The sequence below is a fragment of the Silene latifolia genome, chromosome 1 (assembly GCF_048544455.1).
Source record: "Silene latifolia isolate original U9 population chromosome 1, ASM4854445v1, whole genome shotgun sequence".
NCBI classification, from domain to species: Eukaryota; Viridiplantae; Streptophyta; class Magnoliopsida; order Caryophyllales; family Caryophyllaceae; genus Silene; species Silene latifolia.
Genome location: NC_133526.1, coordinates 173,485,081 through 173,557,169, shown reverse-complemented (window position 1 = coordinate 173,557,169; position 72,089 = coordinate 173,485,081). Strand labels below are relative to the sequence as shown.

General features: G+C 40.8%; 2 protein-coding genes across 2 annotated transcripts; both read left to right on the top strand.

Moving 5' to 3' along the window:
- The first annotated feature begins 46,150 nt into the window (after nucleotides 1-46,150).
- Nucleotides 46,151-47,947, top strand: LOC141587908 (uncharacterized). Its single transcript, XM_074409373.1, has 2 exons — nucleotides 46,151-46,589; nucleotides 47,247-47,947. The coding sequence occupies exons 1-2, from the start codon at nucleotides 46,151-46,153 to the stop codon at nucleotides 47,945-47,947; spliced, it is 1,140 nt and encodes a 379-aa protein (XP_074265474.1).
- Nucleotides 47,948-48,040: 93 nt separating this feature from the next.
- LOC141587901 (uncharacterized) lies at nucleotides 48,041-48,441 on the top strand. Its single transcript, XM_074409368.1, has 2 exons — nucleotides 48,041-48,189; nucleotides 48,246-48,441. The coding sequence occupies exons 1-2, from the start codon at nucleotides 48,041-48,043 to the stop codon at nucleotides 48,439-48,441; spliced, it is 345 nt and encodes a 114-aa protein (XP_074265469.1).
- The last annotated feature ends 23,648 nt before the right edge of the window (nucleotides 48,442-72,089 follow it).

Below are 72,089 nucleotides of genomic sequence, written 5' to 3'. Positions count from 1 at the left end.
ACTTTTATTGAGTCAAAACCTCTTCAAAAAACCTTAGTCTTGTTTGGTTAGACGGTTGTTCCCCAATGCTTGTAGGAGCGTAGTAAACCGCATGTTGTTTAAAGCAACATGGCCCGGTTTATGCTAATGCATGCTTTGGTGCGTAGCCTTATGCCTAATTCGATGAGATTAAGTGAAAGCACGCATTACGAGGAGTGACCCAAGGCCGTGTGTCATGTAGGCCGTGAGTCACCCCTTTGTGCACGGTTTTCTAGGCCGAATGGCCGTGTATTGCGTCGTGTGTATAGCGTTGTATTTAGATCGAGTTGTATCTTTAATTTATCGTTGCGTCGGCATGAAATGCCTGGTTTGTAATAGGTAGATCCCAACGGCTCCCCCATTCCCCCTTAAGCCTTGCTTGCTTTGTTTTGTATGTTGTTAGATCAATCAACCCACATGCTAAATTACAACTTTGACAAAGTTAGTTTAGTTGCATCTAAAACGACATAGAAATTGTTGTCACATGATAGGGTTAAAACAACGTTTGCATATCATATATCGTAGTAGCTATGACCTTGTTTGAAATCCGACACTTGACTTAGTAGAGGCCGTTATTGACGGGCGGGGTTAGGTGTCCTTATGGGCTTCCTAACACGTACCCTCACCCCTTACTCAAGATCTATGGTTTGTGGATCCGTCTAAATACCATTGGATTACGAGAGTCATTCAAATCGAGTGATATAGGGTACAAGTCTTTATCTTTAATCACTCGTAGTCGATTGGCTTTATGCTTTTCGATGAAAGGTGTAAAGTTGACTTGAACGGTTCCAAGTTCCCAAAAAACTTGGTGGCGACTCTAATATGTCTTAATTCGATTCGAAAGAACCTCGAGTCGATTATGCCTAGTGTGGATCCCGCGGACGCAGTTCCCGAGGGCCTTGTCCACAGTTTGGCAACTCCGCTGGGGAAAAGAGGACTAGTTACACTTTGTTTCTAGGGTCTTTTCCTCCGAGGTGAAACTTGAAAAGAAAGTGTTGGAAAGTAAAACATTACTCATAGTGCTACGATTCATGCATAAACCCTTAAGGACTTGCCCGGGCCGTCCCAGCGTTTCTTCGTGATGCGTGGGGGGCGACGTCCCACTATGCTAGGAAGCTGCACATTGCTCGCTTCCACTTCACCTCGCGTGGTTCTTGATGGTGGGGACGATCTTCTAGGTACTCTACCTTAAGACACCTTGCTCTATAAGACCGCAAAAGGATGGAGGGCATAGACCTTCTTGTAGAAGACTTGCCGAGACTTAGAGATGTCTAGGAGCATACATCTTTATAACATGAGAATGACAATGTGCAAATTGTTTTCCCGAGTCTTTTCGAAATTTCCCATGTCCTTTTCAAAACCGAACTTTTGAACAACTTACTTTCAAAATAGCATGGTTTTAAAAAACGCGGAATGCTGCCCAAATAGGACTAGAATTTTCGGCCCAAAATGAGCTCTTTTATAGCCGGCATGCTGCCCATTTCAAATCTCATTTTCGAATCAATCTTTCGTTTTTTTTAAAACCAATCCAAAATGCCTCTCGAACCTCAACCAAGCATGAAATGCGTCAAGTCGTGTCCGGGTCATGGCCGTGTTAGGCCGGGTGTGTTTCGTTCTAAGAGTCTAGAACACGACCTTGTCGGGTCACCCAAGCTCACCTCTTGGGCTTTGAGTCATGTTGGTCGACCATTTGGTCTAGGATAGTCCACAAAAACGCCCAAGCTAGGCCATTTAGGGCGTTTCACCCGAACCTATTGGCTATGTTAGTCCAATCACGGGTTTAGTCACACCGAGTCCAGTTTAGAATCGTGCTATGACAGTTTGAGTCACGTCGTTCTGCCGAGTCTAAAATGAACCAAGGTCTAAATCCAACCGTGAGTCGAACCTTTGGTTAGTCAGTCTCAAGTCGAGTCTTTGTTTGAGTCAAGTTGGTGTCGTGTCCTTAAGTGTGCAGGGGCTCTTACTTTAAATATTGACTCAGTACGGGGTTTTCTTGTAGAAAGGCCACCAAAAACCCGACGTCAAGCAATGGAAGATGCTGTTAACAAGCTTACTGAGGCCGTGAACCTCATGATGACCCGAATGGATGCAATCGAATCTAAGCTGGGTGAAGATTCCCCTCCACCACTGACTGATCTGGAAAAACGGTTCAAGTTCATCGAAGACCGTTTGAAGCTCTCCCAGGGGAAGAACATCCACTATGAGAATGCTAGGGCCTATGCCCCAGTTCAGGATAAGTTGCCCACGAACATGGTACTCACTGACATCCCAAAGTTCAAGGGCACCGAAGATCCAGTCCACCATGTTAAGGCCTATAAAGGGTACTTAGCACTCAAGGGAGTACTGCGATATGCTCTCTCGAAATTTTCGCCCAATCTCTGGGTGAACACCCAAAGGCGTGGTTCTATAATCTTGACCTCAAGAACTTCCCCACTTTCGAAGATATTACGGTGGAGTTCTGTAAGCACTATGATGACAATGTTGAGATTCAAACCAACATAAGGACTTTGTAAGTGATGACATAGAAGGAAAAAGAGGGCTTTACTGAATTCCTCGCAAGGTGGCGCGCTGAAAGCGTAAAACTAGCTAAGAAGCCTGATGAAGTCGAAATGGTAGATAAGTTCGTGAAGAATTTACGACCTGTTTACCGTAATGCTCTGAAATACCAAAATTTTGGTTCTTTCAAAGAATTGATAAGGATCGGGATAAAGGTAGAGGACGATGTCCGAATTGTCTTTGAAGCCGAGAAGCCAAAGGGATACCAAGGGGCTTCGTCATCTAAAGCAAAAGCACCCGCAGCGGCCCACTTTGTTGAAACTGTCAATCTCTTAGATGGACAGTAAAAAAGGCCTCCGCGCCAAGCTCCGAGGGTATTCACCGATATCGGGTGCACTTACGCCTATGCTCTCCAAAGGCTCATGGCCCAAGGAAAGTTGAAGCCCATTGGTCCAACTCCGGATCCACCTGCTGAACAACAAGGCAAATGGTACAAACCGAATGCCTCTTGTGCCTTTCATCAAGGGAAGGGACACGATCTCGAAAGGTGCTTTAGACTAAAGCACGAAATTCAAGATATGATTGAGAACGGAACGCTCCCAATCCCGGCCATAAAGCCCAACAACGTCACCAATCCATTTGGCGACCACACTAACTTTGTCTCTACCGAAGATAGTGTCGATTACTCTCACTTGATTCGCCCATGTCGTCTAAAAGGGGTTTTCGTCGGAAGAATATTCGTAGATTGCTCCGAATTCCTACCAAGCTCGAGAAACGAGATTACATTCGGAGATTTTGTGGTCGATTGTACTCCTTACATACTCCGAAGCAGCAATGAAATTAATGGCGTTTGGGCTGATGACGAGGATGATGTTTACCTCGTCAAAGGTGCGACAATTCCTCACACCCAAGAAGAAATCTTAAAGGTGAGGCAAGATGCCCTAGAGTCAAACCATTTGACTAGATCCGGACGCCCGTATCGTGTGGAGAAAGCTAAAGATACCCCGAACAAGAGACCTCTCAAAGAGCCGGTAGTGGTCGAAGTTCTTGGTGAAGGGTCGACCTCCGAGGCTTCCCTCATCAAGCAACTCCAAAAGACTAAGGCCGACGTATCTATCTGGCAACTTATCCTGAGCTCTTTCGAACATCATCAAGCTTTGTTACAAGCTTTGATGAACATGACCGTGTCGTCGAATACTACTCCTGCGGACATAGTCACTCACATCGCCCAGAATCGGCCTCAGATCACCAACGCTGTAACATTCTCCGACGAAGATCTGCCACCATTCGGGCCTCGACATAACCTGGCCCTCTATATTGCTACCGTGTGTCTCAACAAGCATATCCCTATGACTTTGGTTGACGACGGATCGGCTGTCAACGTACTCCCTCTGAAAACGGCGCATATTCCGGGCTTGGAGAAGAATGACTTCATCCCCACTACGCAGACAGTTCGGGCATTCGATGGCACTGTGCGTCGAGTGAGTGGACTTGTCGACCTGGTAGTACAGACTGGGCAAGTGGAAAAGAAAATAAGTTGCCAAGTAATTGACATATGCTCATCCTTCAACTTATTGTTGGGAAGGCCCTGGATCCATGCTGCAAGGGCCGTAACGTCAACGCTGCATCGAAAAATCAAGGTCCCACTCAATGGCAAAACCGTCACCATTGACGCCACGCCAATTACGGTGGCAGGAGGAGACATTACTTCCGAAGTAAGGGTCGAAGCTACCAATGACGCATGTGGTTTCGAGATTGTCAATATGATCGAGCTGAACTCCGAAGCAGAGAATATAGATCTATACACGGGAAGCCATGCATGCGAAGTGATTCTCAAGACTGGGAAATACTTCGGTTTCTCTCTATACCCTAGAAAGGAGGGTACATTCGAGTTGAAACCACCAATAGCCAAAGGAGTAACGTTCGGGCTTGGATATGAGCCCACCGGGAAAGATCTGCTGGAAAAGAGGGGAAGAACGATCGAAGATCGAGATATTAAAATGGGACCGTATCACCTAACTCTAAACGGTCACTTCGTGAGAGCTGGGGAAGAACTCCCTTGCATGGACTTCCCCGAACCTATCTTTGACCCAAAGAAGAACCTTATGGTCCCAGGAATCGAAGTATTCCAAGACCGCTACTACATCCCCAAGACATTCTCGACCGTGATGCCAATAGAAACCAAACCGGATCCAATGAATGACGAGAAAGCCATGGGTCTCCTTTTCGGTGAAGAGAAGAAATCACCAATACCAAACGAAGATTTGGTAAGCATGATCCTGAGAAGCGAGCGGTTCGACCCATCTACCCTCATCACCGATGTGGATCCTCTTAGGACCAACACGGGATGGCGGAAAACAATCAAGTGGACTGACAACAAAGGACTTCTTTTCAAGTTGACAACGGGAGAAGGAGAGATGTTCAAGCCAGATGATGTTATCGATTCTGAGTCTGAGTCGGAGTCTGAGTCTGAGTCTGAGTTAGGTCCTAAGATTGAGTCTAAGGAGTCAGGTGTTGAAAATACCCCTCCCCTAGCTTTCCCTTCCTATGCACCTTTTCCTAATGGTGGTATTCCGGGGCCTGTCCCGAATACCCCTATCTCGCCACCGAGCTCGATCGTTGGCTCAAATGTTAGCGCATTTCGCGCAATTTCAAATCAATAATAATATGAACCGGTTTGCTTACGACTTGTCTTACTTACATTGCAATTCAAACTTTGAAAATGATTGTTTTAATAATGACATTGAGACTGAGGTCGAGGATGAACAGTTGGTCGAAGAAGAAGAAGAAGAAGAAATGGAACCACCTCTACAGTTGATAAAAGGGTTGGAAGAGTACGAACAGAAAACTTCGATCATCGAAGATACCGAAACCATCAATGTAGGTACAACCTTAGAACCACAGGAGCTTAAAATAGGAACTACTTTAAGTCCCGCCGAGAGACAAGGGTTCATTGGGTTGTTACATGAGTTCAAAGATGTTTTCGCATGGTCCTACAAAGACATGCCAGGCATTGATAGGGAAATTGCGAGCACAGGATCCCAATCAAGCCGGGATATAAGCCGTCAAGCGAAACTACGCAAAATGCATACAGATTGGTCTCTGAAAGTCAAAGAAGAAATCGACAAACAACTCAAAGTGGGTTCATCAAGGTGTCGAGTACTCGACCGGGTGGCTAACGTCGTACAGGTGCCCAAGAAAGATGGTAAAGTTCGGGTTTATGTCGACTTCCGGGATTTAAACAAGGCAAGTCCGAAGGACGATTTCCCATTACCTCACATCGACATCTTGGTTGACAACACAGCAAAACACGCGTTACTGTCCTTTATGGATGGATACGCCGGTTATAATCAGATCAAGATGGCGATAGAAGATATGCATAAGACTGCATTCAGAACGCAATGGGGAACCTATTACTACACAGTAATGCCTTTTGGGTTGATAAACGCAGGGGCTACATACCAGAGGACCGCGACAACATTGCTACATGATATGATGCACAAGGAAGTCGAAGTTTATGTCGACGACATGATTGTCAAGTCAAAGGAGCGTGATGGCCACCTTGGTACGTTACGCAAATTCTTCGAGCGACTGCGCAAGTATAACATGAGGTTGAATCCACAAAAATGCGCATTCGGAGTCACATCCGGCAAACTGTTGGGTCACATCGTTAGCCACCGTGGCATCGAGGTGGACCCATCGAAAATAAAGGCCATAATGGAAATGCCTCACCCGAAAACCGAGAAGGAAATTCGAGGTTTCCTGGGAAGAATCCAATATATAAGTCGGTTCGTGGCAAGGCTAACTATGATATGCGAGCCAATTTTCAAGAAATTGAAGGTCGGGGAACACGTCGTATGGGATGATCACTGCCAAGCTGCGTTCGATAAGATCAAAGAAATACTATCTTCCCCTCCCGTGCTCAGCCCACCAACGGCTGGGTTACCACTTTTATTGTATCTTACAGTCACGGATACTGCAATGGGGGCAATGCTGGCGCAGATAGTCGATAAAGAGGAAAGAGCGATTTACTACATTAGTAAAAAGTTCTTGGAGTATGAAATCAAGTATACTCAGCTCGAAAAGACATGTTTGGCTTTAGTATGGGCGACAAAGAAGTTACGGCACTACATGCTCAGTCATAATGTCTGCATCCACTCAAAGATGGACCCAATCAAATACTTGTTTGAAAAACCATTCGAACGGGCAGGTGTCAAGATGGACTTTAATGCTTTCCGAGTTCGACCAAAATATGTACCGCTAAAAGTGATAAAGGGAAGGGGCGGTTGCGGACTTCCGACGGATAACCCGATAGAAGAAACTGAGGTTGTGGATACATGGTCGTTCCCCGACGAAGATATCGTTCACATAGACAATGATACGTGGGACCTCTATTTCGATGGAGCATCGAACTATAGGGGATACGGGATAGGAGTTCTACTCATTTCACCAGAAGGTGAACATGTTCCCATCTCGATCAAATTGGACTTTAACGTCACTAATAACGCGGCCGAATATGAAGCATGCCTACTCGGTTTGCACAGTGCTCTCGAGTTAGGCATCAAAAAGCTTGTAGTACATGGGGACTCGTCATTAGTGATCAATCAAGTGGCCGGGACGTGGAAAACCCGAAGTGATAGCTTGGCTCCGTACCAAGCAAAAATCGAAGAACTAGAAAAGTTGTTCGCCGAGGTCAAGTACGTGCACCTCCCCGAGACGAAAACCAGTTCTTTGATGCACTATCAAAACTAGTCGCTCGATCAACATACCGATCATATGGATACTATGCCGATATGTGTCGAACGAAGATCATCACCTGCTTACGTTAACGTAATCGGAGACACAGAAGAAACCGAGGCCGAACCTTGGTATCATGCTATTCTGAAATTTAAAGAATCAGGAGAGTATCCACCCGACATGGATAACCGCGGAAAGCGCGCCATTCGAATGCTAGCCGCCCAGTTCGTTAGAACCAATGACGGACAATTGTACAAAAAGACCGCGCAAAATATCCTTCTGCGATGCATAGACTCACCAATCATAAAAGAGTCATGGAAGAAGTCCATGACGGAGAGTGTGGCCCACACATGAATGCCCATATGCTGGTTCGTAAAATCATGAGATTAGGGTATTATTGGACCACGATGGAGACAGATTGTCGCCAATATGTCAAACATTGCCATAATTGCCAAATCTTCGCAAACGTACAACATGTGCCGCCATCATTGTTATATACTTTGACATCACCATGGCCTTTCTCAACATGGGGAATCGACATTATTGGAAAGGTCAACCCATCTGGAACAGGTGGGCATTGTTTCATGTTAGTCGCCATCGATTACTTCACGAAGTGGGTAGAAGTGAAATCATACAAGGTTCTACAAGCAAAGCAGGTAGCAAAGTTCATTCAGAATGAAATCATTTGCAGATATGGGGTGCCGCATGAGCTCATTAGCGACCATGGCACTCACTTCCAGGCCGAAACTGCTAGTAATACTTGAAAAGTATAAAATCAAACACCACAAGTCGTCACCGTATCGACCTCAAACGAATGGTGCAGTGGAAGCCGCCAACAAGACAATCACTGTGATTCTCAGGAAAATGACTGAAAATTATCGCGAATGGCCAGAGAAGATACCGTTCGCACTATGGGGATACAGGACGTCTATTCGCACAGCCACTGGAGCAACTCCGTTCTATTTAACATATGGGATGGAAGCAGTCCAGCCTATCGAACTAGAGGTACCTTCTTTAAGGATTCTGTTAGAAAGTCGTCCACGGCCGATCGGCCGCAAGCCGGTATGATTCCTTGGTCATGCTTGACGAGCGACGGTTAAATGCGTTGCACCATGTTCAACTCTATCAGAAAAGGATACAAAGAGCGTTTAACAAAAAGGTGAAACCTCGAGGAATAAAGGATGGGGATTTGGTCCTAAAGTCTGTGCGCGCTTTACTACCAATCGACCCGAGGGGAAAATTCAAGCCGAATTGGGCCGGTCCTTACCTGGTAAAGAAAATATTATCGGGAGGCGCAGTCGGTGACAGATCTAGATGGAAATGATTTTGCGAATCCGACGAATTTGGATCAATCAAGAAATACTATCCGTAGAACTCATTCTCAATGTCGTAAAATAAAATTTTGAATTGCGGTGCTCGTGAGCGAGTCTAGGCATGCACTTTTGCTTCGCTGCTTTTTGTGCGTTATAAATCGATGATTGTAGCGCGTTTGTTTTGTGGAACTACGAGCTCGGTTTGATTCTGTTGATAACAGATACGTAGGCAGCTCTTTAAAAGAGTACAACCGACCCTTCCTTGAATAAAATGAAATTTTATGCAGAAACTGAGAATTTTAATAGATAGTAAGTCTTATTAAAGATCGGGCGATGCCCATTACATCCTTCAAAAGAAAAAAGAAAACAGCTAGCAACAAATAATAAGTAGTAGTATTAAATAATATATTTGGAGTCGAAGGCTCCTACATCTTCTTTTTCCCTTTGCCTTTTGGGTCACGTGACCGAGGCTCCTGCAGAGGAGGGGTAGTTGCGTTCTGTCTAGCGCGCTTCTTAGGAGGAATCGTCATTTCCTCCCGAGGGCCCAGCCTATCTTTTACACTCAAGCGAGGACCAAGTCTCCCTTCTAAGGCTGAGCCCGAGTGTGCCTTTGAACCCAACCGTTTCCACACACCGTCGCTGTGAGTCGATCTTAGGAGTCTTCTCGGTCTTAGTTTCAGTCCGGATGCGGACGAAAGGTCGTTAACAAAGAAGTCGCGATCGCTTCGCTTTTGTCATAATATTTGATGTCGACAAGCTCATCCTTCCGACACAAGTCCTTACCCGATTCGGTCTTCTCTTTAAGCCATTTAGTATAAGACGGGGATACCCGGGTAGTCCGAGGGCGCGACAGATACGTACCAAAGACGCCTTTGGTGCCACCTCTTGAGCCAATCATCACATATAGAGGAATTCAGCTCTCTTGCTCGTCCCAGAACGACCTCACACTTGGGAATTATTTGTCATGCGCCCATCCGACGCAGACGCGGTCGGGGTAAATGTGAATAGACCTCTCTAAACCCGTGAGTTGCAAACGTATGGTCTTGTCATCTTCCTAAGGATAGTAAAGGATTTGAGGCGAAGCCAAGGCATGAACCAAAGAAAGAGGGCGACCTTCCCCTTCTCGTCGGTTTGTTTCGCCAATAGGCAAGGTCATTTTGATGCTCGTCTTCATACCGCTTGGCACGCATAGTCAGCATACGAGCGAGATACGAGCTGGGCTCACGCGGCGGGGCGAAGAGCCAAAATCTCTCGCAAAGCCACACCTGAAAAAAAAAAGAAAAAAAAAACATGAAAAAGACGAAAAATAAAAAGAAAAAAAAAAGAAAAAAAAAAGAAAAAAAGACGGAAAAAAAAAAAAAAAAAACGTGACAAAAAAAAACGAAAGAAAAAAAAAAAAAAAAGAAAAAGAAGGAAAAAACGGAATTGTGGCAGGAATCGTGGCAGAATACAGCAAAATCGTGGCAGAATACAGCAAAATCGTGGCAGAATGCAACAAAATCGTGACAAAATCATGGCAGAATGCAACAAAAACGTGGCAACAACACAAGAATTGTGGTAAAAGGAAAATTAATCAAGGATGCGAAATCAGGAGAATAGATTTTGTTACCTGCAATAGACGGGAGCATCCCGACCAATCGGCACCAGGGTTCATTTTCTTAGCATCTAAACCCCGGAGGGTTTCAGCGAGAATAATCCAGGAAGGGTTATGTCCCGTCTCCATCTGAGACACAATAGACAAAAGCTTCGCTTGTCCTACACAAGTTGTCTTGTTCATCCTACCTTCGAAGACATAAAGGTGTAGCATGATCAATCCAAAGGCCCTGCGGCAGTACGCTGGCAGTAAAGTACTGTTTCGCAAGATACAAAATTTTCGATGAATAGCAAAAAGGTTGACTTCGTCACCAGTAACTATCCCCTCAGACTCCGTCCTGGAAAGGCCAAGGCAGTCTAGATATGTTCCACGCCACCCCGAATGAAATTTAGGTATAGCTGGTATGGCCTCGATCCCATCCTCCCGGGGCGAGAAAACTCTTCGGGTAGATGGCGGATCTCCTCCTCGGGAAAAGCAAAGACATGGTTACAAGGATCCCAATAGCTAAGGCGGTGTTCCAACAGCGCGAGTTGAAGGGGATCCGCGTAAGGGAAGTAATTGCGCCGATTGAGCGGTCTTTAATTCTTGTCTCTCTGCGCCGATGAAAGTCTGTCTCCCACGCTCGCATAGCACTCGCTAGATTATTCATAATGATTTATGTTATTTGCACCGTTTGGGGGAAAGCGAGAATAAATTTGGCAATCTGACTCTTCCTTATATATAGAAAGTATAAGGGAAGGAAGCATCTAGGATGACACCCCTAGGGTGCCGTTTTTCCGAGCCGTGTGGGCCTTGGGTCGCGCGCCTCTTAGGCCCGCCCCCAGATTCACACCGATCTTTGGCACGATGCATCGGGTTTTCGCACATCTATCGCGTTTTGGGGAGCGCCGGAACGGCCGATTTACATTTCTACCCTCGACAAGTCCATATTTGAATTAAAGCCCGTGCACACTTACGGTTTTATTTTCCTTTTTTGTTTTACGGTAGCGGGCTACGCCCACGTTGTTTACCGGTCATACAGAGTGTCTGAGTCGTATTTCATGCTCACCCATCAAGGTTCGATTAAAAAAAAAAAATTCAAAAGTTCAAAATTCCGAAATTTCAAAAAAACTTTTTGCAAATTACGGATAGATGATCCAAGTAGTAGAATCTTTTCGGGTCGATGGCCCAACATACCAAGTAAGGTCAAATTCAAAATTCAGGTCGATGACCCAATTTTTTCAAAATTTTCAAATTCAATTTTCGGGTCGATGACCCAGTATTTCAAATGATCCAATTTCAAGATCGATGATCCAAATGTGCTTATGTAATGATTATTGCTAGTACGTTTTTGTGTTCCAATTTTAGCAGGATATGCTTCAACTGGGGGCTCTAAAGTCTTCGACTTTAGAGCCATTGCAAACTGGGGGCTCTGAAGCCGTTGGCTCCAGAGACCATTATCAAGATGTAAAGGATGACATCCACCAAGAATTCAATTCGATACAAGAGTATGAAATGGAAGAATTCCGTAGCTAAAAGCAAATGAGGAAAGCGGCGGCAACCTCCTTGGAAAGTCCCGTCCCGTTCAGACAAGTGCCAGCAGATGATAAATTTCGGGCAAATGTCGTGACGATGAATTTTGGACAAACGCCAGAGATGATAAACTTTGGGCAAGTGTCGGCGATTCTTAGAACTACGACGCGGGTTTGATTCCGTTAGAAACGGATACGTAGGCGCCTAAGGATAAGGCTCAATCCACCATATATGCAATTTATGGGTCGACGACCAACGACGATAATTTGATACAACAGAAGCAAGAGTCAATCCCCAACGAAGTTTCAGGTATGATCTCTTCTTATGGTCAAGAGCTTATATACGCAAGTCTAATGGACTATAAACGACCCGAAGAATCCTCCGGTCGAAAGGGACCTGGGGTATACTTTGACTTTCGCCTTGTCCAAGCCTCGGTCAAAGTGGGGGCTCAGAGATACCCGTATCCGTCGATATTGGAATTTATAGAGAACCCGACAAACACCCGATGATGATAGGACACATGTATTCTTTAGTTGTCATTGTCATTATTTGGAGCTCGTTTTACGATGTAGAATGGGCGTCGTTGATGAAGTATTTTATTAATTTAAATGATATTTAAATTAATGTTTTTTAAGTGAGTTCACTTTATTAATTTAAATGATAGTTAAATTATGGTTTTTTTGAGGTGAATTCAATTTATTTTATTTTATTTTGAATTTATTTTCCCAAGTTTATTTTATTGAAAATAAAATAAAAAATTGATTTGAAAAATCATTTTATGAATATATTTGATTTGAAAAATCATTTATTTTAATGGGTTAATTGATTTGAAAAATCGATTTTAAAAGCGAAGAAAACTCGTTTTTAAACATGCTTTTTGAGCTCGATTTTATCTCGGTTTTTGAGCCCGTTTTCTTTACGAATTGGCACGAATCTCGAGTACACTAACCAACCTAGACCAATACCCATCCACCCCAGTTCGAACCCCCTATACACGGCCCAAAATTCCATCCCAAATCATCCCCAACAGCCCGCATACAAACAGCCCCCCCCTGTTTTGCGTGCCAATTCCCGAGCCCAAAACCCGCTCCAAACACCACCAAAACCCATACCCATTAACCCTAACCCATACCCTAGTATCCTACCCATATTACCCTAGCTTAATCACCAAGAAAACCCCTCTCAAACCCTCACAAAAGCTGCTGGACAGCAGCTATGCGTGAGCAGGCCCGACTGCCTCTCCCTCTCTTTTACCCTACTTTAACTCCTTATAAATACCCACCCTTCACCATACATTCATTCCTCTAAGTTCTCCCCACATCCTACCATCACTTACAAGCTTTAAACCTCAGAAACAAACCCTAATTGCCTCTCAAAATCCCTCCACAAAACCGACATACAAACTGAAACTGTTTGTGTGTCTTCCTCGAAAAACAATTCGTTCCTCCCTCAAACCTCCATCAAAACTCGATTTTCTTATTCCTAATTAACCACATTATATCCATCTACACATTAGACAAAGATTTACGAGCCAAATTGCCCTTGAGAGTACACGAAATCCCTCGAAAAATAGAGTGTTATACACTCTGTTTTCGCGGTTTGTTCTTGTCTGTCCAGTTCTGTTTGTGCTCGTTTTTCGTGCCCAATAACTCAAAACGAGAAGGGGTTGCTTTAAGATCTCTGTTCTCCTCTCTTTCTAGTTTTCAAAACATCTTTTAAATCGAATTTTTGTCGTGAAACGAGGGAGAAATCATCGTTTGAAAGTTGCTGTCCAGATTTGTCAAAAAACGCGTGTTTGCTTTGTTTCTTCGTCGACGACGGCCTCTTGAGATAAAATCTACCATCGATTACGACCCAAGACGGTGTCAACGATACATGTAGGTTGAGGGTGCATCAAATCCTCCTCTTTCTCCCTTTTTATTTCGTTTTTTATGCTTGTTCTTTTATAGTTTGTTTTATTCGTTTATCGTTTTTGTTTATCGATTGTTTAATTAACTATGAAACTAGTTTAGTCCGAGTATGAGTTAAAGTACCACCATGAACACCCACGTTGACTTGAGATGGGAAAATAAACCGCTACTTCAGTCGGTCGTACACCCCCGTCTCATTTACATATCCTCGTGTTCAAGGTAGGGCATAAATAAAACGAATTTCTAACTTCGCTCTTCGCTTTTGACCCCTTTGTTATTTCGGCCAACTCGACACACCCTAGGATCCGTTGTATGTTAGTTTAACCTCTGATTGTTAACATATGACGTATTTAGACGACATTCGATCATTTTAATAACCTAATTAGACATGTTAGGTGGCATCGACATAGCTTTTAAAATCGATTAACAATTCTATAACCTAATTGAATACATCTTTCTTATCACTTGATTTCTCGCTAGCATAGGAGTGCGTGATTAGCACCTTCCTATTAACACTCGACGAGTAAGCATTAATCTTATGATATTGTGACCTAATTGGACCCTTTAGGCCGTGTAGAATACACACTCGCGCGTTTCTTCTCAATCGATCAACCCGTTTTATAACTTGTTTTCTAACTCGTTTTCTAATCCGTTTCGCAATCATTCGATCTAACCAATGAACCTAACCTAGGAACTAGGATGGCCTTGTCTTGGCCGTGAGGGTGGTCGTGGTTTGGGCCGTGAGCTTGGCCGTCTTCTTTGTCTTTCTTGCTTCGTTTTTTTATACCTTTGGTTCCTCGTTGTTTCGTTGCTTGTAATTTGTAATTTATTTATCGAGTTGTAATTTTCGAGCTTGTTTTACTTTTATTGAGTCAAAACCTCTTCAAAAAACCTTAGTCTTGTTTGGTTAGACGGTTGTTCCCCAATGCTTGTAGGAGCGTAGTAAACCGCATGTTGTTTAAAGCAACATGGCCCGGTTTATGCTAATGCATGCTTTGGTGCGTAGCCTTATGCCTAATTCGATGAGATTAAGTGAAAGCACGCATTACGAGGAGTGACCCAAGGCCGTGTGTCATGTAGGCCGTGAGTCACCCCTTTGTGCACGGTTTTCTAGGCCGAATGGCCGTGTATTGCGTCGTGTGTATAGCGTTGTATTTAGATCGAGTTGTATCTTTAATTTATCGTTGCGTCGGCATGAAATGCCTGGTTTGTAATAGGTAGATCCCAACGGCTCCCCATTCCCCCTTAAGCCTTGCTTGCTTTGTTTTGTATGTTGTTAGATCAATCAACCCACATGCTAAATTACAACTTTGACAAAGTTAGTTTAGTTGCATCTAAAACGACATAGAAATTGTTGTCACATGGTAGGGTTAAAACAACGTTTGCATATCATATATCGTAGTAGCTATGACCTTGTTTGAAATCCGACACTTGACTTAGTAGAGGCCGTTATTGACGGGCGGGGTTAGGTGTCCTTATGGGCTTCCTAACACGTACCCTCACCCCTTACTCAAGATCTATGGTTTGTGGATCCGTCTAAATACCATTGGATTACGAGAGTCATTCAAATCGAGTGATATAGGGTACAAGTCTTTATCTTTAATCACTCTTAGTCGATTGGCTTTATGCTTTTCGATGAAAGGTGTAAAGTTGACTTGAACGGTTCCAAGTTCCCAAAAAACTTGGTGGCGACTCTAATATGTCTTAATTCGATTCGAAAGAACCTCGAGTCGATTATGCCTAGTGTGGATCCCGCGGACGCAGTTCCCGAGGGCCTTGTCCACAATGGCTGATAAAGTAAATTGGGTGTTGCTGCTTGTTTTCTTCCCTGACAATTACGGCACTGACCGTGGCCGAGGTAACTGCTAAGTATAGGTATAGCGTCTCCCCCGGATCGGCCAGACGGGGTCGGCGATGTCGAAAGGTGAGCTTTCAGTTGCCCGAAAGCTGTGCTCTGTTGCTCCCCCCAGCTGAAATCCTTATTTCCCTTCAAAACTGTAAAGAAGGGTGTGCTCTTATCGGCTGACCGAGAGATGAAACGGGCAAGGGCCGCCATTCTCCCGGTCAGCGTCATAACCTCTTTTCGATTCCTCGGCTCCGGTAGGTCCAATATTGCTTGGACTTTCTCTGGATTGGCATCAATTCCCCTGGCGCTGACAAGCACGCCGAGGAACTTGCCGGCCCGGACACCGAAGTTGCATTTCTTTGGGTTGAGCTTCATCCTATACTTCCTTAGTGAACAAAATGTCTCGTGTAAATCGGCTAAGTGCTCGCTGTCAGACTTGCTTTTTACAATAGCATCGTCGACGTAAGCCTCAATGTTTCGCCCTTTTTGATTTTGGAACACTTTGTCCACCAGTCTTGTGTAAGTTGCGCCGGCGTTCTTCAAACCGAACGGCATCATTTTATACATGTATGTGCCGTTACCGGTGATGAATGCGCACTTAGGCATGTCTTCTTCGGCCATGAATACCTGATGATACCCTGAGAAGGCGTCCAGTAGGCTGAGCATAGCGTAGCCTGCCGTGGCGTCGATTAAACTATCTATTCGAGGCAAAGGATAGCAATCTTTGGGGCACGCTTTATTAAGATTGGTAAAATCTACACACATCCTCCACGCCCCCGATTATTTCCTCACCATTACAACATTAGCTAACCACTCAGGATAAGTACAAGGCATGATAAAGCCCGCCGCTAGTAATTTATCTACCTCGGCTTTGATGGCCTCATCCTTCTCGGCTGAGAAGTTCCTCATCTTCTACATGACAGGGCGAGCGGTGGAGAGTACGTTCAGCTTGTGAACAATTACCTCCCGGCTCACGCCTGGCATCTCGGCTGCTGAGTAAGCGAAGACGTCTTTGTTCTTTCTCGGCGGTCTAGGACGGCGGCCCGAATTTTGGCTCCCGGGTTGACGAAATGCGACGATTCTGGTGCGCCCGGGTCAATTTCCACTTCTTCGGTCTCGGCTCCTTCGACCATGCCGACAGTGGCATCCATGAGTTCGCCCTCCTGTTGTAAGGATGGGCTCTTCCCCTTCTCTGACTTCTTCGCCACTTTGAGGGATTGCATGTTGCACCCTCTGGCAGATATCTGGACGTTGACTACTTCGTCTTTTTCGTCCTTTGAGACGAGTTTATGCGCTTCCCCCCGGTCCGAGACATACATCAGTGTCAGGGCCCGGATGGACATTACTGCATCGGCCTCGCTCAGAGTGACTCGGCCTATGAGAACGTTGTAGGCGGACGAGCCGTCAATGACCACGAACTCAGATAGGACATTCTTAGCCGCATTCCCCTCGCCGAACATCACCGGCGATCCCATTGATCCCGGGGGTACCAGTCGGCCCCGAAAAAACTGTACAACGGATTGGTGCAGGGGCTCAAGTCCTCAATCTTCAGACCGAGATTGAGAAAGCACTCCCTGAACATAATGTTCGTGTAGGGGCCAGTGTCAATCAGGCACCTCTTGACCAGGTGGTTGGCTATGTCCAAGTGAACTACAAGTGGGTCGCTGTGCGGAGCGATGACTCCCTCGTAGTCCTTCTTCCCAATAGTTATGTCGGGGATGTTGGAAGCGGGGATCGCTGTTTTGGGCACAAAGTTGATGGCCTGATATAGCTCGTTCAGGTGCCGTTTGTGCCCATGAGCGGACCCACCGTTCCCGTTGCCCCCGATGACAACATGGATTACTTCTATCCGTTCAAAGACGGATTTTTTATTTGAGCTGCCGGTATTAGTCTTTTGGCCTCCGGCAACATATTTGCTGAGGTTCCCCTTCCGGATCAGCTCTTCAATGGCATTCTTCAGATGCCGGCAGTTGTCAGTTAAGTGACCGGTGTGGCCGTGGTACTCACAGTACTGGCTCGTGTCACCGTCCCCCCTCGCCTTGAGAGGCTTTTCCCACTTCTGACCCTCGCTCTTGCTCAGGGAGAAGACCTCGGCAACAGATACGACCAGGGGGGTGTGACCATTGTACCGCTTTTGGTAGTACGGCCCCAAACTCCCCCCGGCGCCCGCCGAGTTCTGTTTCCTGGCGGAGTTGTCAGACCGTGACCTATTACTGTCACGGCGTCCTTCATCCGGATTGTCCTCCCGGTGACTCTTCCTCGCTGGGTGCCCGGCCTCGCTGTGGCCTACCCAGGTCTTGTGATAGTCCTCCACCTTTATGGCTTGGTCGGCCATTTTCCTGGCGGAGTCTAGGCTCAGGCCTCCGCACTTGATGAGCTCGTTTTTTAAGTCCCCTCTTGGGAGGCCTTTCATCGGTCTGCGAAGGCCGCCGATTCATTGTTCGGCTCACGAATCTGCTGAACCTTGGCATCGAACCTCTTTACATAGCTTCGGAGAGACTCGCCCCCCTCCTGTCTGATAGTCAGGAGATCCGATGTCTCGACGACCCTCCTCTTATTGCAAGAATACTGGGCCAAAAATGTGTCCCTTAGGTCGGCATAACAGTATACCGACCCATTGGGTAGCCCCTTGTACCAACTTTGTGCCATCCCATGCAGGGTCATTGGGAAGACTCGGCACCAAACCTCATCAGGTTGCTCCCATACCGACATGTAAGACTCGAAAGCCTCGGCATGGTCGGTTGGGTCGCTTTCTCCTTTGTATGATATGGGCGGCAACTTTAGCTTAGTCGGCACCGGGACCTCTAGGACATAGGCACTGAGGGGCTGTCTGACCACGTGTCGAATGACACGTGGCGATCGGCTCCTCGCATCCTTAGTCCGGCTCCTCTCCCCGTGGCGGGAAGGGCTTCTTCTCCGACTCTGGTGAGTCGGACTTCTTCTCCGACTCTGGTGAGTCGGACTTCTTCTCCGACTCTGGTGAGTCGGACTTCTTTCACTCCTCTGGGGCAGGCCTCGTTGGTGCCGCGGCGACGCTGTCCTCCCGCGAGTGCGGGAAGGACTCAGGTCTGCCACTGGCACTCTGGGTTCCCCGGGCGTCTTGACATGGTCAGCTTCCTCCAATGCTCCGTTCAAGTTTCTCGGAGTCACTTTTTGGACCCTGGTCTCCTGTGGGGGTGTCGCCGCTCTTGTCGTCGTGACAGTGTGAGTCGGCGTGCTACCCATTAGGTCCAGGAATAGCTTTAGTTTAGCTGCATCAACCACATGTCCCATGACAGTGACTTGGTCGGTGGGCAGCGGTGTATCTTGTTCTTTTGGCATCCCGTACGTCGTATCAGTGATACGGCCGGTGGGGGACTGCCCGATTTCAGAGTTGTGGAATGTGTCATCTTGGAAGAATTCAGTTTCCACACGCACCATCTCTGGCTGTTTCGACATCCTCTTAGCTCGGCGAATGGGTTTTGGGGTTTTTTTTTTGTTTGGGAATGATTTGACTAGCTTCTAGTATCTTTCCCCACAGACGGCGCCAATTGTTCCGGGTGTAGATTCCGAAGCAGATTTGTTTACCACGTAAGCTTGGTGAAATGATGTCTTTCCTTGTCTTGACTCTTCCTTTCGGTCTCTCCTGAAACGATGAACAAACTGAGGGCTCGGCTTTGCACCGAGCGTACTCACTCCGACGCTCAAGTCAGTAAACTTAAAAGGATTAAGTTGTGTGTTACTTGACAAAGTATATTGTAGAGAGATAAGGGAGTTTATACCAGATGAATAGTGTAACTTTAGGTTAGATTGTGGATCCCCTTCTCAACGAGAGAAGTGGAGTATTTATAGACTTTCACCTTTTGTCACGTAGTGGCCAAGTGGCGTAGCAGGTGGAAAGTCTGTTCTGCCCTCGGCCGAGGGACCCATGGCAGGCCGGCGGGCCCTGTTGACTCCGTGCCGAGGGGTCTTGGATATGAGTACGCGGATATGTGTCCCGGCTGGCTAGTTGCCTGGCCGAGACCCAGGTGACAGGCCGACAGGCTGCGTCGGCTAGACTGTCCAAGGTGTTGACTTGCTTTGGATATCTTTGACCTTGCTCAATGTGTTGACTCGGTCAGCGGGTGTAGAATATGCCCCATCAACTCCCTTATATAATTCACTTTTTGAAACTTACTCCCTTATATAATTTTTTTCGAAAATTACTCCCATAAAATGTCACATTTATCAAATATTACTCCCATTCAGTGAAATATATAAGGAAGTAAGTCTTTTATACAACAGTTTATCAGAAATTAAAATTTCATACATTAGATATACTAAGATACCTCTATCAAAACTAAAGTAACTCGATGCAAGCTAAAATGAATTAATAATATAAGTATTCATATAATCAAATTAAACAAAACTATATTATCAAACAAAGATCCCCAAAGATAGAGCACCCTCACAAATTAGATATCAAAATTCATCAACAAATTAGAAATGTTATGACAAAACTAACATTTCATACCCCCCATAAAATTGAATCTAATACAATAATAAATTACGGAACTAAAAATTTTAAAGCAGCAACAACTTGAACAACAATTGGATCATTATTGCCGAATACTTCACCTATTAAGCAATATTATACAAAAAAATGCTATGTCATCCCCTCAAATTTTTCACCTTTTAGCTATATATTTCAACAGTAGGTCTCATGAGAGACCGTCTCATACTAATTTAGTGAGAGACATAATATGGAAAAAAGAAATTCAGTGGGTCCCTCACCCCATCATGTGAGAGGTCTCTCAATAACGCTATTAAGAGACCGTCTCTCCGGAATTTTTTTGATATTTCAAAATATATATAATAAATGCTCAAAAAATTATTAATCATCCACGATTCCACGTTGATGCCACCAATCTTTAGTTAGAATGTAAAATATAGTTGTTTAAGCAATCTTAGTATTTCACTCCTCCTTATAATCTTCTTTATTCAATAAATCATATCTATTAAAAAAAAGTAACACAATAATAGTGGAATTTGTTTTGTGAAATATTATCGTTATTAACTTAGTTTCACCTTAAGTAATGACAAAAAGAGGGAGTGATAATCAAATCGTAGAGATGTAAGTATATTTACCTTGGAAGAGCTTAACACAATAAATAATCTTGATAGCACCTAAATGAGAACAAAACAAACACATACGCGAAATTGAAAATGTGATGAACACTTCATAACCCAATGAAACTTCCAATAAAAAAATAAAAAAAATTAGTTAATAATATCGGTGACACATACCATTCTACTAAGTACTAACGATACAGATAAGAATTTTTTTGCTTACAAATTTTGCCTTCCATAAAAAATATATAAACAATTAAGGATGCGTTTTATGGCTATTAAATATTATTTTTTCATTATTATCAAATTTAATATAGGTATAAATAAAGATCAAGTTCATGACTTTTGAGCATCCATTTTTCATTATTATGATGTTTAATATAAACATAAATATGGGAAAATGAGAAATGGTATGTAAAAGGTTTGCATCATTATTATTATTATTATTATTATTATTATTATTATTATTATTATTATTATTATTATTATTATTATTATTATTATTATTATTTTTATTATTATTATCGTTATTATAATCGTTATTATCATCATTATTATCATTATTATCACTATTATTATTATTATTATTATTATTATTATTATTATTATTATTATTATTATTATTATTATTATTATTATTATTCTTATTATTATTATTCTTCTTATTATCATTCTTCTTCTTCTTCTTCTTCTTCTTCTTCTTCTTCTTCTTCTTCTTCTTCTTCTTATTATTATTATTATTATTATTATTATTATTATTATTATTATTATTATTATTATTATTATTATTATTATTATTATTATTATTATTATTATTATTATTTTTTTTTTTTTTTTTTATAAAAATGCGCGCAGCTTTCATTATAATAAAAATAAAAGGTTTACATGAAATTGGTGGGGAGCCGAGAGACAATTTGGGCTCCCACACCCTTAGCAATAGTAAAGCTAATACGAGTAAAAATGTAAGCGGCTACCCGAGCCCCAAAGATCCCGAGATACCGAGAATTTCTGGATCCGCTGAGCAAGGCAACAAAGATCCGAACTCAACTCCCCAAGTGAAGAGAAAGAGAAAGGTAGGAAACCATAACCCGCTACCGCGCACAAATCCCCATACTTAGCACACTTTCGCCGAGCAAGATCATCGGCGACAACCCGCCCGCACAAAAATCGCCAACCCACCGAGAGTCAATGGTGAAGAACCCGTCGGTCGACGCACAAATCACGCCCCTGTCCCAAGAATAAAGCAACAAATCCATGAAGACGAAGAGAGCCACCATGCCCATCAACCAAACCGATATCAACCTCCTTCCCCGCAGAATACGGATCTATAGCAGATGTCGAAGAGAGTGTCCCGGACAAGGTTATGCCGATGTTTAACGCCCACAAGATGCCGATACAAGAAACAGCGTGGTCCCCAAAAACATCCCCAAAGAAAAAACCCGAGAGCAAGCGGACGGGGCCTAGATACCGAGAATAACGGAACACCCAGACGATACCCCAGCACACTACGGTAAGTCCTCCCGTTCATAGTCTGCCCCAACCCTGAGATAGGAACCGCACGTAACCAATCAGAGGAGTGAGAGCCTTGCTGAGACTGCCAAAGAGCGATCTGGCGAGGTGTCAAAGAAAAAACAGACTCTGAGGCAGTAGCAACCGTCGTGAAATTTTTATTATTAATTTTTATTATTAATTTTTATTATTATTATTAATTTTTTTATTATTATCATGATCTTATGGTTTCCACACAAAAAAAAATATTACTAAACCTTATAATGAATTTTAATAAATTAATTAAAGTAGCCTTAATATTAACAATATAAATTAATAGAATTTAATTATGATAATCCTATATGGCAAAAAATTAAATGTATTAAGTTGCCTTTTAACTATATAGTATAGATTATATAGATTTATAGATGTGGCATTCGTAATGCACGCGTGGCTTTTTTTTCGCCTATGTGGCTTTGTCTACGTGCCTTTTAAGGTTACCCTTTTAATATAGTTTTATAGATTTGAAAATTTCAAATTCAAAAAGAGACAACTTCGCTATACTTTCCAAAGATCATTAGCAATATTAATCTATTTTTTTTATACTAATTAATTTTTATTTCTTATATTTATTTTATGTTCTTATTTATTTTAACCATCCATTATTCTTTTCTCTAACTAAAAAAAATCGTTTCTCTCATTTAAAAAAACCAGTATATTTTTTTTTCCAAATCTAATAATCCATAAAAAAAATCGTTTCTCTCAATTTAAAAAATCAATATATTTTTGTTCCAAATCTAATAATCATATTTATTTATTAAAATATCACACTATATTTTAATTGTATCGACACCACCATGATCTTTCAAATATGAGTTTTAGTCAATCTTGTTCTTGCGATTCACATTGTTATCATAACTTGGTTCCAATCCGTCAACTTGTGAAGAAAAATGGACCTAACAAAGGAAGGTTTTTTATCGTTGTCCCTTATGGAAGGTATATTTATGTTTATAGCTCTAAATAATTTAATTAGTAGAATATTTATGTTTATAGCTCTAATTAATTTTTAATGCATCATTAGACTGAAGATTGTGGTTACTTCGTATGGGATGAATGCGTGGAGGTTGATCGTAATATGAACAGGTTGATTGATCTAAATAACTCTCTGGAGGAAAGGTTACGCCAATTGACGTCGAAAAATATTAAATTGAAATATCATAAGTTACGTGCTACTAAATCAGAAAAGTGGGCTCGTCGGTTATTGTATTATTCATGGGTTGTATTTGTACTATTACTATCAATTTGTATTATGATAATACTACATAAATAAGAGAAGAAGCTTTAATTTCTTATTCATTGTTGATCTAAATTTGTATTGTGACGATAGTTGTCCAATATACTATTTTTGTATTCGTTGTTGATCTTTTTAATTTCGGTCTCGTTTTGTTATACTTGATTATTTTGGTGTTAGAAACTTAAAATGAATCAATTGTAAAAAGGAAAAAATTTAATTTGCAATGTGTTAACTTAACTTTGCAAATTGCAAATGACATCTACTGACTAACGGGTCAAGTAAATGAATCGATGAAAATGGCCCAATTGAGGAAGTAAATGGGTCAACGAAAATGCACGAAAATCACATACGTAACACAATTTTTCAGTTGAGTAATAATGGGTCTAGTGACCGACGGCCCAAGTCAGTTACTTGATAAATAGAATGACCCCAAGTTGTTATATAAGAGTATAAGACCTATATTTTAATTGGACTTTTCCCTATTGGGGCCACATTCCTAATGGTCTGGTTTTTAACATACAAACATGCTAAATAAATAATAATGGCCCAAGTGAATAATGGTCAGTCCTACCAAGTTAAATTGCATCATGAATTGTAGCAGCATAAGATCTTGTTGTGGCGTTTGTTACTCGCTTGCCCGTCTTCTACTCATGTGCCGGATTTTTTTTGGATTAAATTTAGTCATCACACATCGATAAATTACGGGTATTTTTTTAACGAAGAACGTACGATAGTAATTAAAAAAATAACAGGACTCGTGATGAGTTCAAAAAGAAAATGGTTAGTTGATAATCATAGATCCATTGGAAAATATAAACCAACCTTTTAATCCTTACAAAATACGTACTATATAAACCATATTTAACCTAACTAAAAACCAATAAATTCAAGTTGATCAAGCTCCAACTCAATTTTCCGGATTTCAATCACCCCTTGTTCACGATTAGCTTTCACTCCATGTATAAGAGCTTCCATATTTTCCTGCACGTCCTTCATCCCTCTACTTATTGAGTTATTGCCCGCTGCCTTATCACCTCCTCTCGGTCTATTAGATCGACCAACTGAGTGTCAATCTCTCGCAACCGAGAGAGTTTGTTTCTGCGATCGATAGTGTATTGTACTAATATAGGAATGAACTGTCTAACCATCTGAAATTCATACGAGTTAATTAAATTAAAAATAAAACGTTATGTAAAAAGAAAATTGGATAATAAACATTCATATCCCTTCGCCAATATGGACATAAACCGTTTATATTCAATTAAAAAATAATTTTGATTGACGAGTTATTAAATTGATTGTCACATACATGCAAAAATCGTTTACGGTTTTAAACTTATACAAACGATTTCATTTAAAATAAAGAATGGTTAAATACCTTCATGAAATGAGTAGTAAAAAAGAAAGAATGGTTAAATACCTTGATGAATGAATTAGTAACAAGAGTTGTGAACAAGTTTGGTGTCCTCCTTACAAGTATATATGAGATCTAGGGTTTGTGTTGTAAAGGGAGTTTTAATTTTATAGATGAATGTAAAATAGTGTCGTTTTCATTTTATAATTGGGAGAAAGACAATTTTTTTTAGGAAAATTTGCAAATTACTACCTAATATAATCAATATTTTTCAAAATATTACATATTATACTTTTTTATTCAAAGTACTACCTTCAAAGTTACAACTTTTCCTGAATTGCTACCTAATAAGCTTAATTAGCTCTTAATTGAGGTTAAATTAATCAAAAACTCGTAAATTAATATTGGACACCCATTTTACCTTGTTTAAACACTAATTCCTCATCATCTTCTTAACTTTTTTTACCACCACCAGAAATCAGCCCCCACATCACCAAAAGCAAGTGCAACGCAACCACCACCAATAGTATCACGTCGGCCCAGTCCCACCATCTTCAATATTCACCACACCTAACATCATCTCCCACCTAACCACACATTAATAATTCACCACCATAGCGCCACCCAAGTCCCACCTTTACCTTACAACTACCTCGTCTAAACCACCACCACCACACCTAAAGCCCCAACTAGCGAAAATCTTAGATCTAAGGAGTAAGATTCCTGAAGGTGCAATTACATCCTAAGGTAGTGTTGTAGTGATGTGGACGACAAGTGGGAATCACAATCGTGGTGGGTTTATGGTGGTTTCTGAAGGCGGTGACAGTTGATAATGGTGTTCTGTGGAGGAAGAGGATGCAAAAGAAAAGATTGATTAGTGAGGGGTAGTATTAGTAAGGGTATAATGGGTAGTTCATTTAAGATTAAATTTAAAGAGGGGAAAAATCCATGAAAGCCACCTTATAATGTCAATTAAGTGCTAAATCAAATTATTAGGTAGCAACTTAAGAAGAGTTGTAATTTTATAGGTAGTAATGTGAATAAACAGATATAATATGTAGTATTTTGCAAAATTTCAACTACAATCAATACATATATATAAAGCAGAAACTTTTCGAGCGATATTAGAGAGTCCAACTTTTTTAGAAATCCTAACAAGAGTAGATTTCGAAAAAAAGCTAAATAAATAAAAGTATCCTAATAAAAGTAGATTTCTTAGTATTTAAAACAAATTTTAATAAATTATCCTAATATAAGTAGATCAAATATATTTTGATAAAATTATCCTAATATAAGTAGATTAAAATTATCAAATAGATAATAGAAATTCATAATAGTTCAAGTTATCATATTTACTTTCCCCACTTATGGTCTCATACATTTTTAGTTTGTATTCTCGAAGTTGGCGAATAAAAAATGAATTTATTTATTAAAGTGTTATGCTAAGATGATGTAGTGTAATCTTATGTAATTACACGAATTATAAATTACGATTTCATCAAAATGTAATCACTAAATAATCATTGGGGTGTGTGTATAGAAATCATAAACATAAATGCCTTCATATACATTCAAGTTATCAATACATAAAACATTTCACTAATCTATATATGTTACTATTTTTGTTTAACTAATTTATTTTCTATATGTGGAGATCATTAGATGGAGGAATGAAACCGAGAAAAACTGAAGTAGAATTTGGGGGTTTAAACAACTCAAAGCTTTTGTGTAACAATGAAACAACTCAAGTGTTATTCATATGATGAATTGATGATCGGTTCTAGACTCACGCATTAGTAGTATTATTTAATTTCATCTACTACAAAATTTCATATATACCACCAGCATATATCCAAGTAATCTAACCATTACGAAATAGTAGGTACTACATACTCAAAATACACTATGTAACTAATTATATGATTATTAATGTCAATACACCTTATTCATATACTATATCTCAGATTTCATTATAAAAATTAACTGAAACCCAAAAAACGAGCTTAAAAGATAACTGAAAATTCGGAACCGATCAGTTAACCGATTAAATAAAAACTCCTTTTTAAACTAACCGAAAGATAGCTTTTTTTGATAATATGACATAAAAGGACATAGTAAGTACTCCATATTTAATATTATAAATTGAAGTATTAAAAAAAAAAAAAAGTAGCTTATTTCTCACCTCTTCGCTTATTATGGTAAATAATTTATCCACAAAATACTTACAACAAAAAAAAAATAAAAAGAAATTTTGTTCAGATAAATTTAAGCTTATTTTTTTCAAAACAGAGCCTAAATATGATATTTTTAATTTCATGATCTCTTGACCTTCATAATACCAAATTAATTTCTTTTTGATATTTTTTTGGCCCTTGTTTACTTACTTTTGAACCTATTGTTAGGAGTTAATTTCATGTTCCATTTTTTATTTTATAAACTTGATTAATAAAATAAATAGCTATTGGTTCAGAATAAATATTAGCAATGAGACATTGTTCCACAAAGTACGTATATATCATAATCATGAGAAATAGAATAAATAAGCAATTGGTTTAAAATAAATAGCGTTCCATATAAGAAAATTGTTAACTCTACAATAAGAAAAAAACAACTTTGATCAAAAGAAAAATCTATCACAATTGTCCAATTATATCTCTTTTGTCTTGGATGCAGCGAATATAAATAAAGTTTCAGACTCAAACTGAATTTTAAATCATGTCAACCATGGGTGTTAGCTAGACATGGGTAAATAAAATATCAGAAATATTTGAAAACTATAGAATAAGCGAGAATATAACATTTATATAGAATGAACTATTTTAAGATCTACACAAGTTGATCTATGGTTTTGAAATTTTTTACTTGTAACAACTAAGGGCATGTAATTTTTCTAATTAATATGAGTATGAGAAAGCCTACATTCGTCCTGACCCTTCGCCCGAATAACGTCCTTGCTTTTAGGAGTCGTTTTTTTCCTATTATTCGAGACTTGGTAGAGTATTTTAGTCCCGTTAGACTTTGGAGCAAAATTCATTATCTTTTAGTAATTTCACACTAAGTGTACGTCATCCTCTTCGCAATGATCCTATGGATTGCTTTTGCAGAATCGTCAATACATTAGTTTGACCATGATTTTTGACATATTAATAATCAAAGTTATCAACGACGTTTAACCCTTGAGAAGCAATTGTTGGAAAGATGTTTATTATGAAGGGAAGGGAGTATACATGATGAATTTTTTAACATAATTCATAATGGTATGTTCTACCAAGTGTGGTATGTCGGTTATGTTGTTGAGGAACATCAACTCCGTAAGAGGACTATCTAAAGATACATTGTCTTATTATCAATCGCCTTGGGAAATTCGAAATAGAAAGGAAGATAATTACGGGTGCCAAAGTTGGCAAAAGGTAATGAACCGAGCATAGGAATGACTTCCTCGGATATAAAGATTCCTTTCATTCTTAAGCGAAGACAATATACATTGAGGCTATGCTACGCTAGACAATAAACAAGAGTCAGGGACAATCACTTAATCATGTTGGAATTTATGTGCTGAAACGAGTTTTTAGTAATGACCACCTTTACGTAGAAGCGTCAAGAACAACGTCATCCAAGGGATTAAGGTTCTTATCGTGATAGAGACCAAATGTATCAAGGCCAAACGAAGGACATTCTTTACAAAGAAGTTTTCATAAATTTATCAAAATGTATCGTATTATATATTTTGCATGAAAGCTTTTAAGGACAAGTAGTCTTCATTGTAAATAGTGAAAAACTATATTTGTTAAAAACCGATGACGCGCGAGATTATAAGAATAATAACTCTACAATCCAATTATATCTGTGGATGGTATACAACGGATATAGTCAATACCAAATGCCAACATTTTTGTTGCGTTTTTGTGAGGAAAACTCATGATTAATCACTCCTCATCTAAATCAACTCCCGAAATTATGTTTGCTCTCATTTTCAACATGGTTTGACTTTTTGTTAAATTTAATAGTTTTATATTACCAGACAATGGTAAGGTAAACCAACGTTTCAGCGTTGCCATAAAATACTAACTTGGTAACTCAACGGTTTTAAATGATGTCATAAAACTAATAAATGATGTTGCCTCGTGCATTCTACGCAATAGAATCACATATATTTTTTATTGTTGTTTAGAGACTAATAATTCTATTGGAATTCAGTTTGGATTTGAGGTTGTGAGAAGTTTATAAGGAGCAAATACTCTTAATTGTAAATATATATAATCAAGGTAAAATTATGTTTAAGAGATTTAACATTTTCTTTGAACACACTATATATAATTATGATAATTGTTGTTTTATGTAACATCATTCAGTTTTACATAGTTGTTGTTGGTTAAAATAATTTACAAGACTCATAAAGGTCTGTCTCCGTTATTAAGGATTTATTTTGGTGAGCTCCACCATGTTGACAGAGAGAGCATTTTTTATTGAATTAAAAACCAGTTGTGCTGCGACAATGAAAAAGCAAAGTACATATTATAACTAAATCACTTGATGTTATAAGTACTATTGAATGCAAAAAATTTACGGTAAAAGCACTAATAATTCATCAATCAACTATACCAACCATGAATTTTTTTCATCAATGATTCAACATAGTTAAACTTTTTTGTTAACTTAAGAATATATTTTTACAGCTAATCCTAATAGGAGCCCCGTGCATCGCACGGGCTTTCCAACTAGTAGGTAGTATTTTGCAATTGGGCCTTTTTATTTATTTTTTATTTTTTTTAATTAGTGATGATGTGTTGAAATCCTGTCAATTGGAACTCAAATCAACTACATGCATGCATGCTAGATTTCTGCCGTTTCGTTGCTTGCTTACACGGCACACACAATCAAATCAAATCAATTGTAATTCTTTTTGTGTTGTGTTTAGTCAAATCAAAATAATTTATACGGAGTACTTAATAGAAGTAATTTAACAAATCAATTGAAACCTAAAATCAATCCACATTTTTAACTATTAATATATATTCATATGTTATATCGAAACCAAAGAAAATTGATGATAATAAAACTGATTGAAATGGAAAATATTAAAAACCCACATTTAATATTTACATACTTAATTAAGTGACATCATGCATGCCCACTAAATTAAATAGAATTTAAACGAGAAAGAGCGGCTCTTAGGGAGGCATTCTCTTCCATGATTTTGATCTTCTCCTCCCTTGCTAGTTTGAGGTCTCGTAAAGCAGATGCAATATCTGCCTGCACCTTCTCCAACTCCGGCATAAAGCCATGATCGTTGGCCACCTTGAGTGAGATCTGAACATTAACAAGGAATAGGTTGTTCTTCCTCTCGATTTCCTTTAAGCGATTTATGAAACATTTGTTGTACTCGATTGTTATCAATGTTGAAGTAATGTTCCAATCCATTATTTTGAAGGAAGTTTTAAGTTTGGGTTTTAAAGGTTTAGGGTTTGGAAATACTGAAAGAAAAATCAAATTAGATAATGGATTAGGTAAGAGACGTGGTTAGCATTTACTGAATATATGTAGTGTGTGTGTGTGTATATATATATATATATATATATATATATATATATTCATAACAAGTGTGAGTCGTGTCGTTTCATATGCCACAGGAGGTTTTTTAATTATAAATTAAAATTAACAAGTGGAAGTTGATTTAAAATTAATATGTTTATAGGAAATGACAACGTGTCCTTTAATCTTCCGATACAATGAACTGTATTTTAATAAATCTTACGTAATTAATATAATTTCGAGTATTTTTTGCTTAAAAAGTTATTTTTTAAATACTGTTTGAAGGTGATTATATTATTTACTAGTTTGAATGCCCGTTCGTTGCAACGGGGTAATTAGCTTATTTATAATGCAAAAAAAAAACGTTATAAGTTTAATGTTTACATTATATGTCTAATGATTTGTTTACCTATTATTAAAATATCTCTTTAAAAAAAATAAAAAATTAATATATACGTGACTTAACTCTTATTTATAATCATATAATCACCCCACCTTATACTAATCTTTCGATGTGGGACAATTCTACTATTTATAAGTAATATATTCACAAAAATTGGATTTTTTTTCTGATGTGAGACACTTCTAATATTTATACGTGATATATATTTATCAAACCTACATTATTTTTCAATGTGGGACAAATAACATACTCAGAATTACACCTTCAAGTACTCTAAAAAATCTGCCTATGGTACCCTTGAGGTTCCATTTTTTTTGCCCATGGTACCCCCTAATGTAAAGCCTGTTAAATGGACGTTAAGTTTGATGGCGTGACAATAAAATAACAATTAAAAAAATAATATCCCCTTTATTGTTTTATTGGTACGGATATCTCTCTTTTAAATGCAAATTTAATTAACTATATCATTATAATATGGGAAATTTCTCATGATAACCTTGAACTTTGATAGATTACACATACTACCATGGACTTTTGTTTTCTATTTTTTTTCTCATAATTAAAATATGTTCAAATGATAAGAACCTATACTCTAATGATAGAATATTTTTTTTATCATATTATTTAAACATAGTATATTTACCACTGAAGGAAATGTAGATTCATATACATATTAACATACTCTTATATGTCTAAATAATTTGTCATAAAATTAATTATGGATTTTATGCATGCAAACAAAATAACAAAGAGAAGAAATCATGTTCTTACAATGGGTATTTCGGATTTAAAGGGCACAAAAGAAATCTCCTTTTCTTTTGTTCTTGAGCTTTCCTTATGGAAGAATAAAGATCTAAGTGTAAGATCTCTCCCTATGTATTATACCCAAGGCTTTCTCTTAATCTAATTAATATTATTTGAGCTAGTATAATATTAATCTAGGTAGAAAATTGAACCAAAAATTTATAAAACACTTATATTATTTCGGTTTTATGAGAGAAGATGAGGAGGATTTTTCTTCTCTCTAGAACTTGATTTTGGATGATGATGTTAGAATAAAAATAATACACTACACTTTGTATATTATTAGGTAAAAATTATAGAAAAACAATGATAGTTTTTCTTCCCCAAAACCGTGTAAGAGGAGAGCTATTGGGGAGCCAATGCATGGAAAAATTGTTCTTCACAAGGAACAATAGGCTTGCATGCCTAGACTTGCTTTTTCATTATTATGTTTTTTCAACTAAATAAAACAATTAACTAGCTTAATGCTCCCCAATTTTTCGGCACTTTACATAATATGGATCCCATATTATTTTTGTCAATTGTCAATGTGTCACATGTCATATGTGACATAAATGTGTTATGTATTTTTAACATATTAAAAATCAACGTATTAATAAAAATACGTCACATACAAAAATCGACTTAGTAATTTCATAATTACTTGTGCCAAAATATTTTACCATTTATAAATTTCAACTGATTGAATTTATAATAATTCATTCATTTTAATTGTTACATTAAACAATTTATTTCATCCGAGTAATTATACAATTTAATTACTCGAATCCGTATCTCATTTAATCACATTTCAATTTGATACGTAAATTTTACTTCCAAAAATCGTCCGTCAATTTTCAAGTAATTTAATTAACTCGCAACGTTATACGATCAATTAAATAATCAATTAAGAGTGTTGCCCTTTAGGTATGACCTAGGGGTCAATCGATCACCACCGTCACACGACAAGAATGTCAAACTCTAGTCACCAATCATTACGATATATGTTGACCATTGTGATAACAAAATTACTTCCCAATTGTATTCTTTAAAATGAGATTTAATAATGATATTTAAATCATGTGATCGCATTATTGTTGAGGACACATTTCCCAACAATCTCCCACTTGTCCTCGACAAGTGTGCGTCACCAATTCTCTTGTCCTATTACTATCTCCCACTCAATGCAAGGTGTCTTTCGGTCGTACTTGCAAGTGATCATATCGAGAGTGGTTTCCTCGATCCGGAGAATAACTGATTGACCGGATTTATCCACTCGGATACCTTCCGAGCGTGGCCACGCATTTCCAGTTCATTGCTCCTCGAGTGGCCCCGAGATATTGTTATAACCCCGACTAGGGGTGGACAATTCCTATCGCACTCATTCCCTTCGACTAGCCACCGCCATCATAACCCAAAATATGCCCATTTGACCCCATTTACGAAGGTCGTAGTAACACAAATCAAAGTTAATCGAAATCGTGCCATCTTAGGCGAATTCTCTCTAGTCAAAAGAATCGACTCATTAGAATACTATAGTAGCTCTCGCCACGACCAGGCTATATAAATTTGCAGAACTCTATAAGCGGTCATAAGGCCCGACAAAATGTTCCTAACATCTGCCTATGTGATCGACTAGTCATCTCACATGACTGTATGGCACTTGAACTTGCCATCAATCGCCTCACACTCTAGTCACTTCGAGACGTCACCTCATATAAGTAACTATGGGCAAAACAATGTTAATCCATGTTCACTTTAACGGGGTTCAATTGTCTCTACAACCCGTTTGGATGTAACAAAGTATAAATTAAGGATAAAAGACAAATGCGATTATGAACATGAACAAAAACAACACTTTTATTTCATTTCAAAATCTAACAAAAATTTGGTACACGTTTAAGTCCCATGGACGCAACATGCCCATCATGCTTAGCCTGCGATAAAGGCTTGGTGAGCGGATCGGCTATGTTGTCATCCGTCCCAACCTTACAAATCGCAATTTCCTTTCTTTCAATGAAATCTCTTATTACATGATATTTTCTAAGTACATGTCTAGATCTATTACTAGACTTTGGCTCCTTAGCTTGGAAGATCGTCCCACTATTATCACAATAGAGAGTGATGGGATCATTGGCGGTAGGTACTACTTTTAGACCTTCCGTGAATTGCTTGATCCACATAGCTTCCTTGGCGACTTCGATCTTTGCTATGTACTCACCTCCGTTGTTGAATCCGATTTACTGACTTCCTTGAAGCTTCTCCAGCTTACGGCACCACTATTGAGCATAAACACGAAACCAGCTTGTGATTTCATGCCATCTCTATCTGTTTGAAAACTTGAGTCCGTGTATCCTGTAACACGCAACTCAGTGTCTCCTCCAAACACAAGGATAGAGTCCTTAGTTCTTCTCAAGTACTTAAGGATGTTCTTGACAAAGAATCCAGTGACTCTCACCTGGATTTCTTTGATATCTACTCGTCATGCTCAAGGCATACGAGACATCAGGACGTGTGCATATCATGGCATACATGATTGATCCAACAGCGGAAGCGTAAGGGATCAACTTCATGCGTTCAACATCATGGGGTTCGGAGGGACATTGAGTCTTGCTCAATATCGTTCCGGTTACCATAGGTACCAAACCCCTTTTGGATTTGTCCATGCTGAATCGTCGAAGAATCTTATCAACATAAGACTCTTGACTTAGTGCCAATATCCTCTTGGATCTATCTCTATAGATTCGGATACCTAATATGCGTTGTGCCTCTCCTAAATCCTTCATTTGGAAGTGGTTACCTAACCACTTCTTAACAGAAGACAACATTGGAATATCATTTCCAATGAGTAGTATGTCATCGACATACAAAATTAGGAACACAACATTGCTCCCACTAAATTTCATGTATAAACATGGTTCCTCAACATTTCGAGTGAAACCATTTTCCTTTATCACATCATTGAATCGATGATTCCAACTTCTTGATGCTTGCTTAAGACCATAAATGGATCTCTTAAGTTTGCACACTTTGTTAGGATTTTTAGAATCAACAAAACCTTCGGGTTGTATCATGTACACCTCCTCTTCTAAATGCCCATTTAGAAAAGCGGTTTTGACATCCATTTGCCAAATTTCATAATCATGAAATGCGGCGATCGCTAACAAAATCCGTATGGATCTTAGCATGGCTACGGGGGCGAAGGTCTCATCATAATGGAGACCTTGGACTTGGGTAAATCCTTTTGCCACTAGCCTAGCTTTGTAGACATCGTCATGTCCTTCTATGCCATTCTTGACTTTGAATATCCATTTGCATTGAAGGGGTCTTGCCCCTTTAGGCAAATCTACCAAGTCCCAAACTTGGTTTTCAAGCATAGAATCCATTTCGGACTTCATGGCTTCAAGCCATAAGGTGGAATTAGGACTAGAGATTGCGGCCTTGTAGGTGGCGGGCTCGTCACTTTCCATAAGCAACACATCGAGCGTTCCATCTTCTTCGATAAGTCCCACATATCGATCGGGATGGCGAATGACTCGGCCCGTCCTTCTTAGTGGAGGAGGTACAACCGCGTTAGACGACGAAGGAACATCTTCTTGCGTCTCTACCTCGGTTTGTGGCTCTTGAACTTCGTCAAGTTCAAAATTTCTCCCACTCTGTCTCTTAGAAATAAATTGACTTTCTAAGAAGACAGCCTCACAAGACACAAACACTTTGTTTTCTTGAAGTTTGTAGAAGTAGTAACCTCGAGAGGTCAAAGGATAACCTACAAAGATGCATTTTTTCGGATCTTGGGGCAAGCTTATTGTCGGGTTTAGCCTTGACGTAAGCATCACATCCCCAAATTTTCATATAGGATAGATTAGGAACTCTTCCTTTCCATGTCTCAAATGGAGTCTTTTCGGTGGCTTTAGTGGGACTATTATTTAAAGATAGAATTGCGGTTTGGATTGCAAATCCCCAAAACGAGTTCGGTAACTCGGTTTGACTCATCATGGATCGAACCATATCAAGTAGGGTTCGATTCCTCCTTTCGGCAACACCATTCAGTTGTGGTGTTCCGGGTGGAGAAAGTTGTGATATAATGCCACAACCTTTCAAGTGTGAATCAAATTCAAGACTAAGGTATTCACCACCACGATCGGATCGTAGTGCCTTAATCCTTTTGTTCAATTGGTTCTCTACTTCGTTTTGGAATTCCTTGAATTTCTCAAATGCTTCACTCTTGTGTTTCATTAAATAGATATACCCATATCTACTCAAGTCATCGGTGAAGGTTATAAAGTAGTCATAATTACCACGAGCGGTGATACTCATTGGTCCGCATACATCGGTGTGTATGAGTCCCAATAGCTCACTAGCTCGTGTCCCTTTACCGCTAAAAGGATTACGAGTCATTTTGCCAAGTAGGCAATATTCGCATGTACCAAATGATTGATAATCAAATGGTGTAATCACATTAGTAGAAATTAATCTTTTGATGCGATTCTCGTTTATGTGACCTAATCGACAATGCCAAATGAACGCTTCACTTGGGTCACTTGTTTTGAGTTTCTTTGATTGAATGTTATAAATATCATTAGTCGGTTTTGAGGTCTCTAAAATGTAAATGCCATTTATGGAAGAAGCTTGGCCAATAACCAAATCATTCCTAGAAATAGAGCAACGATTGTTCTTAATGACAAAACAAAAACCGTCCATGTCTAGCATGGCGATTGAAATAATGTTTTTAGAGAGCGTAGGAACATAAAAACAATTATGCAAATACAACTCAAAACCGTTTGGCAAAGCTAGAACATAAGTTCCTTTGGATTCGGCCGCTACCCGAGCTCCATTTCCAAGTCGAAGATCCACATCTCCCTTGCTAAGCCTCTCCACATCTCTTAAACCCCGTAAATGATTACAAAGGTGAGAACCACAACCGGTATCTAGTACCCATGTCGTAGTGGAAGTATAATTTATATCAATAACATAAATTTCTTTAGGAATTGTACCTTTTGGAGTAATGAGTCCTTCCCTATATTTTCGCAAATACATAGGGCAATTCCTAAGCCAATGTCCCATGCCATAGCAATAATGGCACTCATCATTAACTTGCTTGAAGTTTTTGATTTTCTTTCCTTTCTTCTTGAACCTCTTGCCCTTTGAAGCAAGAACTTGATTGCTAGAGCTCCCACTAGCTTTGGCATCCTTATCTTCCAGAGATAAAGACCCTATAGATCGTATGAGGTAGTCTTCCCGAGACGGACTCACACGAGGTCTAGTAGTAGTGGGTGGTTTAGAAGTGGTGATGAAATTAAGGTTTCCATCCGAACCTATCCCGAAATGAAGTTCTCTAGTTGTATCGAAATTATTGTTGGAGCATACGTCGTCAAGAACATGGTGATATGACTCAATGGTTATCGGTGCGGTAGCATTTGATGGATTCATTGTAATGCACTACAAATATGGAGGAAAGGAAATATTAACATTTGTCTTTTTAAATCATACTTGCAAATTTAACAAGATATGAACATTTATATAGTGACCTCTACCCAACTATAATAAATGATTCCAAGACCCAAATTCATATCAACTTAGGCACGGGGTAGCCGATGAAACCCTCATCAATATAACTCGGTGGATTAACCTTTTAATCGATTCTACTTTTAGAACTCTTGGTCGATAAAATTACTCTAATATTTATCTATAGCCCAAAACACATCAACAAGGGCACGGGGTAGCCGATGAAAGCCTTATCAATTACTTTTGTTGAGTTCAATCCAAATTTCGAATAAATGTGTCCATTATCCAAACCCATATTAATTTAGGCACGGGGTAGCCGATGAAACCCTCATAAATATGAATTCGGTGGATTAGACATTTATCACCCACTTCCCCTACGTAACAAGGTTTGTACCCGGGGTAGCCGAGTGCACTCCCTCGCGAAATAGGTTTTCATGGTTTCTACTATTTGGTAAGGCTATGTCTCAATTAGTTGTTTTAGCGAGAGGTCATGTCAATTTATTATCTATCACGTTTTAAGTGAACTAAAGCGGTGAACTACGATAATTCGAATTGACACGGTCGATAAACTCGATAAAATAACAATGCATGTTTAGTTATGGCGATTTAGCGATGCATGTGACATAAAATAAAATGCAAGCATGAAGATAAATAAATCCTAGTATGGCCTTTCCTAAAATAGAAAAACTATTAATCTATTACATATTCGGAAACCAACTCCATTGGTCCCTTGAACTTCGGTTGTGGCACACATCTCGAGGTAACACCGTCTTTATGTATCGCCATTCTTGAAGAAATCCGTCTTTTGGAACTCCGGAATGAATAAAATTACATAATAAATTACATAATTTCCTATTTATACATTTGTAACTAAAATAAAATAAATCTATTAAATTACAAAACGGTGATACGAGATCACAATAAAAATTACAACCGAATCGATATTCCCATACATTTCGGGAAATACCAATTAAAATCTAAGGCCATACTAAGTAAAATTACATAATTAAAATTTACATAAATTAAAATTATGACAATCATAAAGAAAAATGCAGCATTATAATATGTATGAACATGCTCAATTTTTATGCTAAATCGCCTTTTAATTAGCCAATATCGTATATTACTCGGTTTTTACGGATTTGCGTGATTTCAACATTTTATAATCACAAAAATACATAAACTCATATTTATGCATAAGTTAATTACCCTAACCTCTTAGGACTCAAAATATAGTCTTCACTAATAATTTGACCATAATTAACTTTTATTTACAAAATTGTTCATAAATGGACCAAAAATTACAAAATAAGCTATTAAACTTCAAATAAATCCAACAATTCCAAATAAATTCAAAATTTGAAATTTAAATTCATGAACATTCTGGAAAAATTCCATGACACTCATAATGTTCAAAATTTTAGGTTAAAAATTTCGAAAATTTTCCGGAAAAACAATGTTGCGGTTTATCGATATTTAATAAAATAATCATAAAAAACATGGAAAAATTATTTTCATTAACTTTTCAATTTTAGATCTGAAAAATATAATAAAATGCAACATTAGACGTTTTTCCTAAGTCATAGATTATGTTTTATTAATTTTACACTAATAATGTCACTATTTATGCTAATTTTTCTTCAAAAATTCATAAATCATGCTAAAAGACTTCTTTATAGCCAATTATTTTACACACATATTGTAAAATTGCATGTGACAACATATTAATTTTCTATGACCAGATTCGAAATTTAACTCATATTAACCTATTTTTCTCTTAAATCCGAATTTAATAATGAAAAATTCATTTTTCGAGCATAACAAGTCCAAAAATTATGAAAATTTGTAGGTTATCTCAAAATAATATATGTAACAACATATCCAAAAACCAACTTAAAATTCGAAGTATAGCTAATTTTCGACCAAAAATGACATTTTTACTCATAAAATCACATTTAAATGTCATTATAGAGAAATATGAACAATAAAAATCCGTAAAATTAACCAAAATATCCTAAAACATTTTAGGACCAGAAATATTAACATGCATGTAATAATTTCGTGATATATCATAATAACACAAATTTTACAAGTTTTATTTGTTATTCATATAACTCGGAAAAACTTTTAACCAATTTGCATGCAAACAACCATGGCTCTTGATACCGATTGAAGGAAATGTAGATTCATATACATATTAACATACTCTTATATGTCTAAATAATTTGTCATAAAATTAATTATGGATTTTATGCATGCAAACAAAATAACAAAGAGAAGAAATCATGTTCTTACAATGGGTATTTCGGATTTAAAGGGCACAAAAGAAATCTCCTTTTCTTTTGTTCTTGAGCTTTCCTTATGGAAGAATAAAGATCTAAGTGTAAGATCTCTCCCTATGTATTATACCCAAGGCTTTCTCTTAATCTAATTAATATTATTTGAGCTAGTATAATATTAATCTAGGTAGAAAATTGAACCAAAAATTTATAAAACACTTATATATTACCGATATATGTTGACCAGTTGACAGTAACAAAATTACTTCCCAATTGTATTCTTTAAAATGAGATTTAATAATGATATTTAAATCATGTGATCGCATTATTGTTGAGGACACATTTCCCAACAACCACATCTACATTATTTTTCAATATGGGACATATAAAATCTATAGGTAGAAAATATAATGATATAAACTTTTAAGAGCTCTCCAAGACACTACTTAAGCGACTCACAAGATTTTGGGTTGATGCCTAAGTTCCAAGGATGCTCATAGAATCACCCACCTTATGCTATATTTCGATGTGAGAAAATTTTATTTTTTATATGTAGTATATTTATCACACCTATATTATTTTTCAATATGGGAGATATAACATACTATGAAATACACCATCTTTAATATGTGCAAATTATATGAAATCTATATATACTCTAATGATAGCATTTCTTACCATGAATCTAATAATATTTTTTCATAATTTTTTTACCGACATTATTTTGTCAAATGAAATTTAAAAGTTTTTATATAAAAATTAGAAACATCACTTGAATATAAAATAAGAAATACATAGTATATATTATAATAACTGAAAGATTTTCCAAACATTAACTTAGGTTAGAAATCATTATTGTAGAGACAGTAATACAAACTCTTTTAAGAGTTATCTCTGACAATACTTAAGGGAATCAAAAGATTTTGGGTTATGACTTCTATTTATAATCATAAGATCACTATTCCTTATGATAATGTTTCAATGTGAGACAATTCTAATATTTATACATAGTATATTCACCACACTTACGTTATTTTTCAATGTAGGACAAATAACATAGTAAGTATACCATTTTTTTTGCACATACTTTGACAACAACCGGATTTAATAATGAGAAAATACAATACAATACAATATACACTCTAATGATAGCTTTTTTTTTGTCACAATCTAATTATATAAATTTCATACGATACTTTTTTTTCAAATGAAATATAAAGTTTTTATATCAAAATTATAAACATCACTTTAATATAATATAGAAAATGTATATATATGGGACATTTCTATTATTTATACATAATATATTCACAACACCTACATTATTTTTCAATGTGGGACATATAACATACTAAAAAGTCTATATCTTTTATATCAAAAAAATTTGGATTAATACCAAGTTTCGAGGATGCCTCCTATTTATATTTATAGAATCACCCTACCGTATACTATTATTTCAATGTGAGATACATAATTTAATTATTTAGACGTAGTATGTTCATAATGCCTACATTATTTTTCAATGTGAAAGATATAACATACCAAGAAATATATGTCTCTTCTTAAAAAACCACTATTGTATACATATTATTTTTCTTTGAAGGTAAAACCACTTAGTCTCGATCATTAGATATGGATCTCTATATCGTACATATAACGACTCATTAACGCTCTATTACTGCATTCAGAAGACAGCCATAGTAAAATTTTTAGTTTTGTATTGTGTCAGGAGACTATCATTAGTAAAACCTTTAGTTATTTTTTGATTTTCTTGTTCATGTTCTTAACTCTTTCCCGGGTAGTTCCCAACGATTTCCACTTTATTTTGTATATCATATCGTAGATAATGATAGAAAATCTTAAGAGCTCTTTAAAACAATATTTATGAGACTCAAAAATTTTTGGATGGATACATAAATTCCAAATATGCATTTTATTTATAATCATATGAGCACATCACCTTATACTAATTTTTCAATGTGGGACAATTCTACTATTTATATGTAGTATGTTCACCACACCTACTTATTTTTCAATGTTGGACAAAACCTACTAAAAAGTACACAATTTTTCATATTAAGAAGTACACCATCTTTAATATGTGCAAATAATATGAAATTTATACTCTAATGATAGCATTTTTTAACACAAAGCTAATTATATTATTTTCATAATTTTTTTAACGATATTTTTTTTGACAAATGAAATGTAAGAGTTTGATATAAAAATTGGAAATATCACTTGAATATAATTTAGGAAATATACATACTATAATAATTAAAAGATTCTCCACTTTATTTTTTACATCAAAAATTATACTTTCCTAAATTTATTTTTGATGATGTGGACGCTCTCAGATCGCTCGAAAAAACTCTCTTTTATATATATATATATAGATTATACTATGTACTTTATTTAAAACCGATATTTATTTCTGAACTCTTGTTCAAGTACGAAATTAAAATGACGTCATATAGTTAACATTCAAATTCGAACAAAATATAAAAGGGGTAGAAGAGAAAACCCAACAATGATAGTACTAAATTGAAGTAATATTAAGATAAACTTAAATAAGAAAAGTACAACATAATAATATTATTAAAATAAAACATGCATAGATATTAATTGGAAATTAAATACATGAATAAATTATTAAGGACTTCTATTAATCCTTACTAATTTAAGGATTTTAAAGTCTTTAGATCCTCCTCAAATTCTTTCCTAAGGTCGATGCATTTTCCATAAGAAACAAACAAGGATTGTATGAGATCATCTGCTTCCTTTTCAATCTCCTTAATGCCCTCTATATAACAATAGTTGTGAGTTTCAACCGCACTAACAATCATCTTCATCGTTCTCAACTCTTGTTCAAGTACCGTTTGAATGTATTTTTCCAAATTGGCGATCAAACCAGTTGACATACCACTTAGGTTTGCCATTTGAAATCGTTTGTATTTTTAGTGAGAAGACAGAGAGAACTATTGTTATTGTAAATGGTTTTCTTTTAGAATGATGTTAACCACCAAATATTTATAATTGAATTTATGACCTTTGGTGAACCGTGCCTTGAATAGTTAAAAATAATTGCCACTTGCAATTTTTTTTTTGATAACATGGTTCATAAATTATGACTGTTGGTGATTGCCAATTGCATTTACCTTGCAAACAATGGCCACTTGCATATAATAGCCCACTTGTGGAATAGAAACCAAATGAATGATACACCTAAAAATGGAAATAGATAACATTTTATCGGGACGGAGGAAGTATAAAAGAGGTAGAAGAAGAGAAAACCCAACAATGTTAACTAATTTAGAAATAATATCAGGATGAACTTAAAAATAAAAGTACAACATAATTAAATAACTAAATATAAAACATGAATAAATAAGGTCTCCTAATCCTTATTAATAATGAACTTTAAAGCGTCAATATCCTCTTCAAATCATTTTCTAAGATTGTTAAATTTTTCATAAGTACCCAACACATATTTGATGAAATCATCCGCGTCCTTTTCCGTTTCCTTAAGGCCCCTTAAATAACAATCATTACGAGTTTCAATCGCCCCAACAACCACCTTCATTGCTTTCAACTCTTGTTCACGAAGTGTGGAAACTTGTTGTTAGGCCCAAAATCTGGATATGGGCTGGTCTGGGGCAGCAGGTCTGGAAGCAGTGTGGGACGCAGGATGTCGGGGAGCTAGGGTGGCAGCATCAGTGCATAGTGCAAGACATGGGCTTTGATCCGCGTAGAAGAAGCATACGAGAACTCTATCACCTACCGTAGTCCAATAAAGGACAGTCCTATTCTATGTTAAATTAGGAATAACTTGGAGGAAAAGCAAGGAACCCTAGCTGAACGAGCTACCCTATATAAGAGGCCTCAATGCAAAGAAGGAAGATCATCGGAAAATACGAGAACTACACCCTAGAATTCATGTCACAACGCACGAACTGTACTTCCTCCCGAATTATAGTGAAAATCTTGGTGGGATTCCGTCTCCCCCCGCGGTTGTTTCCCAAATTGGGTTTTCCGCGTCACCAAAATTGTTTGTGTTCTTTATTTACGTCGCGCATTCAAATTAGCATACAACAAACAATCAAATCACAATTCAGAACTAACGTTAAGACTACTTTAACCCTAAACTGGTAGAAATTTACCAAAACAGTTTGGCGCCCACCGTGGGGCATAGTGGTCGTCTTCGTTAGCCAGTCTACACAGCAAGCATAACATTTCCGGACACCAAGAAACCAACCCAGGTAGCACCAGCGGTGCCCCAGCAACGCGGGTACCGCCCCTCTCGGCAGCAACACAGGTACCATCTCCCTCGGCAACAGCAGCACGCGGTACCTCGATTCAGACCACCACTGCTGCCCATATACCAGCAGTTAAGCAAAGCCAAAGTTCCCAGGTAGCAGCAAGCCCATTTTCGGAGAGAGCCCAGACTAGAGATTCAGGAGTCTTCCAGGGACGGCAAGGAGTCACACAACCTGAAAGAGGAACACAATCTAGGCAACAGGCTCAGGCTCCTCCGAGTCCCACCACCATCATGATAAGCGGATTGGACACATTAGCAAGGACAATCCGGACAATGCAGAACGAGAATAGAAGCATGAGATCCCAGATGGAAGAGGACAACAATCTCCTCCGAGCACAGATCAATGAGTTAAGGAGCCATGCCGCTAATTCGGCCCCTTGGATGCAGGAAGACATACCCGGGAGGCCACCGGGAGAAAGTGGGGACCGGAGGCAGATGCGGGTGTTGCCACGCGAAGTGGCACTTAGGCTGGACATGGACGCAACACCACAGCCAAGAGGAGGCCTGATCCCAATAGGACTGGGGGCATTGACACCAGATGAGGAGCCAGCCCACCAAGAGTCAACACCCACGTCAGATGCAGAAGGACGCCAATGAGCAGAGCAGCGGAACCCATGGCCCCGATGATCAGGGCCCCGGTTACGAATCAAGCTGAGTATACCTGGGAAAGCGGCTCGGCTGCAGCAGCATCGCAGATGCACCAACCAGCAGTCTTGGGACAACAGAACTTCGTACGAGGAGCCGAACATCAGTTACAAGAGCACCCGCGACCTGCCGGGAGAGAGACATACACAGAACAACAATACCAGGAACTACGAAGCCTCCTCCGAAGGGTCCCAGGAATGCTGCTGCCTATGGAGATGGCCGCACCAGAAAGCTACGCTGACTCGCCGTTTACTGATGATATAGCTACAGTGGCCTTACCAAAAGGATTCAACGTCCCAACAATGACCCTCTTCATGGAACCACAGACCCCTGCGATCACATTAGCCAATTCAAGCAGAAAATGATGGTTACCACTTCCATAGGAGCCTCAAAAGAGGCATGTATGTGTAAAGGATTTGGTTCGACCCTAACCGGATCAGCATTACAATGGTTCGTCGGCTTGCCTAACGAGACCATATCTTCATTCGCCGATTTGGTCAACGCATTCAATTAGCAGTTCTCCAGCAGCCGGAAAACACCAAAGCAGCCAAGTGATCTGTATAGGATCGTTCAGGAAATAGGTGAATCAATCAAAGATTACGTCACCAGGTTCAATGCAGAGAAAGTCTCAATACGAGGCTGCGATACATCCACGGCCATCAACGCCTTCAGGCAGGGCTTGGATAAGGAATCAAACCTCTACAAAGAATTAACGATGTACCCTTGTGAGAGGTTCGAAGAAGTCCAGCAGAGAGCTACAACAGCATTAAGATTGGAAGAAGATATACAAGCTAGAAAAGGAATAGAAAACTTCGACAAACCTAGCAGGAAAATCACAACAGAAAAGAAAGACGAACGAGCTAAGCCATACGGCAGACCTAATATCAGCAGAATAGCAGAAAAAACCTAGCAAGTTGCGACTCTCAGCACCCTCCTAAGCTATTTGAGTATGGATTCAACACGGGAATGGAAGGGTTGCTGAAAGCGCTAAGAGGCCAAGGTGATCAGGTTAGGTGGCCAAAGCCTCCCACTCAGGATCGACCCAACGACGACAGAGACAATGAAGCAAGAGAGATGCGAATGGCATCGGGGACATAGGTCACGGGACGAAGATCGCGCTACAGGTTGCGAAAGGAAGTAAAGTTCCAGTACGCGGGGAAACTTGGACCACCTGTTATCACGTGGGGGCAAGCGGGGATAGGAGAGAAGCGAAAGAAACCGGGTGCTTCCTTCGCCCCCACCCATACGCACGAAAATTATTAACGTGATAACAGGCGGATCCGAGCTATCAGGTTTGACATATTTCGCCGCTAAGAGGAAAGCCACCGGAAGTAAAGGGGATCATCCAGAAACTTCATAGAGAGTAAGCCAGAGCAATTTACCCCCGGTAACTTTCGACGAAACCGACATAGAAAGCGGTGCAGAGCAACACGACGATGCCCTAACTATAACGTTATCCATTGGCAATTGCACCGTACGAAAAGCATTGGTGGATACAGGGAGTTCGGTGAACCTCATCATGCTGGAAACCCTCAAAACCATGGGTTTTGATAAAGAAAACCTGATAAAGAAATCTGTACCCCTGGTGGGGTTTAGTGGTGAGACTGCGCATTCGGTAGGTGAGATAACCATCCCAACGTATATTGAAGGAGTTAATAAACTGGTGAGATACTTAGTCATTGAGGGTCCGACCACTTACAATGTGATACTAGGAAGACCATGGCTGCATCAGATGAAGGCGGTGCCCTCAACACATCATCAGTGTCTCAAGTTCCCAACACCATGGGGTACGGTCACAGTAAAAGGGGATCGAGAGGAATCCAGGAACTGCTACGCTCAAGCCCTCAAAGCTACAACCAGGCTCCCCTCATAACAATTACAGAACCAGGGCACCTCGAAATAATACAAAGAGCCTCCCTCAGAGGAACTAGACAAGGTCCACACGGACGAGGAGCACCCGGATAGGACAATATTAATTGGAGCAACTTACAGTGAAGAGCTACGCAGCCAGCTGACTCAATTTCTGAAAACCAACATGGACTGTTTCGCCTTGTCCCACGACGATATGGTAGGTATAGACCCATCCGTTATTTCACATAAGCTAAGTGTGAACCCAAGCTGCACCCCAGTACAGCAGAACAGAAGAAAATTCGCGGCAGAACGGAACGAGGTCATTAACAAAGAGGTAGACAGTCTCTTGGCAGCAGGTAAAATCAGAGAAGTTAGCTATCCTAAATGGCTTTCTAATGTAGTAGTAGTGCCCAAGAAAAATGGGAAGTGGAGGGTATGCGTAGACTTCACCGATTTAAACAAAGCTTGTCCCAAGGACCCCTTTCCACTACCACATATCGATGCAATGGTGGACGCTACTGCAGGACACGAGGTACTTACTTTCCTCGACGCCTGGAGCGGTTACAATCAGATCAAGATGCATCCACAAGATCAAGAGAAAACAGCATTCATGTCAGAAAGAGGCATATATTGTTACAATGTCATGCCCTTTGGCTTAAAGAACGCCGGGTCCACTTACCAGCGACCGGTAAATAAAATGTTCAAGCAGCAAATAGGAAAGACCATGGAAGTATACATAGACGACATGGTAGTGAAGTCCAAAAAAGCAGGAATGCATATGGAACACTTAGCGGACACCTTCCAGACATTAAGGGAGTTTAAAATGAAGCTTAATCTGTCCAAGTGCTCGTTTGGAGTATCCTCGGGAAAATTCTTAGGATATATGGTGACCCAGAGAGGAATTGAAGCAAGCAAGGAGCAGATAAAAGCAATACTCCAGCTGGAATCACCAGAAGCCAAAAGATGTGCAAAGGTCAAGCGGGGAAGGTGGCGGCCCTAAACAGGTTCATATCGAGGGCTTCAGATAGGTGCAAGCTGTTCTATGATATATTGAGGAAAAGTCAGAAATTCGAATGGACCGAGGAACATGAAAAGGCATTCGCGGAACTCAAAAGCTATCTAAGCACGCCACCGTTACTCGCGAAGCCGGAGCAAGGGGAGCCACTATTCCCTGTACACATGTCGATCACGGAAGCGGTATGTAAGTGCGGTCTTGGTCAAAGAACAAGAAGGGGTGCAACATCCTGTGTATTACATTAGCAAGTCTCTGCTTCCCGCAGAGACCAGGTACACTTCCTTTGAAAAATTAACGTTGGCTTTGGTTACTGCTTCCTATAAACTGCGACCGTACTTTGAATCTCACACCATCCACGTAATAACCAACTACCCGCTAAAGACTATTATGAGGAAGCCTGAACTTTCGGGCAGAATGACTAAATGGTCAGTGCATCTTAGTGGGTATGACTTGCAATTCGAACCCAGAACAGCGATAAAATCCCAAGCCCTAGCAGATTTCATCTTTGACTTCTGCGCTGCTACCCGTGGGGAGGCAGAAGAAGGAATGCTGACAATAACGAGGAGTCAGGATAGCGAGATATGGACCCTATACATTGACGGAGCCTCAAATGCAAAGGGAGCTGGTGTAGGTTTGGTCCTTCGATCACCTAAAGGTGATATGATAGTACAAGCTGTTAGGTGTGAGTTCAAAGCAACCAACAACGAAGCCGAGTATGAAGCCCTTATACTTGGGATGCAGATGGCGTCGGGGCTTAAGGTGAAGAACCCGAGGGTGTATAGTGACTCTTTACTTGTGGTGAATCATGTAAACAACGAATATGTGGCACGTGATTCAAAGATGATAGCCTACTTGAAGATAGCCACAGAGCAAAAGTCGAAGTTTAGAACGTTCAAGATAACTCAGGTGCCGCGAGATCAGAACGTGGAGGCAGACGCCATGGCAACGTTAGGGGCCACCTTCTAGCCCACAGAACTGTCAAATATATCTATCACCCATGTATTGACCCCAGCCATCCAGAAGGAGCCAGATCAGAATCCGGTGAAAGAGGATATACACATGCAGTATACGAAGGGAGCCAGGACTCTGGTTTCCACAGTAGGACAGCAGGATGCAGATTGGAGAGTACCGTACATAAATTGGCTAAGGGATGGGACACTCCCTGAGGATAGAAAGGAAGCACAAAGTTTCAGGATAAAAGCCTCCAGGTATATCATGATTGATAACATTCTCTTGAAAAGTCATTGGCGGGACCATGCCTCAGGTGCTTGAGCAAAGAGGAAGCAGAAACGTTGCTGCAGGATGTACACGGCGGAGAATGCGGGAACCATGCTGGAGGACGAAGTCTGTCTAACAAAATCTTGAGACAGAGGTATTTCTGGCCCACCATGCGCGCAGATGCCATAAATCATGCCAAACGCTGTGAGTCATGTCAAAAGGCGGCTCCAGCAATCCACTAGCCAGCAGAACCAATGCATCCGATTATCTCTCCATGGCCATTCATGATGTGGGGCATGGACATAGTAGGTAAGCTACCCAGGGCTCCAGGAAACAGAGTGTATATGCTAGTTATGACCGATTACTTTTCAAAGTGGATTGAAGCAGAAGCAATGACAGAGTTAAAAGAACGGCGGGTGATCTCTTTTATCAAGCGCAACATCATAAGCAGATTTGGGATACCATCTAAGATCATATGTGACAATGGATCCCAGTTCATATCAGATAACACCAAGGGCTTCTGTTCACGCTGGAACATAACACTGAGAAAGTCAACCCCCAGATATCCACAAACCAACGGCCAAGCCGAGTCCAGTAACAAAATCATTGTGGAGAACCTCGAAAACGGGTTGGAAGAGTTGGGGAAAAATGGGCGGATGAACTACCATTAGTACTCGGTCGAGACAGAACAACACCGAAAATGGCAACAAAGCCAAACTCCATTTAGCCTCGTATACGGAGGAGGCGGTGATACCCTCGAAGTTACGGTGCCCACGCACGATATACGGTGTCGGGCACGAGAGAAGCGAACAAGGTCGAAATGGCTAGGAGCCTGGATACAGTTGATGAGCTGCGAGAAAGCGCCTATATACGTATGGCGTCGTATAAATAATCTGTAGCAAGGACATATAACAAGAATGTCAAGATCAGGACCCTTGAAGTAGGGGACCTCGTACTTATAAGGGTATTCGAAAATACCAAGAACCACAAAGCAGGCAAGTTTGCCTACAAATGGGAAGGGCCATATCAGGTCGAAAGCATTGTCAAGAATGGGGCATACAGGTTGATGACCATGCACGGTCAAATCCTGGATAAACCCTGGAACATTCGTCACTTGAAACGGTACTTTGTCTGACAAAGTGCCAAAACTTTAGTGTACAAAAGACCTTTCAAAAGTCCGTGAAGCAAAAAAAAAAAAAAAAAAAAAAAAACGGGGGGGTGGGGGTTAGTATATGCTTTAGGTATTGGTGTGTTTCAGTAAACTTTTTTCTTTTGTTTTCCCTAGTTTTTCATTTTTTTTAAAAACCAAATAGATTCGTTTTTAAACCAAGTAGTCCAGGATGTGGCTTCGTGGATCCAGATGTTGCCCTGGAACACCATGAGATAGCACCAGGTAATTTGCACTACTTTGGAATTTATCATGCTTCTACGAAGAAAGGCTTTGGTATTAACGTTTGTTACTTGTCAGATAAGGAACACTTTGAGGGTCCAGCCCCTGCCATGTGAGGCTGCGAAGACGTTTATCTTAAGTCAAGCCACATGGGGAGCATACGCCGAGGTAGCGCGCAGGGTACGGCATACTAAGACCACCCATACCTTAACGTTAATCTCAGTAATTCCATAGCTATGACGTAGAGCAAAAGGTGCACGCACGAATTTCAAATGTCTGGAACCACAAGGAACGCAACATTCCTTGTTAGTCAGAAACAGTCAATGAAGGTATGCTCCAGTCAGCTAACCCTAGTGATAAGATATTTTACGTCATGGGTAAAATATGTTATCAAAAAAACCTGTCACCAGGGACAAGAGCTGTACACCTGGAACCAGGCCAACCTCCTGGATATACCTATGTGGAATCACAACTCCAGAAATCAATGGCAAAAAACGCAAATATAACAAAAGGAGGGCCTAAAACCTGGGACCAGAACTACTTTAAGTTAAGGCACCTGCTACCTGTAGCAGGCACCATCAGAGTTTAAAGCCTGCATACCAGCAGGCACAAAACAAGCCAAAATAAAAAAAACGAAAAAGAGTTTTTTACAAACTTGCACCACACAGGGCCAAGTCCCCAGACAACTTAAAATTTAAGAGAGGTCAATCCTCTTAACAAATGCATCCTAACCAGTGCTCTGCTCCCCGTGCTCCATCTGCTTCTCTGTCGCAGGTACCTGAACAGACTCAGGAGTTGCAGCAGCACCATCACCAGTCTCCTCCGCCAGGATCTCCTCTACAGTCCCAGAGATAGCCCCAGAGATATCCATGGCGGTGAAATCAGGCTCTGGATTAGCAACCTCAACTTCAGGAGGGAACAGGGCGCTCAGATCCATACCATTGGGAAATGCACGGGCAAACTCGGCCAGCTCCTCCTCCAGGTTCCAGGATGTGTGCCTCCCCTTAGTGTAAGCACGGATGCAGTCAATCCGCCCCTCAAAAGCACTGTAGGCTCCCACGTTTTTGGCTAGCTCAGCCATCTCTTCAGCATGGGCCTCTGCCTTTGTCAGCCCAGAAGTCAGAACGCAGTTAGCTTCATGCGTCCTCGCCAGCTGATCTTTAGCTGCCTCCTCCTTTTTGGCCGCATGGAGCTGCTCCCTCAGTTTGGCACAGGTAGCTGTGAGCTCCTTGTTCTTCCCCATAGAAGCCATACACTCAACTTTGGCCCTCTACAGCATCTTGCGGAGGTAGAGGGATGATTGAAAAGCCCGCAATGAAGGAAACCATCAGTCAGGGAAGCACAGGGGCAAAGAAAGAAAAGGGCCGGTAAAAAGAAGACTCACAAGGAAGCAGTGTTCAGCAGCCAGGTCAGTCATCTCCTGAGGGGCAGTCTCATCGAATGCCCTGGAGCAAGCCGGAGTCAGGAGCCTCTCCAGCGCAGGCCAGTAGTCGGCACGTTCAGCATCCCCGAAGTTAGCAAGGAGGCGCAGCAGCAGCTCGTCAGCATGGACAGGGGACCCAGGGGCACGCGATATTGGGGTCACTTCAATAGGTTCTGGAGCAGGTCTTGAGGAGGATCTCTTTCTTGAGGAGGCAAGAGAGGTGAAGGAGTCAGCAGTTCTTTTCCTGGCTTGGCGCATCAGCGTCTCGGAGGCAGAGGGTCTAGCGTTTCCTATGGAGGAGCCAGGATACAAGAAGTCAGAATAACGGGTTGTAGATACCTCATTTCTGCACCTCTCGCAAACCACCCGGTGATGATTGGGCCGCATGTTTGGTACGCGGAACGATTTGTGACAGTTCGTAAGATTATCGTTAAGTGATTGCTCAAATATTAATGTCTACCTCTTGGTTGTCATCTACGTCCCGATACGGTCATTTTGACAGTAATTAGAGTACATTTGGAGTCCGGGCCTAAAACCGTCTCCATTTTCTGATAACCGTTAAATCCCGAGTCAGAATGTTCTGGAGTGTTCCGGATATTTCTATTCCATATTTCATAAATTTTATCTTTTGGTAAACAATTTCCCGTAATATTCACATAAGATATTAAGGAAAACCGAATTATTTCCGTCCTACCATAACTCAAACACGGAAATCTTTCTTCCGCAGGAGGAAACCCCTTGGGAACAGACGCAGCAGGTGCTGCGCCTCTTCCAAGAGACGCAGTGGCTGCTGCGCCTCTTCCCAGGCCCTTTTCTGCGTATTTCTCGTATCTTTTTCATATCTTTCCGAGATTCACTTCCAAAGAGTCTCCAAAACCCTAATTCCTCCACGTGATTAGTATAAATAGGAGCCTTCGCTCCTCATATTTCTCACGCGAGTGTCCGCCCTTCTCTTCTCCCTTTGCATTCTAGACTTTGTTCTTACTTTTTGGCGTCTACGTGCTTGAACATTCGACCACGTAATCAATCAACTTAATTAATCTAATCGTTTTCCTCTTACGAGGGCACTTTCTTTGCATTCGCGTCGAGCATCACTAATCGATATCTTAGTCCTTCTCGTTTCGTCAACATGTAAGTCTGAGGGTGTAATCTCTTTTTATTTATTGTATTTATTTATTGTATCATCATCAATTGTAAGGTTTATGTCGAAAATACCATTAAAACCGATTTATAAAACCATGCTTTAAAACTTCTTTTTTACGGATTTCCAGTAGATAACCGTCGAGAAAGGACGCAGCAACTGCTGCGCCTCTTCGAAGGAGCGCAGTTCCTGCTGCGCCTCTTCGTGAGGCTGCCGCAGTTCCTGCTTCCTTTCTTCTTCGTTCGTCCTCTGTTATTCGTCAAGTTCTTTTATTTGTTTCGTTTGTTTGTTAATTCTTCATCATGATAGCATATAATTCACATGTATATTATAATCATCCTCATTAATATGTTTTAATCATCACAAATCCGACTTAAATCCCAAATAATCCAATATTTGCGGGTTTTCGTCATTAAATTCAATTCCAGGTTGTAGAGATTCAATTCATCGATATTGGGTTTCTGGAATTCGTCTTTGATATAGTTTTCATCTGTCTTTTGTCATATTCATCGCATATTCGTCATTAATCCATCGTATCTAACCTAATTAATTGATTTAATTTGTTTAGTTTGTTAATATTTTTTCACTCCTGTAATTAATCCATCTTATGTTAAATCGTTTAATTCCGTCTTATTCATGTTTTACTGTTTTCATGACCCATTCATATGTTAAATAACATATTAATCACTTTCATCCGAGTAAATATCATCAATCGATCATTAAATTCACCAATTAACATTAACGGCTTGCAATTACGGCTTCACAGCCCGAACTGAGACAAGGAACAGACGCAGTGTCTGCTGCGCCTATTCCAAAGGACGCAGCTCTGCTGCGCCTGTTCCTGGCTGAGTTCTGTCCCTGAACTCCGTTTCTGCCTTGACCTAATTTAAATTAGTTTACATATTAATTGACTATTATCTGTATTATCACCTTCTGATCTGTTCGTAACTTTATTCTTTTATTTCGTTTTTCTCAAATTATTCGTTTTAAAGGTATTTTCGACATAAATCGCCTATTCCATTGTAATTATTGTAATTTTCATTATTGTAATTTATAATTATTGTGTTTCTTTTATTGCTTGTATGTTTTCACATGTAAATGAGCATTAAATCCTACTTCGACATTAATTGTATGCTAAATTATGTGTCAACCGACTTAGCCTAATCTTCACATGCTAGGATCAAAACTTGGATGTTGCATTGCATGCATATAATCGACGATATATCGAGTATAGACAACTTCCCTAATCATTAGTATAGGCCGCTATCGAGGCGGGCGGGATTAGGTGTTCGATCAAAAGAGCTTCCTAATACGTACCCTCACCCCTTACTCCAGATATCTGTGAACACCCGTGTTCATTGGCATCCACGAGAGTCATTCTAGACATAGAATGCTAAGGGTAACGATTGCTTAGTGTTCATGTCTCTACTTTGTGTCTTGACATGACACGAGGTATTCGAACAGTTCCAATTTCCCATAAAAATTGGTGGCGACTCCATACAAAAATGCAAACGCTTGTTTCTCTTTTCCTCCCAAGCGCCCCCGTGGGCCCCCGCTGTCCACAGTTTGGCGACTCCGCTGGGGATAATACACTTACGTGTAGCAAGGGTGAAACTTGAACAAGGTTAGGGAATAGTTTGTACAAGACAATTGTCGGTTTTCATAACTCGGTCTTCCTAGACCGTTTTATTCGGCCTTCCTAGGCCCAACCCAACCCATTCGACCAATCGTCCCGTCTAAACGGTCCTAATTCTTATTTGGGCCTAAGGATGGATAGCGATTGACGTCATCCATACCATGATGCTTACTCTTGTTTGTATCAAGGGCCTTCACTACTTGAGGAAATGGACTAGGAATCGGCTTTACTCTTGTTTGGTACGAGCCTCTCCACAGACTTCGGGTTTGATGGTTCGGTATGGCAACCCACCCTTTAAACCAAAACCCTTTTAAATGCACTCAGAATCCCGTTATAATGCTTGTATAAATGTTTGTACCTTACGTGATCACCACTTTTAAACAAAACCATGACGATTTTTCAAAAATCAAAACCCATTTTCAAACAAAAATTTCGAAATAGGCTTCCAATTAGCGCAAAATTCGGTCAAAACTCTGTCCGTTTGTCGTGTCAAAATTTGGGCCACAAGCCCATTTCAAAACCTCACTTCGAGTCCACTCCTACAACTACACTATAGTTGACTAGGACACACATTTTCAAAAACCTTGTCTTTCTTCAAAGATCACTCAACACAAGTGGCACACACCCACTTCATGAGTCAAAACATTTCTTCTTTTAGCAAGTGTGTTAGAATGGTCGATCGTGTTTTGATTCGTCGCCGATCTCTTATCCAGTTTTCAAGATGCCCGGATCAAGTGATGAAACAAACCTCCACCAACTTCAAGATGGTAATGATCGAATCCTAGCCGCGCTAGCCCAAATGCAAGTCACCCAAGACCAAGTCTATGACCGCCTTGAGCTCATTGAGGGCCGTATCTATGCCGTAGAGGGAAGGTTGCCTCCTCATGAAAGTAAAGTACTACGTGACTCTGACAATGAATCCAAGGATGAAACTCCTCTCATGGGGATGACTGTAGCTGAGAAAAGACTCCAATACTTAGAGGAGCAATTGATGTACCTTAAGGGGGATGACATTTATAGGGAGAACAATCGCAAGTATGAGGCCGTCAATTCCAAATTGCCAACTAACTTCAATATGACGGATATCCCTAAGTTCAAGGGACACGAGAACCCTTTGAACCACATCCGTCCCTTCAAGGATTACATGTCTATCAAAGGCATCAAACCCGAGATGTTCTTAAGGATCTTTCCTTCATCTCTTGACACTATCCCAAAGCAATGGTTCTACTCCTTAGATCACAAAAAGGTCGCTACTTGGGAAGACGCCGCAATCGAGTTCTCTAAACAATATGCGGATAATGCCGAGATCCAAGTAAACATGCGTACTCTAGAGGTTCTTACCCAAAATGACAAAGAAGGATTCACCGACTTCCTAAGTAGGTGGAGGAAGACTAGCACCCAACTAGTTGAACGCCCGGATGAGGCTACCCTTGTGGAAAAGTTTGTGGATAATCTCAAACCCATCTATGCCAATCATTTGAGATACCAAAACATCAAAACATTCAAGGACTTAACCGTACTAGGGACAAGGATTGAAGATGACATCCGTAAAGGACTCTTGTCCAAAACGGTAGGTCGAGGATATCAAGGGTCCACAAGTCGTTCATACGGCTCTACTAGCAAGACCGATGAAGTTAACTTTCTCGAGCCATCCAAGAAAAGTACCCCACCAAGGAAATTCACAAATCTTGGGGACACTTACTCCAACGCTCTAAAAAGGTTAATGAAGCAAGGTAAACTCCAACCCATCGGACCTACTCCCGAAACCGAAAGAAAATCCAAATTCTGCGACGAGAACTCGTACTGTGAATACCATAGGGGCAAGGGGCACGACACAGAAAAATGCTACAAGTTGAAAAACGTGCTTCAAGACATGATTGAAGATGGTCGACTACCAATACCACCGGGAGGAAAGCCCAACAACACTCAGAATCCTCTTGGAGTTCTAGTGATCACAAGTGATGAATCTACCTTAGATTGCTCACACCTCATTTCTCCATGCGAAAATGAAATTTATGCAATCGAGAATGAAGGGCTCTACTCTACCATCTCCCCTACCATTTCCGACTTCATCACATGGGCAAGGAGTGTGGATAGAGAAGTTTGGGAATTAGAAAATATGGTGACAGCTTTACGCGATCCCAACGCGACACCCGAAGAACATGTGACACTAATCTTCTCCCAAAACGCTACTATGCAAGAGGTAGTCACCGTAGTTGATAAGCTAGTTGATCAAATCATACGACTAGAAGGTGATATCATGAGAATGAGGGAACTAACTGCAATCAATGGAGTTTGGGCCGACGATGATGAGGACGAGTATCTCATTGAAAACTCCCTAGTCAAAGAAATAGTCCAAAATGGCGAAGACCAAGATGTGGACCACCTAACTCGTTCGGGTCGTCCATATCAAAACACTACTCAAAATGGTCCAACCAACGTCATCACACCAATTGACAACGAAGAGGACTCCACTGATCATTTGCTCAAGCAATTACAGAAGACAAAGGCTGATCTTTCAGTCTGGCAATTAATAGCTAACTCATTCCCACATCGCCAAGCTTTACTGCAAGCTTTGGCCAAACTAAATGTAGCACATAACTCCACTCCTGAAGATGTAGTCAAATTGGTCTTCCAAGAATCACCGAAGCTAAGTAATCCTATTACTTTCTCAGACGAAGATTTGCCACCTTTTGGCGCTAGTCACAACATTGCTCTATACATCACTGTCATTTGTCTAAAGAAGAATGTGCCAATGACCTTGGTGGACGATGGCTCTGCAGTCAACGTCATACCCCTCAAAACGGCATACAAGCTAGGCATGAAAGAGTCGGATTGGACCCCTACCAATCAAGGTGTGCGTGCGTATGACGGTACACGACGAAAGGTGGTAGGACTTGTTAACCTAACCATAGCCACAGGGCCAATCGAACGAAAGGTTAACTTCCAAATAGTGGACATCGAAGCTTCCTTCAACATACTTCTGGGAAGGCCGTGGATTCACGCATCCAAAGCGGTAACATCCACTCTTCATCAAAAGATCAAGATCCCACTAAATGGCAAAGTAGTGACGATCACTTCGTCACCCATCAAGGCAATAATCGAAAAACAGTCAAACAATCAAGTCCTTGCGTATCCCGTGTACGAACTTGGGGGCTTCCAAAGTGTAAGTGTCATAGAAAGCGAATTGGCACCCTTATACTATAATCCCTACTCCAACTTGGTGGTCAACCACATACTCAAAACCCAGGGATACCTCCCTGGAATGCCTTTAAACCCTACTCGAAGAAACACCTTCGCACCATACAAGGAAGGCAACTCAAAGAGGATACCACTTGGACTAGGGTACAAACCCACGAAAGAAGAGGTTCTCGAAATGCTTGCCCAAGTCCAAAACCGTAAGCACGTGGGAGTCCAAATGCGGCCCTATCTCCCTACTTTAAACGGGTACTTTGTTCAAGAAGGAAGTCTAGAACTCTTCCACGGATTTCCCGAACCTTGGCATTATCTCGAGAGGAAGCTAGCCGGAATCGAGATCTTTCACGATTGCTACTTTATCCCTCCAGAAACGGTTCCTACCGTCAAAACCCATCAAGCACCTTGCTTAGACGAACAAGCTGTTAGCCTATTGTTTGGAGAAGATCGATTCGTTAGGGCCGCGCAGGATGAGATCATTACCGTGATACTTCAAGACGATCGCTTCAACCCCACCACGTTAATCACATAAACCAACGCAAGGCAGCAGAAAGGATGGAGAAAATCAATCAAATGGACCAACAATCAAGGAAGACTCTTCAAGCTCACCACTGGAGAAGGAGAGATGTTCAAAGGAGAACCAGAAGACGATGAGTTCGAGTTCGAGTCGGAGTCAGAGTCGGAGTCTAGAGAAGTCATTAGAGAGTCCACTCCTGTCGTCATCCCCACTCCCTTTGTTTCTCCTAGCTTAGCCTCGAGTAGTCACAGTAGTTCGGGAAATGCCCTACCACTGTCCCTTTGCCGCCACTGACCATGGATCAGTTGGCTTCTTTGTTTCAACTTTACTCAAATTTTGATATGATTAAATCAGGTTCTGCTTACTCTTTGTGTTATCTTGAGTGCAATTCTGTTTACGATGATACTGAGGATGACCAAGACCCAGACTCGATCGAAATACCTCCCTACGTAGCCAAAGAAATACTACAGGAAGGGGAAGGGGATCAGTAATAGAGGACACCGAACCCATCAATGTAGGAACCGAACTAGAACCCCAAAAACTTAGGATAGGGACTACCTTGAGCTCTACCGAAAGGGCCGATTTCATAGACCTCCTAAATGAATTCAAAGACGTTTTCGCTTGGTCCTACAAAGACATGCCAGGGATCGACAGGGATATCGCCGAACATAGGATTCCGATTAAGCCAGGTTTCAAACCTGTAAAACAAAAGCTTCGACGAATGAGAACAGAATGGGCTCTAAAGATTAAGGAAGAAGTTGACAAACAATTCAAAGCCGGGTTCATTAAAGTTTCCGAGTATTCTGACTGGGTAGCTAACATAGTACCCGTACCCAAAAAGGATGGGAGAATCCGTGTTTGTGTTGACTTTAGGGACTTAAACAAAGCAAGTCCAAAAGATGACTTCCCTCTACCTCACATCGACATATTGGTGGACAATACTGCAGACCACGCATTACTATCCTTCATGGATGGGTATGCGGGATATAATCAAATCAAGATGGCCATGGAAGATATGCATAAGACCGTATTTGTGACCCAATGGGGAACTTATTGTTATACGGTAATGCCGTTTGGATTAATCAACGCCGGAGCTACATATCAACGCACCGCAACTACACTCCTACATGACATGATGCACAAAGAAGTTGAGGTATACGTAGATGACATGATTGTCAAATCCAAGGAAAGAGAGGGACATATTGCGAACCTTCGCAAGTTCTTCGCAAGGCTACGAAAGTACAACATGAGGCTCAATCCTCAGAAATGCACATTCGGGGTAACATCTGGCAAACTCCTGGGATACGTTTTTAGCCAACGAGGTATAGAAATAGATCCTTTCAAAATCAAAGCTCTGATCGAAATGCCACAACCTCAAACAGAAAAAGAAGTCAGAGGATTCCTGGGAAAAGTACAATATATAAGTCGATTCATATCGAAACTTACAATGATCTGTGAGCCTATCTTCAAGAAACTCAAGAAAACAGACCACACCACGTGGGATGATGATTGTCAAAAGGCATTCGACCGAATCAAGGAGATATTGGCTAAACCACCAGTGCTCATGCCACCACAACGAGATCAACCTCTTGGTTTATATCTCACAGTAACCGAAATGGCCATGGGTGCCATGCGGCTCAAATCGTAGGAAGTGAAGAAAGAGCTATCTACTATCTTAGTAAGAAGTTCTTGGAGTACGAGTGCAAATACTCACAACTCGAAAAGACATGCCTCGCTCTTGTGTGGGCAACGAAGAAGCTACGCCATTACATGCTTAGCTACTCCGTCAAAATATACTCCAAAATGGATCCAGTCAAATACCTCTTCGAGAAACCCGTCCTCAACGGACGTCTAGCAAGATGGACCCTGATGCTCTCAGAATTCTACCTCAAATACGTGCCACTGAAAGTTATAAAAGGTCGCGCCGTCGCCGAATTCTTCGCAGAAAATCCAATCAACGACGCACAAACAATAGATACTTGGTCATTTCCAGACGAGGATATACTCCAAACTGATGTAGACTCCTGGGACCTGTACTTTGATGGAGCATCAAACTTAAGAGGATTTGTAATATGAGTGTTGCTCATTTCTCCTGAAGGCGAGCATACACCAATTGCTGTCAAACTCGACTTCGAGGTGACAAACAATGTTTGCGAATCTGAAGCTTGTCTCATTGGACTACAAGCGGCAGTGAGCTTAGGCATTAAAAACCTTCGAGTACATGGGGATTCATCACTGATCATCAACCAAGTTACAGGATCTTGGAAAATCCGAAGCGAAAGCCTCGCACCTTATCAGGCTAGAATAGACCAAGTGGCTCAATTCTTTGATCACGTAACCTACTTACACCTACCTCGGGAAGAAAATCAATTTGCAGACGCTCTTGCGAAACTTGCATCTCTGATTAATATGCCGGATCACATGATGGAAATGCCTTTGTGCATCGAACGACGGTCAGAGCCGGCTTATGTCCACCAAATCACCAATGAAGAAGAGATCGCGCAGGAACCCTGGTTCCAAGCAATCCTGAATTTTAAGCTTAATGGTACCTATTCACCGGATATGGACAAAAGGGGACAACGTGCTATACGCCTACTAGCTTCCCAATACGTTCTCATGCAAGGAGAATTATACAAAACAACACCTCTTGGTGTAGTCCTACGTTGCCTTGATCATTCACAGGCACGAAAGGTGATGGAAGAAGTCCACGACGGAGAATGCGGTCCTCACATGAGTGGGCCTATGATGGCAAAGAAAATCACACGTCTGGGGTATTATTGGACCACAATGGAATCCGATTGCATCAAATACGTAAGACATTGCCACAATTGCCAAATCTCCGGGAACGTACAACATGTCCCTCCTTCATTGCTCTATACAATGACATCCCCTTGGCCATTTTCTGCATGGGGAATTGACATAATCGGGAAGATAACCCCAGCCGGAACAAGAGGTCACTGTTTCATTCTAGTAGCAATCGACTATTTCACCAAATGGGTAGAAGCGGCTTCCTACACTAGTCTTACAGCAAAAAATGTGGCAAAGTTCATACAAAATAACATCATCTGTTGATATGGTTGCCCACATGAGAACATTAGTGATAATGGATCACATTTCCAAGCTGAGACCGAGCAATTGCTAGCCAAATACAAGATTAAGCACCACCACTCTTCGCCCTATAGACCACAGACTAACGGTACGGTAGAGGCGGCAAACAAGAATGTTGTCACAATTCTCAAGAAAATGATTGACAACTATAGAGATTGGCCAAGCACGATACCCTTCGCTTTGTGGGGGTATCATACATCTGTTAGGACGCCCACTGGGGCTACTCCTTTCTATTTGACCTACGGCATGGAAGCTGTACAACCAGTCGAGCTAGAAATACCATCCTTGCGTATTTTACTAGAAAGCCAAATCCCGGAAGCCGATTGGAAGACGGATAGATATGAAGAACTCATCCTCCTAGACGAACGTAGGCTACACGCCTTACATAATGTCCAAACATATCAAGCACGTATCAAACGAGCTTTCAACAAAAGGGTTAGGCCAAGAAACATCAAAGAAGGAGACTTAGTGCTCAAATCGGTTAGAGCTCTTTTACCTGTCGACTCACGGGGAAAATTCAAACCTAATTGGGCCGGACCATTTCTAGTCAAATCCATACTCCCAGGGGGTGCGGTTAGAATCACAGACCTAGACGGGAATGAGTTTTCAAACCCAACAAACCTTGACCAACTAAAACGGTACTATGCCTAGAATAGGAACGAAAACGCGTCTCGCGTAACCCCACGTGTCGCTCTTGTGGCACTAAATAAACGGCCCCTGGCCAAGCTGAAATAAGCTAATGTCACTGTGCTCTTGCATTTTGACAAATTTGTCATCCTCGTATCATCAAATAAACTAAATTCGCACCTTCAGAGCAAGCAAAAGCTCATGCTTATTTTCTACGTTCATTACAAGCTCTTGCTTAGAACAATTATTCTTTTACATTTACTTGAACTACGCGCAAGGGTTTGATTTCACTTTTTTAAGTGAATACGTAGGCAATCCTTCACAGGATTCAACCCGTTATATCTAAAATGTAAATAGAAGGACATTTGCATTGCATTTGAAATTCGACAAGAATAATAGATAGAAAATCACATCGGTTTCATAACCATTTAACCTTTTCTTATTTCACTCATTTTCTGATAAATAATAGTACGCTACATAATAAAAATAGAATAGGCTAGGATTCTAAAAACCCCACCTTTTTTTATTACAGCAACAAATAAATAATAATAATCAAATAATAAATAAAGACTCGGGCTATTCCTCCATCTTCCCCTTGCCCTTGTCATTCTTATCATATTTCTTGTCACGACCTCGAGCCGGACGCTCTTGCGCCACTTCAGACCTAATCACCAACGGTCTTTCTCGAGGCCTAGCCTTTCCATTCTTGCCAATCACCATTTCCGCGACAGGAGTAGTCTTTGGTTTCTTTGAAGGATGAACAACTTGAAACCCGACTTCTTCTTCTCCCTCTGTCAAGTGCTTCTCTTTCTCTTTCTCTCCCTCGCACACCTTGTAATCAACAGGCTCTCGTTTCCTCACTCTCTTGCGCTCTTCCGGAGTAGTAGCCTTTCTCCATCTCAGATAAGAATCTGACACCCACAAGGCATTGGCAGAGAAATTCAAGAATCACATGTTTCTTTGGGCCCATTTAATAGCCCACTCTCGTCGGTTCTCTGTAGTAAGCGCCATAGCAGTCTGAGGGACGGTGTCAAGCCTCGGGATCATCTGTTTCAGCCCAACTTATCTCATCAGTCTTTCCGGGAAGATACACACCATAAACTCCAATACAGGAATGCGCACGGACCTAGTGGGATCCAAAGAAGACACTCCAGTGACAGATTTGAGGTGCCACCACAGTACGACCCACCTAATCAACGGGCCATCGTCGCTCTTCAGCTTGTTCTTCCAATAATCACAGACCCGAGTGAAGTCCACCATGTACAACTTCGTCCTCATCGCAATCGAGCGGGCATGATAGGAAAGCACATGAACTGGGGGCTCGATCAATCGGAGCCGTTCCATAAGCCAAACCTACCAAAAGCAGATATTAGACATCAAAAAAAAAAAAAAAAGTCTTTTACTTGCAAAAGGACGGGGCTTCCCAAATACGGTCGATCACGGTTGGATTTCTTACTATCCAAGCCCAAAATAATCTCCCCTAAGCATAAGCAAGCTGGGCTCCTGCGCAGCTCTATCTGCTCAACAAGGCCCAAAAGACGGGGATCATCTCTCAAGTCTTCATCAACATGCCCTTGGAAGACATACACATGCAACAAGCAAAAGCCAAATGCCCTCCGCCTAGCAACATGGGAAACGGTGGGGTCGGCTATGTTGATGAATCGATTTATGAAGTCCAACATTCTCACGCCTTTCGAGGTAACTAGACGGTCCACCTCAAGTCTAGTCAATCCAAGCAAGTCTCTAAATTTGCTCTTATACCCTTGCGAAGTAGAAGGAATGGCAGGCAAGTGTTCGGGATCCCACCCACCAATAGCAGCAATTTCTTCAGGAAATGGGCAAATATCACCTCCAGGGAACGCAAAAACATGGTAATTCGGGTCCCAATAGTCAAGGCAAGCATCCAAGAAAGGTTTAACAACCTTGATGAGTTTTAAACTCAACAAAGACCCAAAATTATAAGCACCCATATCATGCTTCTCCATATTCGAAAATTCGTTGGTCCATTCCTTCAAGCGGATCTCCAAAGTATTCATGATGAAAAATTTATTTTGAGAATTTTATGTAAATAGACGAAGAAGAGACGGAAGAATTATGTGAATAAAAGCTCCATCCGCGCTTCTATTTATACTAATTTCTGTTTCCAAAAATCCGTCAGAACAGGACAGCTTGGGAACAGGCGCAACACCTGCTGCGCCTCTTCAAAAGGACGCAGCTCATGCTGCGCCTCTTCCTCAGCTTCACTTCTGTGATTTTCCGCGTTGGATCTTTCCTAATTCCATGACGAATAATTTCCTATTCCTACGGGTTATTATTTTAGTAAATACGTGAGAATTACCATGTTTCAGGTTTCCTAATTTCGCGGGCACGCATTACGAGGCGACGTCGACATTTTACCATTTTATCACACTTGTATATTTTCATTTTAAGAAGTATTTTTCATTTTAATTCATCATTTTAGAGAATAATTTTCATTTTTAATATTTCTCATTTAATTCATTTTACCAAATCTCAACATTTCTATATTAATTTCAATTTCTTAATTTCATTTCTACATTTCTAACTTATAGATTTCTTTTTTTTTCTTTTTTTAGGGGGTAACTGATGAGTCCCCATTTTGTGTCTATTTCACCTTTCTTTTCTTTGCATATTTCCCGATCACATGCAGGTTTTGACCCTTTTTAGCCCCATTTTTGTAGCTTTAGCCCGTACTATGAGATTTGTATGCCTCACTGCAGATTTTGCATAAGGAAGAGGGCTAAGGGAGCTAGATATTGGACCTTCAAGAGATGCTTAGAAGAGAAGAGTGAAGTGAAGAGAAGAAGAGTGAATCGAAGAGAGGAAGGACTCCCGGCCGGTCGGCCGGCAGCCGGTCCACCGGCTGAGAGTCCTACTATGCTTACGTTGACTATTGAAGACCTGAAGAAGGATTTCCAGCCGGCTAGGCGGCAGCCGGTGAGCCGGCTGAAGACACCCCCTGGAGCCGGTCAACAGCCGGCGGCCGGCCCACCGGCTTGCCATACCTGATGATTTAATTGGAACTCAAAAGTTCCAGAGGGTTTTGTGCCGGTCAAATGACCGGCGGCCGGTCCACCGGCTCAGACTCCCTTCTCCGCATTTTGAACTCTTTTGTAATTTTCGACCTAAACAATTGTAAGCTATAAATACCCCCTCCTTAATTCATTTTCGACACATAACCCTAGATCTGAAAACTTTCCACATTTTGCCTTAATCTTTCCTTAATCAAGCCTTAATCTTTCCTTAATAATTAGCAATTACTTAGTGAAATTAGTAAGCATTAGTAAGTATCAATTGTTTACACTTGGTTTTGAAGATTGTATTTGGGATTTTGAAGGGTTTTCCTTCTTATTATTCAATCAAGCATTCATCTTTCTTTGTGTTGGTATAATTCCTCTCCTTTCCTTTACTTGTTTATCATTTGTTTACATTTTCCTTGTCTTTTGATATTGCTATAACATTCATCATGTCTCCTCCTTGTGTTGTTTGCTTTTCTTCTCTATTTAGCATAATTTCCCTTAACATGAGTGAGTAGATTCCTTCTAGGGTTTAGGGGGAGTCTTTATGGAATTTATGGGCATGATTCTTTGAATATTTTGGTCTTTGGTGAATTGTTTATCTTTCCTATTCATGCACTCAAGGTGTTTGTTGATTTGCTCAAGTGAAAGCTTTTGCCTTTCTTTCATTATTGCTTAATTCTCCCTTTGAATGAAAGTTTGTGGGGGTCTTGATGTATGTTTAGGAGAGGTGTGATACTTAATGAGAATTAGTAGCCACCTTTAAGATAACCAAGACATTGGTTTTACGTCTTAGGATAATCTTTCACCATTGACCCTTTTTGATCTTCATGTTTGCCCCTAAACCATATTGATGACCCCGAAAGCCCTAGCTTTTAATTAACCGTATTCATTATCATCAACTTGTTTGTCCTTTGCTCTAGTGATTAAAACCAAAACCCCTTCTTTTAACTTTGATTAAACTTGACTCTTAATCGAACTTTGTAGCAACCCCCGCCGTCCTTGAGTTCGACCCCGACTAAATACTACGCTTTTTCGGGTTTTACAAATAGTTTTGGTATAGGGAGTAGACGACAAATTTCCTATTATCAAATGGCGCCGTTGCCGGGGATGGCGTTAGGTTATGCTTAGTTTTATTTAGAGTCTTTGCTTTAATCTAGTCTCAATTGTTAGTTTGCTTTAGTAGTTGATTGTTGTTTGTAGAGTGTGTGTGATTTTTGCCTTTCCCTAGTGTGTAAAAACACTAGGAGACTTACGATTTGTTAAGTGTATGCCTAGAAGGAATCACCAAGCTCTTCTATTCAACTCCGACCCCGAAAGGCTTTTTAGAACCTTGAGGACTAGGACTCTTGAAAGAGTAAGGAATAATTCCACACAAGCAAACATTGATCAACCAAACTCACACATCCCACAAAATTTTGATACAACAACTACGATTCAACCAAATACCACAATTGAGACTTTAGTAGAGAACCCCTTTCATAACTTCCTTAATTACAATAGTCCACCTCAAACACCACCACATCAAGAACCAAACCACCCACCACAAATGGCTCTTAGAGATCATAACCGGCCTAACCATAATGATTCATGTAACCCTATCAATTTCGGCACCTTGTCCCCAAACAATTTTGAAATGCATCCCTCCCAAGTCGGGTTAATTGAGAAGGACTTGTTCGGGGGTCATATTGAAGAGGATGCCCATGCTCATCTCCGGAAGTTTAAGAGGAAAGTTTCACTAATGAAGAAGAATGGGGTGTCCGAAGACACCTTGAGAATGATGTTGTTTCCGTTTTCATTGACGGGCAAAGCGGACCGGTGGTTGAACATCCACCCACCGGATACTTTCACTACTTGGGACGACTTAGCCAAAGCATTTATGGCCAAGTACTACCCTTCCTCCAAGACCGCGATGCTCCGCAATGAGATCCATACGTTCCAACAAGAGGATGGGGAGTCCTTGGGTGAGGCTTGGGTGAGGCTTGGGACCGTTATCAAGACTTGATAGCAAGTTGCCCCCACCATGGAATACCGGAATGGTACATTACTCAAACATTCTTCCAAACTTTACTACCAAGAACTAAGGAGATGGTAAATGCCTCCGGGGGGGGGGGTTTTGACCACTTGAGTGATGAAGAGGGCACGGCATTGATCAAGAAAATGGTAGATTCGGAGGCAAACTATGGTTCTAGAGGGAACATGCTACGAAGGAACGGGAAATTTCCTAAGGAAAATGCCTCCAACTCCGAGACAAATGCCAAGCTCGACTTGCTCACAAAACAATTTGAGAAGTTTTCAAAGAATCAAGTGAACCAAGCCGCAACCTCATATGGGCCGCCCATGGAAGAAGTGGCTCAAGTCTCAAGTTGTGAACTTTGTGGAGGAAGTGGTCATACATATGACTTGTGTGGCAACAATTACAATGGTGCCTATGAAGAGAATGCTCAAGAGGTGAACGCTTTTCAAAGCTACAACAACAATCCTAGACCACCTAGGCCTCCTTACAACAACCCAAACACCTACAATCCAAATACCAATTTCTACCACCCCGGGTTAAGGAACCACCCCAACTTTAGTTACAAAAGCACCAATGTTCAAAACCCCCAACATCTCCAACCACAAACCCAAACCAATCCACCCGGTTTTGCTCAACCAAGGGGAATTCTCCCAAACCCAAGAAATAATTCCGGAAACCAAAACCAATGGTCAAGCATCAATCAACCCCAAAACTATGGCAACCAACAACAAGGGTACCAAGAGTTTGGTGGAAACCAAAGCAACCAAGGGTTTTACCAAGGGAATCAAGTAAATCAAGCAAATCAAGGATTTGGGCAAGGGTATGTTCAAGGGTCTCAAGAACAAGGTCAAGGATCAAACTTCAACAACTATGGTCCTAGAGCTAACTTCCAAGTGGGGCAAAACAACAACCAAGGTGCCAATGCTAGATATGACTATGGGTTCCCTTTACCCATAGCCAACCAACCTCATCAAGAACCCCAAGGTGAGCTCTCTCAAATGGAGCTTTTGAAGATGATTAAGAACATGCAACTTCAACATAGCCAAGAGATAGCTAATTTTGCTAAAGCTACTCAACAAGAACAAGCAAACTTGAGAGCTATATTTCTTAAGGACATGAGGGAAATGGAATCTAGGATGGCTTCTCATGCTATGGCTAACCCTCAAAGGCCGCCCGGTGGTTTGTTGGCTCAAGGACAAAGCTCCAAAGATGCCTCAAATAGCCACCATGCTCATGCGGTAGTGCTAAGGAGTGGTTTAGAGCTTGAGGACCCTTACAAAGACCTTGAGTTGGAAGTTAATGAAGATCCCAAGGGGAATGAGGTAGAAATGGATGATGAAGAGGAAAGATCACCCATTGAGGCTTCGCGTAAAGCTAATGAAGACAAGAAAGGAAAGAAGGCTCGCGAAGATTTGACTAGAAGAGGAATTCAAGTGGACAAGGATGTTGATGGATATGTAGAAGACCTCCCTTATGAGGAGGAAGCTATTGAAGAAGTACCTTTGCAACATTCTAAAAAGGTAACAAAAAGTTCGGCTCCTCCAAAGGTATCTTCCAATTCCCAACTTGTTTCTAAAATTCCTTACCCTTCAAGAGCCATAAGGAGTAGGGAAAACCTCAAGTATGCCAAATTTTGTGATATGCTTGAGAAACTTGAGGTTACCCTACCCTTTACGGAGGTGATAATGAACATGCCAACCTACTCAAAATTTTTAAAAGACATTTTGACTAGGAAAAGAGTCTTGGGTGACCAAGAAATAGTGGCTATGGAAGAAGCATGTAGTGCTCATATCCTTAACAAATTGCCCACTAAACTTGGTGACCCGGGAAGCTTTTCCATTCCTTGTGTAGTTGGCGGTGTTCCTATATCAAGAGCCCTTTGTGACTTGGGAGCAAGTGTTAGTGTTATTCCTTTGAAAGTTGCAAAAAGGATTGGCATTCAAAACTTGGCTCCCACTACCATGACTCTCCAATTGGCGGATAGGTCCGTCAAACGCCCTATGGGGGTGCTTGAGGACGTGCCCGTCAAGGTTGGAAAGTTTTTGATTCCGACCGATTTTGTTGTCCTTGATATTCCGGAGGATAGCCATACTCCCATCATCCTAGGTAGGCCATTTTTGGCTACCGGAGGAGTACTCATTGATGTGAAGAATGGGCGGCTAACCTTCCAAATTGAGGGCAACAAAATCGAATTTAACTTGCCAAATTTGATGAAAGGTCCAAGTGTAGAAAGATTGAGCACAATTGAGGTAATTGATGAAGTAGTGCACGAAGTAGCCCGTGAAGAGGCGGAGATGGAAGAGGTTTTTCAAATCTCTTTGCATGATGAGGCAATGAAAGAGGATCACGAAGTTGATGAGGAACTATTGAAGAAAGTGGAGGGCTTTCTCCCTCCAAAGGTACAACTCAAACCCTTGCCTCCCTCACTCAAATATGCTTTCCTTGATGAGGGAGAGGCCTATCCGGTGATCGTCAATGCTAACCTAAGTGAGTCCCAAGAGAAGAAGCTTTTGGAAATCTTGAAAACTCATAGAGGAGCACTTGGGTATAGCATTGATGACATCAAGGGCTTAAGTCCGAGTTTGTGCATGCATAGAATAGTTTTGGAAGAGGGGAGTCAACCCAAGGTTGACGGTCTTAGGCGGATTAACCCAAAGATGGCCGAGGTGGTGAAAAATGAAGTGTTGAAACTCCTAGAGGCCGGTATTATATACCAAATTACCGATAGCAAATGGGTTAGTCCGGTCCACGTGGTACCCAAAAAGAGGGGGATACAAATGGTTGAACAAGAGGATGGCACCACCCTACCCACTAGACCCGTGACCGGGTGGCGAATGTGTATTGACTACCGCAAGCTCAATGCCGCCACCCTCAAAGGCCACTTCCCAATTCCCTTCATTGACCAAATGCTAGAAAGGCTCGCGGGCCATGCATATTATTGCTTCTTAGACGGTTATTCCGGGTTTTTCCAAATTCCCATCCACCCGGATGACCAAGAGAAGACGACCTTCACTTGTCCAATAGGGGTCTATGCCTACCGTAGGATGCCATTCGGGCTTTGTAATGCGCTCGGCAACTTTCAAAGGTGCATGATGGCAATATTTTCCGATTTCCTTGAAAAAAGCATGGAAGTCTTCATGGACGACTTTAGTGTCCATGGAGACTCGTTTGAGCTTGGTCTTGAGAACTTGGCTTGTGTGTTGAAACGGTGTGAGGAGCATAACCTCGTCCTTAATTGGGAAAAGTGCCATTTCATGGTTGAGGAAGGGGTTGTCCTCGGTCACATCGTTTCAAGGAGGGGTATTGAGGTCGATGGGGCCAAAGTTGCGGTCATAGAAAACTTGTCACCCCCTTCTAATGTTAAGGGAGTGAGAAGTTTTCTCGGCCATGCCGGATTTTATCGGCGTTTTATCAAGGATTTTTCAAAAATAGCAAAGCCCCTAACCTCATTACTCCTTAAGGATTCCCCCTTTGTGTTTGATGATTCTTGCCTTGAAGCTTTTAATAGGTTGAAGAGAGCATTGGTCACGGCACCGATAATCCGGTCTCCGGATTGGAATCTTCCCTTTGAGATAATGTGTGATGCTTCGGACTTCGCGGTTGGTGCGGTACTTGGGCAAGTTGTGGATAAGAAGCATCATGTGATATATTACACAAGCAAGACTCTTGATCAAACTCAATGTGGATATGCTACTACCGAAAAGGAAATGTTGGCAATTGTTCATGCCGTGGAGAAATTTCGGCAATACCTTGTTGGGTCTAAGGTGGTGGTTTACTCCGATCACACCGCCTTGAGACAATTGATGGTGAAGAAAGATGCAAAGCCCCGACTCTTGAGATGGGTCCTTCTCCTTCAAGAATTTGATTTAGAGATTAAGGATAAGGCCGGTTCGGAAAATGTTGTTGCCGACCACTTATCTAGATTGACCGTTGAAGACCATGAGATACAAGACAAGAGTGGACCCATCAATGAGTGGTTGCGGGATGATGGACTCATGGAAGTTACCGCCAAGACCCCTTGGTTTGCGGATCTTGCAAACTACATTGTGAGTGGTTTCCTACCGGATGAAATGGAACCAAGAGAAAGGCGGAAGTTGAGAAATGATGCTAGGAGATACTTTTGGAATGATCCCCACTTGTTCCGCAAGTGTGGGGATGGAATGTTCTGGAGATGTGTTTCAAGAGAGGAGGGCTTGGAGATTGTTGACCGAGTTCACAATTCCGCCTATGGAGGACACTTGGCCACCTCTAGAACAATTGCCAAGATCCTCCAAGGTAGGTTTTATTGGCCCTCCATGTTCAAAGACATTCACTACTTGGTTAAATCTTGTGATGCTTGCCAAAGGGTTGGGAACATTGGGAAGAGAAGTGAGATGCCCTTGACTAACATATTGGAGATTGAGCTTTTTGATTGTTGGGGCATAGACTTCATGGGACCCTTTCCCAACTCTTGTGGAAATGAATACATCTTGGTTGCGGTGGACTATGTATCCAAATGGATTGAAGCGGTTGCCTCCCCCACCAATGATAGCAAGGTTGTGATGAAGCTTTTCAAAGGCACGATTTTCCCAAGGTTCGGAACACCAAGAGTAGTCATAAGTGATGGCGGATCTCATTTCCGCAAGAGCACCTTCAAGGCTCTACTTGAATCACATGGAGTGCGGCACAAAACCGCACTTGCCTACCACCCTCAAACTAGTGGGCAAGTGGAGGTTTCTAACCGCCAAATTAAAGCCATTTTAGAGAAAGTCACCAACAAAAGCCGGAAAGATTGGTCCCAAAAGCTTCCGGATGTCTTATGGGCATTGAGAACCGCCTTCAAGACACCCCTTGGCACCACCCCGTATAAGCTTGTGTACGGGAAAGCTTGCCATTTTCCGGTGGAGTTGGAGCACAAAGCTTGGTGGGCCCTTAAAGAGATGAATTTTGACTTTGATGCCGCCGGAGAAGTGCGCTTTCTCCAAATGAATGAGCTTGAGGAATTGAGATTGGAGGCTTATGAGAGCTCCAAAATCTACAAGGATCAAACGAAGAAATGGCATGATGCCAAGATCATGAAGAAAGAGGTAAGTGTTGGAGACCTTGTTCTCCTTTTTAACTCCAAAATCAAGGTGTTTCCGGGCAAGCTCAAATCACGATGGTCCGGACCCTTTAAAGTGATGAAAGTATTTTATTATGGTGCTTTCGAACTTTGGAGTGAAGAAGGGGGAACTTTTAGGGTCAATGATCAAAGAGTCAAGCGATACTATGACGGTGATAACAAAGGTCCTATTGAAGTGCTCTATCTCGGGGAACCCCTCCCCGAGGAGAGGGAAAATTGAAATTCTTGAAAGCAATTTGGTTTGGTGGAGTTCTTCAAGAACCACCTCTTGTACATAGCATGCATTTTTAGTTAGCTTATGAGAAAATTGGAAGGGATCGTACTTGGAAAGATGGAGTTGGTGAGGTTTGGAGAGAGCCTACTCGACTTTTGGGAAAGGTTCAAGCTTGAAAAGTGAGGAACGAGAGAAAAAGGGTTCCTGGCCGGTCATATGACCGGCACAGAACCAACTGTAAGTTTTGGGTTGTAATTTTGAGAAGGGACTCCCAGCCGGTCGGCCGGCAGCCGGCTCACCGGCTGAGAGTCATGGTGACGTGGATTTTTGGGGGAAATGACGAAGGAAGGACTCCCAGCCGGTCGGCCGGCAGCCGGATCACCGGCTGAGAGTCGCTTGTATACTTAGAATTTTTTCTAAAAAAATGGAAAAGGACACCTGGCCGGTCGACCGGCCGCCGGTCATTTGACCGGCGCAAAACCAACT

Coding starts and splice junctions, on each gene's coding strand:
- LOC141587908 (XM_074409373.1), top strand. CDS start 46,151: ATGGACTGTTTCGCCTTGTCCCACGACGATATGGTAGGTATAGACCCA. Junction 46,590..47,246: donor AGCATTCATGTCAGAAAGAG/GCATATATTGTT, acceptor TGCTTCCCGCAG/AGACCAGGTACACTTCCTTT.
- LOC141587901 (XM_074409368.1), top strand. CDS start 48,041: ATGCAGTATACGAAGGGAGCCAGGACTCTGGTTTCCACAGTAGGACAG. Junction 48,190..48,245: donor TTCAGGATAAAAGCCTCCAG/GTATATCATGAT, acceptor ACCATGCCTCAG/GTGCTTGAGCAAAGAGGAAG.